This window comes from Impatiens glandulifera, chromosome 5 (assembly GCF_907164915.1).
Source record: "Impatiens glandulifera chromosome 5, dImpGla2.1, whole genome shotgun sequence".
Classification (NCBI taxonomy): Eukaryota; Viridiplantae; Streptophyta; class Magnoliopsida; order Ericales; family Balsaminaceae; genus Impatiens; species Impatiens glandulifera.
In genome coordinates this window covers 27,353,962-27,426,050 of record NC_061866.1, presented here as the reverse complement: position 1 = coordinate 27,426,050, position 72,089 = coordinate 27,353,962, and the positions used below count along the sequence as shown (strand labels likewise).

Genomic DNA, 72,089 nt, shown 5'->3' with positions numbered 1-72,089 from the left:
TTGTAGTAGAGCCCGAATCTTGATCTGCCATATTATCTTCTCCTCTAGAATGACAATCCAAACGGTTGTTTTTGCTCCTGTTGACAACTTCAGCGACCCCCATAAGCCTTGTTGTTTCAGTGAAGCCCGCATCTTCATCTGTCACATTATCTTCCCCTCTAGATTGACAATCTCAATGATTGTTCTGCTCCTGTTGACAACTTCAGCGACCCCCATAAGCCTTGTTGTTTCATTGGAGCCCGCATCTTCATCTTTTAGAATCACACCTGAACCCTTGTAAACATGTAAGGCTCCACTTTCACCTTTGAAACTAAACCCCTTCTTATCCAAAAGACTTAAAGATATCAGATTCTTCGTCATGTGTGGAACATGTCTAACTTCGTTCAGTGTACGGAATTTTCCATCATGAGTCCTAATATTGATTGAGCTCATCCCAACCACCTTGCAGGTAGAGCTATTGGCCATAGAAATATTTCCACCATCTACCTGCTCATAGGTTGAAAACCATTCCCTCCTAGGACAAATATGGTAAGATGCTCCAGAATTCAGAACCCACACATCAGTGTAATGTGTGTGGCCATCAGCAACTAAGGCAATATCCTCTTCGGAGTTTGTACCATCTTCAGTAACTGCAACAGTACATGGTGCCTTCTCATGTTGACTTTGTCTCTTCTTTGGACATTCATTCTTCCAATGTCCCTTTTCCTTACAGTAATTGCACACATCTGTTGGTTTCGAACCCCTACTGACTGGTTTCTTGGGGAACTTCTTTTTCCCCGATTTACCATATCTATGATGGTTGTTTGCAACTAGCCCAACAGTCTGACTATCCGAAATAGTGCCACTGCAGTTATATCGCAATTCTCTACTATGAAGGTTAGATCTAACTTCTTCTAGAGTCAATGAATCTTTACCACTAATGAAAGACTCCCTAAAGTTTTTATATGATATTGGTAAAGAAACTAAGTTTTCATATGATATTGGTAAAGAAACTAATAGAATCAAGGCAGCATCCTTATCATCTATCTTAATATCAATATTACGCAGATCTAATAATATTGCATTTAATTGATCTAGATGGTCTCTAAGAGGTGTACCTTCCTGCATACGCAGACTGAACAGACGTTGCTTCAAAAGCAACTTGTTGGTTAATCTCTTCTTCATGTATAAAGTCTCCAGCTTAGACCACAAACCAGCAGCGGTTTCCTCCTCAGCCACCTCAGTAATGCTATCGTCTACTAGAGCCAAGAGCAATGTTGAGTGTGCCTTTTCTTCCAAAGACTCCATATCAGCAGGTGGTGGGACAGGTGCAGGCTTCATCAAGGGAGCCCATAGGCCGTGTTGTTTCAACAATGCCCGGACCTTGATCTTCCACAGACTGAAACTATTCCTCCCAGTAAACTTGTCGGCTTTCAAAGTTTTACATCCAACCATTGTTCTTGCCTGAGCAGATCTGAACAACCCTGCTCTGATACCAGTTTGTTGTAACGGGACGCGATAGATGACGTAAGCAATAAAGAACGACACAGATTTTAACGTGGTTCACCAAGATAAAACTTGGCTACGTCCACCAGAAAGAGAGAATATTATTAGGAGATCATAACAAAGATTACAACCGAATAAACTAGGTTATGATACGAGTTTATATAACACTCGGTTCCCCGAAACCCTAACAGTTACAGAACTAGGACTGGAAACAATGCTCTCAAGGCAAAGACTTAGACTTTCTGAAGTGCCCGACTGCACCTTTAAATAGTCTTCAACTAAGTCAACACAATATTTTGGCAAATAATTTCCAAAATATTATCACAATACTTTCCTAGTTATATTACCATAATAAAATATCATATTTCCTTTTGTGTTAATCTTATTTCCTTAAATCAAGATTACACACCAAAAAGATATACGTTCCTTTTGTTCAATATTCTCTTTCCTTGCATCATCAATTCAAGACATCTCAACACCTATTATCCTTACATGTGGTCCATCCATTCAACCTAAGCCCTCGTTCAAATTTGAAATCGCTCTTCTCGCAAATCATAATTTTGTATAAAAAGTGGTGGTCCAATAATTCTATAGCCGAGAGTAGACAATCTTTTATCTTTTTTCACAAACTCAAAAATCTCAAAATATTTATAAGAGAATGGAGGAAAATCATCTTTAGTTCCCTCCGTTCATAAAATTCCCAATGTTTGTCATGAAATTGATAGTTTCGACACGATGGAGAAAGAACATACTCTCACAGACATTTAGGTTTCCAATAGATTCACACTCATGGAGTGACTTGATTTTCTTTACAAATGAGAGGAGGATAACGCTAGACAAAGATCATGATGGTTATGGCTTAAGGAGGGATTCAAATATCCATTTTTTTCATAACATTGATAATTCTCGTATAAAATACAACTAGAGCTTTATTCTTAAGGTTAAAGGGGTTGAGACTTCTAAGTCGTAAAACATTATAGACTCCATTTCTTTTTCTACGAAGATTTCCTTATTAAACGGGCTAACGAGAGACATAGTCTTAGGGTATTGTGTTTCAATAGATTTATAATGATCAAAGGGCTTACATTGAGTGGGATTTCACGACCGATGAGATTTAAGAAACCATTTTTGTATGCGATGGGAACAAAACCCCTAAAACCGATGGTTACACTCATGCATTCATTAGAGAATTTTGGGATATCATTAAATATGACTATTTAAGATTGTTCAAGCATTTTCACAAGAAAACCTCATTTGAAAAAAGTTTAAACTCTAGTTTCATTGTCCTTATTATGAAGATTCATGGAGCGGAAGAGCTCAAACACTTCAGACATATTAGCCTTGTTTATAGTTTCTACAAAATTCTAGCTAAAACTATTATGCAAGGTAGACAAATCTCTGATGCATCACTCATCGCCAACGATTGCATTGACTCTATCATTAGAAAAAAGGGGTTACTTTACAAATTAGACATCAAGAAAACTTTTGATCATGTCAACTGAGACTTCCTTTTTTTTATTCTTTAAAGATAGGTTTTAGGGAAAAGTGGATCAAGACTTGCATCTATGAACATAGGTGATCTATTATTATTAACGGTGAAGTTTGTGAGTTTTTCAAGAGCTCGAGAGGTCTTAGACAAGGGATCCTCTTTCTCCCATTTTGTTTACGATCTCCATGTAAAGATTATCTAAATTTTCGAGAGGGCATCCACCACAAGGCTTTTTATAGGGACAAATTTAGAAACATTGAGATGGGCTAATTTCATTACTCATATTTTTTTTTTCAGATGACACACTTTATCTTGTAGAGCCGACTTCCTTTAACCTCCATTTTCTTTAGAAGATCCTCATCATCTTTAAGGCGTGTTTGGGGCTCAAAATTAATAGTGACAAGTCATTACTTTTTTTCATTGATGATATCCTAAACACACATGCATTTCCATTAATTGAGATTCAAAAATGGTCATTTTCTTTCTAAGTACTTGGGTTTCCCCTTTGAGCCAAGACTAGATATAAGGACATCTTGAACCCTATTATTGAGAAAATAGAGGCTAGATTGTCTTTTTGAAAGAAAAAAATTTATCTCTAAGGGCGGTAGACTTGTTCTCGTGAAGAACTTTATTGTCACAATTTCCATTTTCACTGTATTCATTTTCCTTATCCTAGTCTTTATGGCTAACAAAAATGAATTCATCATGAGAAACTTTTTATTGGGATAGCACTAACTCTTCAAGGGTCACCCATCTAGTCATGTAGGACATTACAAAACTTAGCATCTTTAAACGTGATCTTAGAATCAAATACATATCTTTTAATACTTCTCTCATATGCACATGGTGATGGATGCTTAAAAATGAGAATGACAATCTTTGTTGTTAGTGACAAGTATAGACTTTGTGATAATGAATGGATGCCTCTTTCAGAGAGATCTCACAAAAGTAGTAACCTCTAAGAGTACTGTTCAAATCATGAACAAGGAACCGGACCGGATAAACAAAAGAACCGGCTAAGAAAACTAGTCAGTCAAGCTACTAAACCGATCAAGAGTATTCGGAACGTGACCGCACAAAGAAAGGATCGGCCAAAACTTAAAAACCGGAATCATCAAACAGCCGATCATCCACAAGGCAGAGTAATAACCGGAAGAAGTCCGGTTACATCACCCATACCGGAAGCAATCAGGCTAAGTCAAGTGGCCGACCAGTACAAGAAGATAATTCGGGCATCTATTGAGAATGATACCAAAGGAACAGACTGAACACTTCCATATCCATACAAGTCTGAGGAAAGACTTTAGGCTGCAGAAGACAGTCCTGCCGGATCTTTCCACTTCGGGATAAGACAGAAAGGAGATCTTCCAAGTACAGACAACTGTCCAATAGACAGTGCCTACATCAAGTAAAAGACAAACCCGGCAGGTTTGCCTTACACACCGGAAGAACAGACTGCCAAGTCTGAGGTTGACCATCAGGTCTGAGGAAACGACCGCAGGTCTGAATCTCTGAAACACTGAATCACTGCACCTATGCTCAGCCAATCAGATTCAAGGCAGTGAAATATGACCGTTGGTATATTTCACCTATAAAAGGGGCAGTTGAAGAAGAGTAAATGCGGGACATACAGTGTGATACAGTGGTACAAGTGAGAAACTTTAAGAGCATTTACTCTACGAGTGATAAGACTGTGTTGTTCTAAGAAAGCCTAAGTGTTAAGAGTTAAAGTGTGTTTTTACAATTTCGGTGCAAATTGTAAGAAGTGTTATCGAGCAGGAAATAAGTCTCGATCGGATTGTAATTGTATTCCTTAGTGAATATCCTTCTCGCGGTTTCGAGAGGAAGGGGTGACGTAGGAGCTTTGTCTCCGAACATCCATAAAATGCTATAACCGACCTAATCCTATCCAAGCCGAATTTCCAGATTACCGAAGCCGACCCATCAAACTTCAAACCTCTATTATACAATACCGATTCTGCCTATCATACAAGCGTGCTGCTTCAACCTGAAAAGAAAACCTCTTCCGCGCTTGAACCTAGTTCAAGGGTTTGTGACAGGTTGTGTAGTATTGAAACCCCGGTGTTAATCTCTAACCGGATTAACCACCACCCTTCGAGTGAGAACCGCTAACCGGTCCAACCCCCGGTCCTCTAGCGGCGACCTAGATCCTAACAAGTACATTATAAGGACGTGGAAGACCATTTACTATCTACTCTCCTTACTCTCCTTAACATTATAAGGGCTCCTGCACCTGCACCGATACCGGCTCCTGCACCTGCACCAATCAGAACCGCCGAACAGTTCACCGAGGATGCCATGGCAATGCTTGCACAGAAGTTTGGGAGGTTTATGAAAAGAAGCCAACCGACGAACAACTACTATGGTGACAAATCTAATGTAAGATATTATAACTGTAACTGTTTGGGACATTTTAAGTGGGAATGCAGGAAACCGAGGAGAGATACCCAGAAACCAGATTACCAAAATAACCGGAACAACTATCAGCAAATCGGTGAAGGAAGTGAGGTACCGAAAGCACTGATAGCCGACGATGGAGGAAGTCTATGGGCTCACAGTGATAGTGATGATGAACTCACATGCCTCATGGCAAATGAAGAACAGGATCTAAAGAAACGGCTAGGAAACTCTAAATGGTTCTTGGATAGCGGCTGCTCCAGGCACATGACCGGAAACAGCAATTTGCTAACCGATATCAGATCAGTAACCGGTGCTCTAATCACCTTCGGTGACAACTCAAAAGGTAAAACCGTGGGCAAGGGTAAGATTGTTCATGGTAACCTAACTATTGATAATGTACTTCTAGTTGAAAACCTGCGTTTTAACCTACTTAGCATTAGTCAGATGTGTGATGCTGGATACACGGTAGAATTTCTTAAACATGCATGTTTAGTTAAGAACTCTCAAGGTATTGTACTGCTAACCGGAAATAGGATAGGTAACATTTATAAGGTAGACTGGAAAACTATAGTAGAATATCCTATATTCATGATAGCTAAGACCGACCAAACCTGGTTGTGGCATAAGAGACTAAACCATCTAAACATGAAAACCTTAAACTACATTCGTGGTAAAAAGCTAGTTGAAGGCATTCCTGATATAGTATTTAATCAAGATAAGGTTTGCTCAGCATGTCAAATGGGTAAGCAAACTAGGTCAACCTTTAAGAGTAAAGGAAACATTCAATCTAGCCGATGCTTAGATCTTCTTCACATGGATTTGTTTGGACCGATTCAGGTCATTAGCCTAGGAGGTATGCTTTACACCATGGTAGTTATTGATGATTATTCTAGATTTACATGGGTAATATTTTTACCATCTAAACGTGAAACCGTATCACACCTGATTACACTTCTTAAGCGCCTACAAAATGAAAAATCAACTCGCATTAATAGCATTCGAAGTGATCGAGGTACCGAATTTACCAATAGTACATTAACCGCATATCTTGATGAATCCGGCATTAGACACGAGTTGTCTAGTGCTAGGACTCCTCAACAAAATGGCCTGGCCGAGAGAAGAAACCGGACTCTCAAGGAAGCCGCACGGTCAATGATAGCCGACTCCGGCATTGCTCGGAAATTTTGGGCTGAGGCTATTAACACTGCATGCTATACACAAAACCGGTCTTTGATAAACAAATTTCACAACAAAACACCATATGAGGTTTATTTTAACAGAGTTCCTAAACTTAAGTACCTCAGGATTTTCGGTTGTAAGTGTTATATACATATAAATGGGAAAAACCAACTCACTGTTTTTGATGCAAAAACTGATACAGGGATCATGCTAGGATATTCAGCAGTAAGTAAAGCATATAGAGTATACAATAATAGAACTGCAACCATGGAGGAAACAATTCACGTTGTTTTCGATGAATCGGTTGAAAGTAATACTGCTTCATGCTTTGATCTACACAACAGATTGGAAAATAACAACATTCACTCTGATAGTGAAGATGAGACTCTAGTCTTCAGGCGGTTTGTCCATGACCAAATGGGTAACATTGAAACCCAGCCGGATCAAGCTGTTCCACAATAGGAAGCTGACACTTCGGTCCAATCCGAGGAAGTCGGTCGGTCTGACAAACTTGTTCAGCCTACCGACATGTCTAGCCTTGATCAAATAAACGGTAATTTGGTAGACATCCCTGAACTGAATCTCAGAAGAAATAGTAAACATCCTCTTGAGCAAATTATAGGTGACCCTTCAAAACCTGTTCGAACTAGGAGTCAACTTCTGGAAGGATACTTTAATTCCGCTTTCATATCCCAGATTGAGCCGAAAAGAATAGATGAAGCATTGTCAGATCCGGATTGGATCTTGGGAATGCAAGAAGAGCTAAACCAGTTCGAGAGTAGTAAAGTCTGGTACCTAGTTCCAAGACCGAAGGATCAATCGGTCATAGGAACAAGATGGGTATTTAGAAACAAACTCAATGAGGACGGTTTGGTCACGAGGAACAAAGCCAGATTAGTGGCACAAGGCTACAAACAGGAAGAAGGCATCGACTTTGAAGAGTCATTTGCCCCTGTAGCTAGGATTGAAGCTATTAGAATCTTTCTAGCCTTTGCTGCTTTCAAAAACTTTAAGGTCTTTCAAATGGATGTTAAAAGTGCATTCTTGAACGGTGACTTACGTGAAGAAGTGTATGTTGAACAACCACCCGGTTTCAAAAATGCTGCATTTCCAAACCATGTATACCGGCTAAATAAAGCTTTATACGGTCTAAAGCAAGCACCTAGAGCCTGGTATGATACACTAACCGCATTTCTATTACAACATGATTTCACCATCGGTTCGGTGGATAAAACATAGTTCAAGTTTGAAAAGAAGGAACATATCCTACTTGTTCAAATCTATGTAGATGATATCATTTTTGGCTCAACCGATCCTAAACTATGTGATAAGTTTTCAAAAATGATGACTGACAAGTTTGAAATGAGTATGATGGGAGAATTAAGTTTCTTCCTAGGTCTTCAGGTTAAACAACTCAAGGAAGGAACCTTCATAAGCCAACCTAAGTATACCAAGGAACTTCTAAAGAAGTTCGGGATGGACACTTGCTCCTCGGCGGCTACTCCAATGAGTTCATCAATTAAATTGGACAGGGATGATGAGGGCCAATCGGTAGACCAGATTGCATACCGGGGCATGATCGGCTCTCTACTATACCTGACAGCGAGTAGACCGGACATCCTGTTTGCAGTTGGTGTATGTGGGAGATTCCAAGCAAATCCAAAACAATCTCACTACACAGCCGCAAAGAGGATACTGAAGTATCTAAAGGGCACACCTGATGTCGGCCTATGGTACCCAAAGGACTCGTCCTTTAATCTAACGAGTTACTCAGACGCAGATTATGCAGGATGTAAGATTGACAGAAAAAGCACCAGCGGAACATGTCAGTTCCTAGGTGACCGGCTTGTTTCATGGCATAGCAAGAAGCAGACATCGGTGGCCACATCAACCGCGGAGGCTGAATACTTGGCGGCCGGAAGTTGCTGCTCTCAACTCCTCTGGATCCAACAACAGCTGAGGGACTTCGGCGTCATAGCCGAAGAGTCCCCGATCTTCTGTGACAACACGAGTGCCATAGCAATAACCTACAACCCGGTTCTCCACTCCAGAACCAAGCATATCGACATAAGGCATCACTTCATCCGGGAACATGTCACGCTGAAGCATATCCGGCTGAAATACGTATCGACCGATCAACAAGTAGCCGATATCTTCACAAAGCCTCTACAGGAAGCTAAGTTTTCTCAATTCAGACTTACTCTCGGTTTAACCGATATTAGTCAGATCCTTCCTAAGGATGCTTAAAGGGAAACCGGTTCGGATAGATAAAACCGATAGTTCCTCCTAAACTGTTGGACTTCAAATTTTCAAGATACCTATGGAAGAACCGCCTAGTTCATCAGATAGAGTAAACTGACCGGCTACTTGGTGCATGCACCAAATAACCGCATCGGGATGAACAACTGATGACTGACCGGTTTGGAAGCAGGTCATCCTAGATTATTTGAATTCCAAACAGAAGTGGAATAATTATCAGTGTTTAGAGATATCTGTTCTGAAACATTGCCCTTTCAAAGTAAAATGGTCGCACCTAAAAAGACGTGAAGATCTGTTGATATCTTTCACAGTCCAGGCCTATGACCAACAACATATACTGCAATAATACCTATTTCCTGCAATAATCTTTATCCTGAAGTTAATAGATATCATCTCATTTAATACCTGGATAATAGGATAATCCCTAAACTAGTATTTAAGTGAAGTAAACATTCATCACAACACTCACAAGACAAAAGAACATCCTCTCACTAAGGCAAAAATGTCTCAGTTTCCCAACATCCTTCAGGTTGATTTTCAATCCTGCTCAAACACAGATCAATATGAGATATATAAGATGATAAAATATCTGGAGGAAACCGGCCTTCAGTGTTTCCTAGACGACAAACACACCATCTATCCGGAATCCGTTTTGGAATTCTTCTACCACGCAAGGGTGTTTAGAGGCACCCCCCACTTTGAAACCCACATTCAATCCAAAGTGGGAGGTATTGTTTTTTGATTTCACCGAACGGGACTTTGCGCGGTGTCTTAGCCTGCCAAGGCACGGGATAACGGATCTAGACATTCCGGCAGATGTAAAGGCCGAGGTCTCCGTCGCCTTTGCCCGGTCTGACGAACCGGTTGAGGATCACGGAGCAAAATCACGTCTGAGAGCTGAATATCAGCTTCTCAACGATGTGATCGGTAAGAGCATCTTTGGAAGGGATGTCACAAATACCTACAGTACCTCGAACTTCAACATGATGGCGGCTATAATCACCGGCACACCGGTAAACTGGTCCAGGGTGCTTTTTGACATCCTTATCTGGATGGTCGGCATCCGATCAGTCGGTTTCATCCCCCAACTAAGTTGTCTCCTTGTGGAGCTTGGAGTCCCAACCTGTCCCGGAGAAGGTTTGAACCAAGCCCAGGTGCTGACTAAAGAAGTAACCGACCCATTTTATAGGCGGTTCGAGAGAGCTTGGAGGAGAAGAAACCGCCACAACGGTGACGTCAACTCCTATGCACCCTGAGTCACTCCTTCCTGCACCCGGTCGTTTTGCTTCATGCACCGGGTGTATCTTTATCCAACTCATGTTTGATCGTTTCGGCTTCATCTATGTCCCCTTCGGCCTCACCTATGTCCCCTTCGGCTTCATTTATGTTCCTTTTCATTTCATGTTTCCTTCATTGTTATTCATGCCATTTCGGCACTGTTCCATGCTATTTTCGGTTTCAATTAATCAATCTCGGTTATAATTAAATGCATTTACTGAAAAATGAATCCCTAATTAATGAGATAACCCCCAACCACCTGAACATTTAATATCCAACTGACCTGGTTACTTCCCAACTAACACCTACCTCAGGCTTCGCAATCTGCCGCTTCCCCATGCACCTTGGAAACGTAAAGATTCTTTTGCTTAATAAAACAAAACTGACAATCAATGTTAAGTTTTCCCTCCAAAACCGATCCTATATAAGGAGCCATCTTCTAATCAATTTACCACATCCGAAAGCACAAAAACACTTCTGATATTCTTTGAATTCCATCTTTCTCAATACCGAAATCATGCCGAGCCGAACTTTGGGAAATTTCTTAAGCATTGACTTCAACTCTTGCATGGGAGAGAGGGACGGAAATCCTGAACAGGAACTCATGTTTCACTCTCTCACTAAGACCAGTCTTCAACCTTTTCTTGAAGAGGCCGGTCCAATTCTCCTAGAGGACGTCAAGGCCTTCTTTCGAAGCGCCTGCATTAGGGGAAAGTATATCGTCTCTACCGTCAGAGACCACACATTCTGGATCGATGAAGCTGAATTTGCTTCACTATTCGACCTACCCACTGAAGGATTCTCTGACTTTCCGACCATAGAGGACCTAGCGGGATTTGAACTCGCCCAATACCTATCGGCCACCCCTTCTCCGGTGGAACACTATGGGCCAAAAACCCAGCTTGCTAGTCACGGTCAACTACTTCTCGAAATCGTGACCCGGTCGATCCTATGTCAATCGCCGAATCAACGGTATTCTAGAAATACCTACAACATTATGACCCACATCCTTTGCGAATCGGCCATCAACTGGTCAACGGTCATATTCGAAAACCTCAAGAATATGGTGCTGACCAAGAGAGGTCTCGGTTATGCACCGCATATCAGCAAGCTGATTCTTGGGTACCGGCCAAAGTTCGGACCGGGCACACCGGCCTCTTCCTCAAACATCCTCGACAAGGATTCGGCAATAGACCGAATTTCTAGAATGTCCTTTCCATAGGCTGTACTTTCCATTATTTATGTATGCCTATCTCAATACCGAATTTTCTGTCGGTTTTCTTTCTGCAATATTTCTTGAATTCAATCTCATTTCAGTTTAAATGACCGTGTCTTCTTAATTCTTTGAACATTTATCTAAGTAACCGGTTAACATCTTCAAACTATAACCGCGTTCTTATCCGGTCACATAAAATTGTTTAAAATAAATTGTAAACACTCTGATCACTCAAAATAACCGGTTAGACTTAGAAACGGCACCATCAATCGGTTTCAAAAGGAAGAGTGCGTCATCAATGGCATAAGCAAAGGCTTTGAAGGGAAATTTCCCGCCCAAAACTGCCGCCCCCTTAGTTTACCGCCCATGGTTTGGCGCCCATTATCTCCCGCCCACGGTTTGTCGCTTCTTTCAATTTGGAGGGAAAATTCCCGCCCAATATTGATGGGACGGTTGGGCTTCCAAACCGCATCTATAAAAGGGACTTTCGGTCATTTTATTTCATTCTCACGCGAATCTGCTTTCTCTCTCTAAGTTATCTAACTCTCTGAAGCGGTTATCTCTCAAACTCTCTCAAACTCTAAGATGGGGCGTGATTCGGCTTTGTTTAGACACCTATCTCAGGTGGATTTCGAGGAAATCCGGCTGAAAGGTACGTCCGAGGCAAAGGAGGTTATTGACCGGGTAATCAAAACCGGTCTGGAATATTTCCTTGGCGGTCCTCATGTGCTCTACAAAGATGCGGTCGAGGAATTCTTCAACACCGCAACCATCTCCAACGACAAAATCACCGCAACTGTATGCGGTTCTGAAATAGAGCTCACCGAGGCATCGGTGGCAGAGAGCTTGCGCCTTCCAACAACCGGCCAGGATGCAACGGCAGACATAGAGCACAAAACCTTTGAGGCGGCTTGCCAGATTCTATCGGCAACTAAAGAGCCGATCAAAGTATCCAGCAGCAAATCAATGTTGAAGCCGGAGTATATCCCAATCTGTGACATCTTCGCAAGGGCAATTCTGGCGAGGGGAGGAAACTACAGCAACCTAATAAAGGATAAAATCAGGATGCTGATCGGCCTGATAGAGGGAAGAAAGGTCAACTGGGCAAAGGCGGTGTTCAACCTCTTGATGGATATGGTGAAACCGGATTCAAACCGGTCGTGGGGATACGTCGTTCCTCTCGGTAAGATCTTCCTTCACCACAATCTCGACATCGGTCCCGGCGTTGTTGTCGCAGATCGATGCCTCATCAGATCGAAGCAATTCCTAGAAAGGAAGCAGCCGGCCCCCGGTTCCACAGGTGGCCGAAAGAAGAAAGCCGACAAGAAAGCGGCCCCAGCCAAAGCAAAGGCTGAAAGCAAAGGAAAGGAGAAAGTAACCTCCTCGGAACCGCCGCAGCAAACGGAAGATGAGGAGTGGGCTTCCCACTCTGAGAGAACCGATCCAGAGAAGACCGAGGACGAAAGATCGGTCAATGAGGACGCGCATTCGGCCCAGAGCCCCGATAATACCGGCCTTAACGCCAATCCTGAGACCACCGAGGGTGGTGAGGAGGTTGGTGAAGAAGGTGACAAAGAAGCCGATGATGAAGGCGGCAACAATGATGATGAGGCCGAAGAAGCAGAGGCCGATAGGGTAACCCGAAAACTCCTTCAAGGCGCCAAAAGGCGAGCCGAGTCGGTTGAAGAGCTATACCTGGAGTGGCACGAGCACCGGTTTGGTACACCGTATAGAGAAATCCTACCAGGCCACACAGACGTGGAATGCATCCACAGACTAGAGGAAGTGGAGGACTTGATGATGAATCTCACAAACTCCAACACAATTCAAGAGGTACAACACCGAACCTGCCTCTTGATACCGAAGGTCCAACTACGGAAGCTAACCGCACGCATCCGGAAAATTACGGAGGAGTTCAAAGCGGTGGGACCGGAAGACACTTTAACACCGCGAGTGTTAGAAAGGCTTGAAAAAGCCAAAGGGGACCACATTCAAGAAATCGACCGGCTGGAAGTAATTTGCAGCCAAAGAAAAGTACCGGTCTATACTGCTCCCCAGATCGAAAGGATTCCGGATAACTGTCCAACACCTCCAAGGGAGAATGCGGCATCGGAAGAATCCGATGAAAGAGCGGATCCTAAGCTCACCGGGCAATCCCCTCCTTCACAACCGGAAGTCTCCGCATCAGACTTCACAAAAGAATGGGTTGAGGACCGTCTTCAAAAGCTTGAAGCCTCCACAGCGGAACGGATTGATAGCCGCATTCAAGAGTTCGAAGACTCCGCGGTTCAGCCGTTCAAAGATAGATCCCAAAGAATATTGGGTTCGGCCCTCAAGTTCGCCGACGCCACAAGGAATCTTCTGGAAAGAAATCAGGAACGGTTCTCAAAAATCGGTGAAGATCTGCAGGAAGAGGCGGCTCAGCGCAGTAAATATGTTCAGTGAACCGCAATTCTGGAGGATTTGACCTCCGATTTAAAGAAAGACTTCGACCGGCTTGAAAGAGAGACCGATCAACGGTTGACAACGATGGGTGATGACCTGGTCGGCACAACACTCGGACGAGTCTCCGAACTCGAGAAGAAAAATGAGGGTCTCAAGGCCGAACTAAAGGCACTCTCCGAACAAGTTGCCGAACTGCTGAGAGTTAAGGTGAACGCGGATGCCGCGGCTGAAGAGGCCGATGCCCAAGCGGCTAAGAAGGTCCAGGATGCGCTGGACGCCGAAGCAAGTAAAGAGAAGGAAGCACCGCGATCTTCTCAACTCACCGAAGAAGAAAAGGAGGCCGAGCGACTTCGAAATGTAGAGGCTAAGTTCCCAGGAATTACAAAGAAAGCAACCGCTCAAGCTGCGAAGGATGATGAGCGGTTGGAAAGGGAAGCACGGAGGCTGGAAGGCTACGCAGCCGAAAACAAGAAGAAAAAGGCGGCCGTCTCCGCTTCAGCACCGAAAAAGCGAAAGAGGGAAGCCCCTAAGAAAGTTCAAATAGCCGACCTGCTCAAAGAGGTCACTGAAATGGTCATCACAAGTACATCGCAGCAGACTGATCAAGTCGAAGAAGAAGTTGAAGAACAACTGCAGTCCCGGTCTACAAGACGACGACCCTCTGAACCGACCAGTCGACCGCAACCGGAGAAGAAAAAGTGGATCATATATGACTTCTCGGACTCGGAATAGGGACTATCTTTCCTTTATTTTGCCTTAGTGTTTCCTTTTTATACATTTTGTCTCTTTCGATTATCTATTATATATATAAAGCTATTTTTGAAATCGGCCATCTTTTGCATCTCTACTTTGTTTTGATAATTTTAAATAAAATAATCAAAAAGGGAGAAATTGATAAGATAAAAGATAAAGACTCTTCCAAAAATTTTCTCAAAATTTTTCGAAAACTCTCCTAAGTCAGTTTCAAAATCCGGACAAACAAAACAACCGGCCTACGGTTGCAAACTTACATGATTTTGATAATTTTAAATAAAATAATCAAAAAGGGAGAAATTGTTAGATAAAATCAGACCGGTTCAAATAAACCTAACTTAAATAAACTTTCCATGCAGGAACAAGGAACCGGACCGGATAAACAAAAGAACCGGCTAAGAAAACTAGTCGGTCAAGCTACTAAACCGATCAAGAGTATTCGGAACGTGACCGCACAAAGAAAGGATCGGCCAAAGCTTAAAAACCGGAATCATCAAACAGCCGATCATCCACAAGGCAGAGGAATAACCGGAAGAAGTCCGGTTACATCACCCATACCGGAAGCAATCAGGCTAAGTCAAGTGGCCGACCAGTACAAGAAGATAATTCAGGCATCTATTGAGAATGATACCAAAGGAACAGACTGAACACTTCCATATCCATACAAGTCTGAGGAAAGACTGTAGGCTGCAGAAGACAGTCCTGCCGGATCTTTCCACTTCGGGATAAGACAGAAAGGAGATCTTCCAAGTACAGACAACTGTCCAACAGACAGTGCCTACATCAAGTAAAAGACAAACCCGGTAGGTTTTCCTTACACACCGGAAGAACAGACTGCCAAGTTTGAGGTTGACCATCAGGACTGAGGAAACGACCGTAGGTCTGAATCTCTGAAACACTGAATCACTGCACCTATGCTCAGCCAATCAGATTCAAGGCAGTGAAATATGACCGTTGGTATATTTCACCTATAAAAGGGGCAGTTGAAGAAGAGTAAATGCGGGACATACAGTGTGATACAGTGGGACAAGTGAGAAACTTTAAGAGCATTTACTCTACGAGTGATAAGACTGTGTTGTTCTAAGAAAGCCTAAGTGTTAAGAGTTAAAGTGTGTTTTTACAATTTCGGTGCAAATTGTAAGAAGTGTTATCGAGCAGGAAATAAGTCTCGATCGGATTGTAATTGTATTCCTTAGTGAATATCCTTCTCGCGGTTTCGAGAGGAAGGGGTGACGTAGGAGCTTTGTCTCCGAACATCCATAAAATCTGTCTTGTTATTAACTGTCTACAGGTTTCATTATCTAACCGATCCGTACTGCTATAACCGACCTAATCCTATCCAAGCCGAATTTCCAGATTACCAAAGCCGACCCATCAAACTTCAAACCTCTATTATACAATACCGATTCTGTCTATCATACAAGCGTGCCGCTTCAACCTGAAAGGCAAACCTCTTCCGCGCTTGAACCTAGTTCAAGGGTTTGTGACAGGTTGTGTAGTATTGAAACCCCGGTGTTAATCTCTAACCGGATTAACCACCACCCTTCGAGTGAGAACCGCTAACCGGTCCAACCCCCGGTCCTCCAGCGGCGACCTAGATCCTAACAAGTACATTATAAGGACGTGGAAGACCATTTACTATCTACTCTCCTTATCAGTGGGCAACGAAAAAAAATTATTTTTGAAACGACATGTGGCATCTTAGAGGGAAACTGATTGATTCTTTTGGGACTTATACAAGATCTCTAATAAAAAAAGTTAGAGCGGTTGACTGCTATAAACTTAATTATGAACTCACTAAATGAAGAATCACATCACATTGGTATCTTTTGCTCGTTGAAGAGGACATACTAGTCAGCTTAGTGAAGACCCTTATGCAAGTTACAATTCAACCGGAGTCTAACGATAATTTTATTTTCATTGGCTCCCCGAATTTTAAGACTAGTGTCATCTACCATGCAAACATCCAAGGGGCGTTAACTTGATTCCCTTGAAAGGATGTGTGGAAAGTCAAAATCTCTTCTAAGATTTTTTTTTTGTGGAAAGCATCCACGGGGAAGTTTTAACTACTATCAAACTTAAAAGGAAGGGGATGCATTTAGCCATTATGTGTTGTCTCTATAAGAAAAAAAGGAAATTTTTTATCACATTCTTCTTCATTCTAACTTTGATATAGACATGTGACCTTTCTACATAACATTCTCAACTAGCATTGGGACATGTTGTTTACCGTCGCTGACTTTTGGGAAAAAATAAAAAAAGGTGGGGAGCAAGAAAGCAAGCAAACAAACAGAGACATATACAGAGACGATTGGAAGTATATACTTCTCATCATGTGGCGGACAATTTGAAAAGAAATGAATAAAAGAACATTTCAAGAGAATGTTTTAGAGTTAGAAAATCAAAGGTTTTATATTTCATGGGTTTGTTTCTAATCAAAAAAGGAGATTTTATATGGGTTGAAAATTGATTGATCTTATTAACATTTATCCTTCTTTTTCTTCTTTTGTTTATCCTAAACTAATTCCTCTCTAACATATCAACAGTCAGTTAAAAATCTATATATATAATGATGATTAATTTTTAAAGTATTTGGATTGTCGGGTCGAGAGTTGTGGTTAATTTGAATATATATGTGAGAATAAATGGATATTTGGGTCGGATTGTTGGTTGACCTGCCCATAAACATAAAACGGTTAAAAATAAAATTAAAAATACTATATGTATGTTTCGAACTTGCATCCTAACAAAAACAAGTACAACATTTTAACGAACTAGGCTAATAACACTTTATATTTTAAATTCAACACCAAATTAGAAGTATGCGGTACATTTTAACAATATAAGTTCAACTTTTTAACTAATTAATCTATATATATATATATAATTATGCTTAATTTTTAAAGTATCCGGATTGTCGGGTCGAGAGTTGTGGTTAATTTGGATATATATTTGTGAGAGTAAATGGATACTTGTGTCGGATTGTGGGTTAATCAGCCCATAAACTTAAAACGGTTAAAAATAAAATTAAAAATGTTATATGTATGTTTCGAATTTGCAACATAACAAAATAAGTATAACCTTTTAACCAACTAAACTAATAACACTTTATTTTAAATTTAACACCAAATTAGATGAACGTAGGATATTTTAACAATATAAGTTCAAATTTTTAACTAACTAATATATATATATATATATATATATATATATAATGATGCTTAATTTTTAAAGTATCCGGATTGTCGGGTCGAGAGTTGTGGTTAATTTGGATATATATGTGAGAGTAATGGATACTTTGGTCGGATTGTGGGTTGACCCGACCATAAACTTAAAACAATTAAAAATAATATATGTATGTTTCGAACTTGCAACCTAACAAAACAATTTAACGAAGTATGATTGGATGTGGTTTGCTGAGGGATAATTGGCTAGTATCAATTGAAAATGGTAAAAAAAAAAATATGAATCAAATATTTGATTGACCAAAATGTGAGGTCACGATGTTAAATATTAAAAAATCTGAATCAAATATTTGGTTAACTAAAGTAAAATTGTAAAGTCACGAGATTAGAGGTTAGTTGATTTTTTTAATATTTTTATTTTTTCAAATAAGTAATATTAGACCTAGTAAATAATTTATATAATTATTCAAAATCTAACTTATAATATATATATATACACAAAATTATAAAATTATTTCAACAATCATAAATGGTATAGCAGGTTAAAGTGTTAACATTTTATACTAAAGAACAATGTTCAAAACTTTCTAAAATAAGTAATTATTATATGTGAGGGCGCGAATGTTGGTAGATGAAGTGGAAGCAAGAATGTTGGCTTGAGTAACGCAAATATTGGTGAGAAAATTTAAAGGTTCGTCCATGGAGGGAATGTCGGCTTAAGTAACACAAACCTCTGTGATAAAACCTAAAGGTTTATGCCTAAAGGTGTAATCGAATGTTTAAGAATACACCCTCGAATTTGGTTATTAAATAATCAAAATCATTATAGATATAAAATATAGAAAAACTTAAATGAATTGGTTAGATGATTTTTTTAATATTCTTATTTTTTCAAATAATCAGTAATATTAGACCCAATAAAATTTATATTTGATTGGTAGTTTGATCCAAAATTCATTGTTTGAATATTTGTTTTATCGAAATTATTTTTATTTTCACCTACTGAATGTTTTCAATTTATATGATTTTGGTAGGTTTAAAAGAATAACAAAATAATTTTAAATAAAACGAGTGAATAAAAGTAAGTTTTGTCATATTTTTTAATATTTATAAAAAAAATATTGAATTAAATTATAAAGTCACATTTTTAACGTGATTTGTTTTCTTGAATTTTTATATCATTATTCGTGTAAATGCGATATAAATTATTTGAACTCGGTTTTATTGGTTTATTTTTGGACAAATTATATAGTTGTTGATTTTTTTAAATTGTTGATAAAATTTCTGAGTAAATTTAACTTTTATTTATTTATAAGGAAAATAAAAAAGGATTGAGAGCACGACTTTGGGGAAGCAGTTCGTGTCACTTTCGCTGTTATACGAGAATAATTTCGCTGTTATACAAAAGAGACCTCGTTGTTATGCAAAATGGACAAGATCTCTTTTATATAAAAGCGAGGTCACTTCGTTCACTTTCGTACGAGCTCCGAAAGTATTCTTTATCATTTCTCTCAGATCAGATCTTCTGCTACCGAATGGGGTGTTCCTCTGTTGCGGACCAATCAAAACTCAGCATTATTATTATATTAATAAATTAAAACTGGGTTGAAAGGAAGAAAGAGAACCCGGAACCCGTATTTTATTCCGGGTTCAGCAGAAATAGAAATGAGTGAAGCTTCCTTCGCTTCACTCTGTTTTACATGACCATTGAAGAGACAGTCTACACTGTTTTACATAAAGTTGTCCATGTAAAACTAATTGATATATATTCACTGTTGAGTGAAGCGAACTTCAATTGACTCTAATTTATAAATTATGTTTATAAATTTATTTATGATGTATTTAAATGATTAAATAATAATTTATATAATTTTATTTCTGATATATATAAAATAATAATTATGAATTAATATAATTTTATTTAAAGATTAATTTAAAATAATAATCATAAATTATGTGATTTAAGATATTTAAATTAATTTTTATGAATGATTATAATTATATGTTATAAATTCAAATGAATTTGTACAAATTATTTTATAATGTATATATTTATATATTTAATATGCACAAATTTCTTTATAATGTATTGAAATATATTTTGACAAATTATTTAAAAATTTATATAATTATATAATTATATATTAAATATATACATATAAAAATATATTTTTAATTATTTTTGAAAGATATTTAAATTATTTTTTAAATATATTTAAATAAATTTGTAAAACGAAAATATTTAATTTTTTTTGTAATATATTTGAATAAATTAAAATATTATAAAATTTATTTTTAAGATATTTAAAAAATATATTTAAATTATTTTATATTATATAATTATATATTAAATATATATAAATGTTCATGTAAAACCACTAACATATTTATGTAAAAACATTTATACGTTCATGTAAAAGCATTTATGCCTTCATGTAAATTTGCAAAAGAATAAAAAAAAAACAAGCGTTATCAGGTGAAGCAAACTTCACCTGGTAGCGCTTGTTTTTATTTTTTTTAAATACCTAGTGAAGTTTACTTCACTTCTATCGGTGCAGTAAATATTGAGTGAAGTAATCTTCACCTGGTAGTGCTTGTTTCACTCATTTGAGCGCTGTAAATACCCAGGTGAAGCTATCTTTACCTGGTAGCGCTTGTTTTTTTTATTATTTTGCAGACTTACATGAAGGCATAAATGCTTTTACATGAACATATAAATGTTTTTACATAAATGTGTTAATGGTTTTACATGAACATTTATATATATTTAATATATAATTATATAAAATAATTTAAATAATTTTTTTTAAATATCTTATAAATAAATTTAAAAATATTTTGTTTTAAAAATTTATTTAAATATATTAAAAAAAATATTGAACATATTGTTATATATATATATTTAATATATAATCATATAAAATAATTAAAATAAATTAATTTAAATATCTTACAAATGTAAATATCAAGTGAAGTTTGCTTCACTTCTATCAGCGCTGTAAATATTGAGTGAAGCAAGCTTCACCTGGTACTGATTGTTTCACTCATTTGAGCGCTGAGGTGAAGTTAGCTTCACTTGGTAGCGCTTGTTTTTTTATTTTTTTTTAGACTTACATGAAGACATAAATGCTTTTACATTAACGTATAAATGTTTTTACATAAATGTGTTAGTGGTTTTACATGAACATTTACATATATTTAATATATAATTATATAAAATATAAAATAATTTAAATATTTTTTTAAAAATATCTTACAAATAAATTTTAAAATATTTTTTTTACAAATTTATTTAAATATATTACAAAAAAACTTTGAACATGTTATATATATATATATATATATATATATATATATATATATATATATATATTTAATATATAATCATATAAAATAATTAAAATAATTCATTTTAATATCTTACAAATTTAATATCAAGTGAAGTTTGCTTCACTTCTATCCGCGTTGTAAATATTGAGTGAAGCAATCTTCACATGGTAGTGCTTGTTTCACTCATTTGAGAGTTGTAAATCCCCAGGTGAAGCAAACTTCACCTGGTAGTGCTTATTTTTTTTTATTCTTTTGCAGACTTACATGAAGGCATAAATGCTTTTACATGAACATATAAATGTTTTTACATAAATGTGTTAATGATTTTACATGAACATTTATATATATTTAATATATAATTATATAAGATAATTTAAATAATTTTTTTTAAATATCTTAAAAATAAATTTAAAAATATTTTGTTTTAAAATTTTATTTAAATATATTAAAATATTTAAAATATTTTGTTTTAAAAATTTTATAAATTTTAAAATATTTAAAATAATTTGTTTTAAAAATTTTATAAATTTTAAAATATTTTTTTTACAATAATGTATTTTTTTAAATGTTCAATATTTTTTTTAATATATTTAAATAAATTTTTAAAACAAAATATTTTTAAATTTATTTTTAAGATATTTAAAAAAAATTATTTAAATTATTTTATATAATTATATATTAAATATATATAAATGTTCATGTAAAACCATTAACACATTTATGTAAAAACATTTATATGTTCATGTAAAAGCATTTATGCATTCATGTAAGTCTGCAAAATAAAATAAAAAACAAGCGCTACCAGGTGAAGCTAGCTTCACCTGGGTATTTACAGCGCTCAAATGAGTGAAACAAGCACTACCAGGTGAAGATTGCTTCACTCAATATTTACAGCACTGATAGAAGTGAAGTAAACTTCACTAGGTATTTAAAAAAATAAAAACAAGCCTTACCTGGTGAAGCTAGCTTCTCCCTTGTTTTTTTTCATTCTTTTGCAAATTTACATGAAGGCATAAATGCTTTTACATGAACGTATAAATGTTTTTACATAAATATGTTAGTGGTTTTACATGAACATTTATATATATTTAATATATAATTATATACAATATAAAATAATTTAAATATATTTTTTAAATATCTTAAAAATAAATTTTATAATATTTTAATTTATTCAAATATATTACAAAAAAAAATAAATATTTTTGTTTTACAAATTTATTTAAATATATTTACAAAATAATTTAAATAATTTTAAAAATAATTGAAAATATGTTTTTATATGTATATATTTAATATATAATTATATAATTATATAAATTTTTAAATAATTTGTCAAAATATATGTCAATACATTATAAAGAAATTTGTGCATATTAAATATATAAATATATACATTATAAAATAATTTGTACAAATTCATTTGAATTTATAACATATAATTATAATTTTTCATAAAAATTAATTTAAATATCTTAAATCACATAATTTATGATTATTATTTTAAATTGATCTTTAAATAAAATTATATTAATTCATAATTATTATTTTATATATATCAGAAATAAAATTATATGAATTATTATTTAATCATTTAAATACATCATAAATAAATTTATAAACATAATTTATAAATCAGAGTCAATTAAAGTTTGCTTCACTCAACAGTGAATATATATCAATTAGTTTTACATGGACAACTTTATGTAAAACAGTGTAGACTGTCTCTTCAATGGTCATGTAAAACAGAGTGAAGTGAAGGAAGCTTCACTCATTTCTATTTCTGCTGAACCCGGAATAAAATACGGGTTCCGGGTTCTCTTTTTTTCTTTCAACCCAATTTTAATTTATTAATATAATAATAATGCTAAGTTTTGATTGGTCCGCAACAACAGGGGAACACCCCATTCGATAGTAGAAGATCTGATCTGCATTTCTCTGGGAAAACATGGTAATGGTAGGTTACATATGGAAGTAAAAACTGTTTCGGTTAATTTTCCAAGTAAAAGAGACACACAGTAATGAAAGAAACTACCGGAATCTTCTCACTTACAAAGTCTACTCAAGTAACCACCCATCACATTTCTTTCTCATCCATCTTCCTTCCTTTCCTTTCCGGTTGACAAAAATGGCCGGAGATTCATTCAAGGCCATCCCTATAACGATCATCTTCCTTCTTTTCTGTATATATTATGTTTCTATATCTCGCCTTGCCGATTCTCGACCTCTAGGTCTTGATTCCGCATCTCAAATTAATGAATCACACGTGTATATATGGCCACTTCCATCGGAAGTTCATTCCGCTAACGGAACTCTCACTGTGGATCCCGATCTTTCTCTATCTGTTACTGGAGACGGCGGTGGATCCACTATTGTACAGGAGGCGTTCCAGAGGTACAAATCGCTCATTTTTAAGCATAATTCTTGGTTTTCCAAGTTTCCGTTTAGTGGAAGGACATTGTACGATATCACCACGCTACGGATAATCGTCAATTCTGATGATGAGACGGTATTAGATTTTGTTGTTTCTATCAGGTAGTAGTAGCAGTAGTTTTAACACTGTTTATCGGGTAGTAAGTTGTTTTCTGGTGTAATTGACAGCTGCAACTAGGTGTGGACGAGAGCTATACTTTGTTGGTGGCAGAGAAAAACGATCACTCAATTATCGGTGAAGCCACAATTGAGGTATGCTGAAACTGAAAGTGCCAAAAAGGAAGGTTTCTTTCTGGACCACCATTTTGAGTTATGTATTGAAGTGCTATTCATTTTTATTCATATTAATACTTTTTCTGCATACTTTCATAATAAAATTGACTTGGTTATTCATTAAGTAGATATGAAAACGAACTATAGAATCTATTGCATTTTGTATTTGTTCTGGGTAACAAAGAAGGTTACAATAGAATATTTGTTAGCATCTGCAACATATACATTTATGATCAATTTTTTTGAGCAACATAATCACGTTCGCTATGTTGCAGGCTAATACTGTTTATGGTGCATTGCGAGGGCTGGAGGTATGTTCCATAGTTATTTGTGGTTATTGCTATTTATTGTTGGTCAATTTTGTTATAGATGTTCGTCCATCATTTATGAGCAAGCACCAATTCTCACTTTTGGTTCATGTGTTTGTTCATTTCCTTCCATATGTAGATGGTCTTTGTTTCTTATGACCCTCCTAATGCTCATATATACTATCATTTTATTGGAAGGCAAGACCAGTCGTGGATCCTGTTTTTCCAAGTTTTGGGTTATTTGTCCTAGTCTAGACTTAATTCTGATTTGCATTATCTGACTAGGGGAAGATTTCCACATAATGCGGGCAAGATAAACTAATATTAATGTAAATCAAGATGATTTATAAAAACAGTACTTCAATTTATGATTCAACCTAATCATATATGGTACCAACACATTCTATACTTGCAAACCTTAACAAGAACAAACCACTCAAGATGAGCATGTTTTATTTCAAGTATCACCAGACCTTTTCTTTTGATTTATTAATGTGAATTACAAATGGATGCCAAGGAATCATAAGAAACCCATGACAAAAAGATCACATGAAAGGAAAGTGTCACTGAATCTTATATCATTGATGGTCATGTTGCTCTTTCGTAAAGACATGTTTGCTACAATTGCATTATTTGAAAATATTTCTTTATTTTCAAGAAAGGTTCTTAAATAGCAATTACCAATACAATGATATAGGTTGGTATCTATAGTTTGCTGGATTAATGCAAAATTGGTCCAGGTGTCTTGTAAAAGTTTGTACCTAGAAAAAGAAATCTAACACCCACATGGAATTTTAAGCATCCATTTGATCAATTCTTTCTTTGATACGTTTTGCAGACATTCAGCCAGTTGTGTTCTTATGATTATGGAAGTAAGACTGTCATAGTGTATAAGGCTCCGTGGTATATAAGAGACAAACCCAGGTTTCCATATCGAGGACTTATGCTTGGTTAGCAAAAAATCTTGATTGGTTAAGATAAGTTATTTAATTTTTATTTGATCTTCGTATGGGTCACCAATTATTATTGTTGTATTATTTTGCAGATACATCAAGGCACTATTATCCTGTGGACACAATTAAGCAAATAATCCAATCTATGTCATATGCTAAGCTTGTAAGATATTGCTACAATCTATTCCCTATTGGCACTTAAAATTTTTCTACTACTTGTATGCTTATTGTCTATTTAATTGTCATTTAAAACACGAATGGACTATGATAACTGGAATTGCATTCAGTAGAATGTTTTCCACTGGCACATTGTAGACGAAGAGTCATTTCCACTAGAAGTACCTACATATCCAAATTTATGGAAAGGAGCCTATACAAAATGGGAACGTTACACCATTGAAGATGCTTATGAAATTGTCAAGTAAGATCTCTATATTTCCAATTCTTGTACACTTACAAGTTACATTATCTAGGCCAGGGATCATCATTTCACATATTACCTTTAGATCATTGAAAAGTCTTCTTTTTCATTTGAGATCTTTCTTTATTCAGTATCTGGCTTTCAGGGGTTGTTTGTGTAGTCAAATTCTTCTGTGTGGTCCACAATTTTTTTGTGGGCTGCTGGTTTGGGTTTGCCTGATAATGTCATAACAACTGATTCCAAGGAATCAATTGCTACATCATCACAATCCAAACAAAAGTTTAAATCTATTTTATTATCTTTCCTTATTAGTTAGTTTTTCAGTTAATCTCCTATTAGTTAACTTTTCAGTTAAGAGGTTCACTAGTCTTATAAATACATAAACGATTGTAACATCAATTATTCAATAAAATATATCAAGAACTCAATTAAATAGTTCTTATTTATCTTTACACAATCAATTCTAAAATCTAACTGGGCCTTTGCTGATATCCTTCTTGCTCAGTCCCACTTCTTTAAATTGAATGGAATTTAATTCATCTTACATGTTATCTATAAAAATTGAGGACACTTCATTTGATTTTATTCAAGTGTTCAAGACTTAGTGATATGTGTAACTTGAAGATATTTGGATAGGAAAAACTTTTATCCAGTACATTATATTAGGATTTTGATAATTCAGCTGACGAGTTGGTGCATTATTTGATGCTTCCATTGGTAGCTAGAAATGGTTAAGAATTTTTATTCTCAAGGAACTTCCATCTTGAAAGCTCCTGCTATGAATTTTATTAATGTTTACTTATTCATTCAGAAGGCCAACAGGTTTAGGAAGTTCTCATAGTTTATTTCTGGAACAATCTTTCATTTTTGTTTGCTTTTACAAATTAATTTAGTTCTATATTTCAATGAATGGGACCTGGGACTGATACTTATATTGTGTCTTCACATTTAAAAAGAAACTTGTTTATTGCTTAAAATCACCAAAGTCATTCACCTAAAGTTGATTGAAGAACTCAAATAATGCTAAACACATTTAGCAAAAAAAATGCTTGAGCATTAAAGTGTGGTTTTGCACTAATGAGGTAGTGGATGTTTGTCATTTAAAACATTCAATAGCTACCATTAGAAGCTCCCTTTTTTAAAAGGCCTTATAATGTGGAACAACATTGTTATATTGACTTAGGTGACTAAAGTTTTATCAAACTTGCACTACAGTAAAACTTACATGTTTTGGCTTGTTAAAAATTATTTCGTAAGTATGCTGTTATGATTCCAAATCATAAATGAGAGAATTGAGATAAGAACTAGAGAGAATTGGGAATGAGAGGGTGACTAACTAACAAATCACTTTCATTTCATTCATAAAACTATACAAATATCTCCTCAAATATTTATACACAACATTAATCAGGAATACCGATTGTATTCCCAACTAACTTGAGTACTCTATTTATATCCTAACTAATAGTTCGGTGACTACTTTGTATATTCTATATTCAAGAACATTTCCCCTCTACTAAACCTAACCCTAGGAGGCTAAGACATGTCACATATGCTTGCAAATATTCTCTTAGATATCTTTAATACTGAAAATATGCGAAAGTGTAAAGTTTACATGAGTAGTATTTCACTTATTTGGGAGTATCTTTGCCTATGCTTTGTATTTTGAAGGCACTTAATCTGACCATGTTCCTCGTTTCTTCTTTTCCATGTCCCGATGCAAATGTGAAGTTATGCCAAAATGAGAGGTAATTGTTTTCTTTCTTCGATGCGTTATTTCTCAGATACAATGTTTTGTTGTGTGTTGATATCAACCTTGGGCGTGTGATTATCTTTATTAACCTCTTTTAGGCTAGTCATCATAATTAAGTTAGTTTTCTCTTAACATCCAACTGTCACTCATTTTTTCTCTGCGCATTAGCAAAGCAAGCAATGCCACTTTGTATGGGAGCAGCGGTATTCTGTTTCCATTTTAATTGACTGGTGTAAACTTATCTAAGATGATTGGTCTTTTCTTCATAATTTTCTACTATGTTTCCTTTTCTGACTAGTGCAAGTGGCTTATGGCAGGTATTAATGTTCTGGCAGAGATTGATGTACCTGGTCATGCTGAATCATGGTAAATACATATTACTGAAACCTCTTTGGTCTCTTTGTGACAACTCTATTAATACAAACTTTTACATTTCAAACAAAAGGTAATTAACTTCCCTCAACAATAGTAGTTATAATTACACACAAACATAACTTTTCCTACTAATACTAAACTTATCTCATGAACAAGATCAATAAAGGCTCTACTGTATATTAACAATATTGCCGTGTTCTCTTATATATATATATATATATATATATATATATATTACCCTGCACTATAATCCCCAACAGAAGATGATATTAAGAAGCTTGATTCGGTATATGAATGTTGAAAACTGAAAATTGAGAACTATAGTGCTGAGACATTGATGGTAGTTTACTTGATGAAGTCTATTTAATTTGTTTATTAGATGCCCATGCAACTTCTGTTCAGTTCTTTGTCTATTCCTGCAGGGGTATTGGTTATCCTGATCTTTGGCCCTCCCCATCCTGCAGAGAACCTCTGGATGTTTCAAAAAATTATACTTTCGATTTGATCTCTGGCATTTTGGCAGGTCAATCTCCTTTTATCACATAAGTTTCACTACTCATCAACATTTCCCTTCTTTATACAAATGTTTGTTGACTTTCTAAGTTGTTTTTTTACAACACAAAAATAAAAATAAACGCCCACCGTGGGGCTCGAACCCACGACCACAAGGTTATACTTTCGATTTGATCTCTGGCATTTTGGCAGGTCAATCTCCTTTTATCACATAAGTTTCACTACTCATCAACATTTCCCTTCTTTATACAAATGTTTGTTGACTTTCTAAGTTGTTTTTTTACAACACAAAAATAAAAATAAACGCCCACCGTGGGGCTCGAACCCACGACCACAAGGTTAAGAGCCTTGCGCTCTACCAACTGAGCTAGACGGGCGTTTGAAATAAATATTGCCAAGGCTTATTGACTATCTAAGTTATTATAACAAAAAGCCTTTTTTTATGTCTGCAAGAAGTAACCCACTTTAATTCTATCAACTAATATAAGAAGTATGTATCCTGCTCCAAATTGTATAGATAGATCTTCAGCTTGATTCTCAACAATTGTGTTCTGTGTTGGGTACTTGTTGGACTGTCTGAATGCCTAAGCTTCCACTATTTATATATTTTGTGATGTCCTATCTATAGCCTCCAAATAATTTAATATGATAAGTTGTCTGGTACAAGATAATCTAACAACAATAATTTAGTCCTACTATGATCAATTTCAGTGAACTTTTATTATTGAGATCACTAAGAAAAAATATGTGTTTGTAAAGGTGTATAGTAGAATTGTGTTTCTCCATCTCTCTGACTCTTACTTAATTCCACCATCTTGCAGACCTGAGGAAAATATTCCCATTCGAGCTTTTCCACTTAGGAGGTGATGAGGTCAATACAGGTTGGTGGTGTGAAGTAGTTTCCTTCTTAGGGTGCAAACATATTTTCCTGCCCAAAACATAGTGAGAAAAAGTGTACACTTCTTTTCTATTGTTTTCAGTAATTTACTGATCTTTCTTTTTTTCAAGAAAAATAATTTACTAATGCCAAACTTGAAAGGTTACAAAAATGTGGTAGGATATTTTTCTTGGGGTTCACATCTCAATATTTCTTACATCTTATTGTTTGCTGGACATTTTCATGATTTGTTTACTCACAAAATGTAACATCCTGATCGCCAAATCATGTTGACCTCCGGTATGGAGAATATGAAGGTGCGGAATTTCTATTTATGTGCCATTTAAAAACTCTGAGAGGAGATTTATTTTAATGTGTTGCTAATTGAAGTTAAAAATTAAAGTGAAAGGCACAACTCTTCATTTGAACTTTTTAACATTTGAATTTTCTCTTCAGAAAGGGAGATGTTAGTCTATTTGGAAAGTGGTATTTTTTTCATAAACTCTTGCTCAATCACGCTTCCATTGAAAAATCACCTAAGTTTAATTGAAAGTGATTTTTTTTTTTTTTCATTTGGTATAAGAATGTATTCTTTGAATCATGACATCCAATTTTTTGGATCATGATCCATATCATATTATTTTCTAAATCATTGTGATCTGATTCATTTGGTATAAGATTATTTTATGGATCATGATCTTGATTATTTTCTAGATCATTGTGCTTTTTAACAATGTAGATTTTTACGCATCATAAAATGTGATAACAAATATGTGATCCTTTTTATGCTTAAATGGTGCTATCTTGCAGATTGTTGGAACTCTACTCCACATATAAAACAATGGTACCAGTCCTACCTGTTACTTCTTTATTTCCCTAGATGTATTTTGTTAGCTAAACATCACAAATGTAGTTCAAGATATGGCCAAAACTCCATGCATGCTTAAGCTCTAAACAGTTTCAAATGTTTATGACTGAGAAATCTTGGATCGGTAACTGGCCATTGTTCCCTTTCGTGAATTGTATTCCAGATATTTTGTATACTTTCTAACTCGAGGCCCAACATTAATAGGATATGATTTCATAAAATTCCACCCCTTGAAAAAAAATCACTAACAACTAGCTTTAACACATTGATGTTAAATAACTCTTGCCTTTTTGTTCGGACTCTCTATCTATTACATTATGAAGGATGAGTGTTCATGAAGATTGATGAGTTTTCACATAATCTTAGTTCATGCATATTGTTCTATTGACAGGCTAGAAGATCATAACATGACTTCCAAAGATGCGTATCAGTATTTTGTACTCAGAGCTCAAGAGATAGCAATATCACATAACTGGACCCCCATCAACTGGTATGTAATGCAAATAAAAGTGAACTTACATGATGTAGGTTCTATCAATCTTTCTGCGAATAATTTCCAGTACATAATAAAGAAAAAGATAAATGAGTATTTTTCCCCTTCAACTTTGTTTACATTTTGATTTTCTCTCTTGAACCCAATTTCTTTGGGTTTTCCCCTCCAACTTGCAAAAATTGTTGATATCCCTCATTGAATGCAAACACTTTGTGTTTTCCACCTTCAACTTGCAAAAAGGTTTGATTAATCCAGTTCATTTTTCTTTATACCAATTAGGCAATCTGAGTCTGAGTGGCAGTGTGTCAAGTGGTGGCAACATGAACGATTGTGTGACAAATTTTATTTTTTGTACAAATCCCTAACATTTTATCTCTTAGGCTGGAAAAGCAGGTTTCTCATTTGATTACCCTAATGGAAGACTATCACTCTATATAAACGTTATTACTACAAACTTTAACTTACAAAAAGAGAAGAATCGCATGCTATTTGCTAACACGGTTTCATTTTGGAATAAATCATGAAAACTTGAAATGGAAAATGTTTCTTATGCATCATGATAGTAAAATTTTGCTCTGGTTGATTGGCCACATTATTGAGATATCACATTTAATTTATATTGCATGAGAGACACGTTTATGGAGTTGCATGGACCTAATTGCTCTTTTCTGTAAACTGCAGGGAGGAGACCTTCAATGCATTTGCAACAAAACTGAACCCAAAAACAATTGTACATAACTGGTGAGTTTTCTTCTCTTTTTTTTTCTCAAAAATGGAACTTAATTTATAAAGAATTTCACAATAGCGTTGATACTATTGCAGGTTGGGCGGTGGTGTTTGTGCAAAGGCTGTTGCCAAAGGGTTCAGATGCATATTTAGCAATCAGGGATTTTGGTATCTTGACCATTTGGACGTTCAATGGGATGGTGTCTACAATGCCGAGCCCCTTGAAGGAATCGACGATCTTGCACAACAAAACCTTGTGATTGGTGGACAGGTTTGCATGTGGGGCGAGACAGCAGATTCCTCAAATGTTCAACAAACCATATGGCCTCGAGCAGCAGCAGCTGCAGGTATTCTAAATTATGAAGTTGTGATGTTCTAATCTAGTCACTGTCTCTTATTTTTCCTTATTTGTTTCATAAAGAAGTTGTGAGAGTAATTTAGTTTGTACTTGCAGAGCGCATGTGGAGTGGTAGAGAGGCAATTTCAACGAAAAACGTAAACTTAACAGCACTACCGAGGCTGCAATACTTTAGATGCCTTTTGACAAGACGCGGTGTTCAAGCAGCCCCGGTTAATAATTTCTATGCACGATCTCCTCCCACTGGTCCAGGGTCCTGTTACGATCAATAATGCCATTCATTTTATCCAAAAACAAAAAGTCGGTGATATTGATGGTCTTCTGGAGTGTTTGCTGTTTTAAAGATTTCAGATTGTGCACTAAAAGAAACAGAAGTATCTCTTGTTGTATTATTGTTACATTATTATTATGTCAGTGAAATTGAAACTTGCACATTTGGATTCAGTACAGGATATTTAATAATACTATGATTGAAATTGAAGTTTTTCATGAAGGAATGACAGGTTGATTGTTCATTCAAATTAATCCGGATTTTACAATTAATTTAACCTCCAAAGAAATAGCAGTCTTTCTTATTGTGAGTTTGGAACCTTCTTCTCCTCATTAGATGGCTTCTTTTCATCTCAATACAGTTTCTTTCTTAGTCATTTGGTCAATATACCTCTTTTTACTCCAAATAAATTTTCTTATTTTGACCTAAATATTTGAAGGCTTACCAATTTGAGCATTATTTTTATTTCATTTTTTTAAAAACAAATATAATAATGGAATTTAGTTGAAAAAACAGATTAGTAATGTATTTATGGCATAAAATTAAAATGACATAATCTAGGTACAAAGCTTGTCTAGATATCTCATCCCCTCCTCTAGTTTAATAGCAAAAAGAGATTGATATCTAAAGTCATGAGTTTGAACCCGTCAACCCCTCATGAGTTTTGATAGCAAAAAGAGACAACCCCTCATGAGTTTGATAGCAAAAAGAGATTGATATCTGAAGTCATGAGTTTGAACCCGTCAAGCAATATGTCTAGTTAAATTGGTTGAACAGGACTATATGCTTTAACCCGTTGGGATTAGTTTTGAACTCTAAAAGAGAAATAGAACCCACCGTTAAAAAAAGAAAAAAAAAATGTTGTGTAACTTTTTTAAATTAACTCACAATAAAAATACAACGTTAATAAAGATTTTTTCCTTCTATTGCAATAAATAAAAGAAAACAATATTTATATAGATTAAAAAACTCAAATGAGGTGTAAATAAAAAATTACAATAATAAAACAATTTTTTTGTCTTCAATTGCAATAAATAAATTAAAAACAGTTCAAATGTAGACAAAATAACTCAAATTAGGTGGAAATCAATCAAACCCAACAAAATTACAATATTTTGCTTTCTATTGCAATAAATAAATGGAAACAAAAAACATTCTTCAAATGCAAAATAAATTTTGTTCAAAGATATAAAAATGGATCATCTCATTTAGAAGTCTTCTATTTTATAAGGAAACTTAGATCATCTCTTCTAATCATCTAAGGATATAGATGAAATAAGCACTTCTAATCGCCAAGAGAATTCCTCTGAAACATGAACCACTCTTCTCGTTTTCTCAACATAAGAATCCAAACAATGAGCTTGTTCATCTATAACCTCACTCGAGCTTGAATCCTCAGCCAATTTCACCGCAGCCATTTGAGCAACTTGAAAATTCTCCCCAGATCGTTGCAGTTTCTTTGCTGTAGCCTCTTCACCAACCATTAGCAGTGAAATCAGTAGAGATTTCAGTTCACTCTTTGAACCACTCGTCAAAGACATTCCTTTCAAATGGTCCACTAAAGCAATCTCCTCACCCGGGCTAATAATAACATTCAATAATCAATTCATGGAAAAATATATATATCATCACTACCCATAATTTGAAAAAAAAAAATATGAGCTTGAAACCTCACCTGCCAGCACGGATTTTACCCTTGTTCCGTTGGCGTCTTGCATCTCTTGCCCTGCTCGATGCACTTGATGAGATGATGGAAGCAGCTGATCCCTTTCTTGTCCTTCCATAATAAGAAATAGGCAATTGTGGTTTTAGCAATTAATAACAAAAACTTCAAACCACATTTTTTAAAAATTTTGATAGATGTTCAGAATTTGCATAAAAGGGGCTCGTAATGATTCCACAACTTGACACGAGTTCGTTTTGCTTACTCTATTTCTAAAAATTGCTCAAATTACTTTCTTGTTAAGTTCTTAAATCATCTCTACGCAATTTTTGCATATCCTTAATCTCAATCTTGACTAAAATAATATTTTTATTTAACAAAAAATGAGGATGAAGTAATTTGAGAAATGAGACCGTCGCTAGTTGAGGGAAACCAAATATTGCTGTTGGTTCAAGTTCAATCAGCAAAGTGAGCTTCTAATTCCTTTAAATTATAGGCTTGTTTGATTTGAGTTATTTCCAAATAACCCACTATCCAAACAGCAATTTACTTATCAAACAAACTATTCAAATCATCAACTAAAATTTCAATATTTTCAAAAAAATATATACACTGCATAAAACAAGGTTATTTGAAAATAACCACTTGGTTATTTAAATAACCCGAGATCTAACAAGGCCATAGTGGATAATATTAGCAAGGAGCACGAGAGCATGTAATCAAAGAAAACCATAAGCAGAAGATATTATAAACATATAGATCAAAAGCAAATATTGTAAAGATGCTTACCCTGTGGTGTAAGCACTCATTCCACTGAAATTACTGCTAGCTTGAGAAGAAACATCGTCATCAACTTCAGTCATTGTATCCTCTAATCGAAGTTTCGCCTCAAGTAATATCCTTCTCTGTCTGATAGCCAAATACCGCGTCAAATATTTCCCTACTTTCTCCAACCCTTCTTCATATTCCCCAATCAACAAGTTAGCACATTCAATAGCACCATTCTTCACTTCCGAGACCAAATCATCTCTCTTGTACATAAACGCAATCCTCAGAGCCTCTTCCCAATCTCTAGCCGTAATTAACAAGCCGACTCCATTAACAACATCACCACAATACTCTATCGCTAATTTCGCAGCTTCCCTAGGTTTTCCCATTGCATTGAGTTCTTCACAAATCTCAGTAGCCAACTGCAACACTTCCTCTTTCCCAAGGTTAGTCAAGCCAGCAACAGTCAGAACCCCACTCCAATTACCGCAAGCACGATAAGCCTTCAAAGCCTTTTCCAAATTAGTACAACACAAATAAGTCGTGGCAGCTACATCGAAATGTTTTATATCGTTCAGATGATCTCCCCAGGCCTCGAGAACTTGCTTCCTCTTGGCAGGATCGTTATTAATCAGTTGAAGTCCAAGTGGGAAAAGTTGGGGATTTTTTTTCATGAGGTCCATGGAATCAGCAAAATATGGATCTCCCGCTGTTATAATGTGCTTGAGTGCACTTTTGTATCGTTGCAGTTTCAGGTCAATACTGTATCGCATTAACTGGGATGGCTTTTGTTCTAATTCTTGAAGAAACGGAAGAAATTCCTTTGGGTCTCGTTGGGAGTTTATAGCAACAATGGCGGCAAGGTTTAAGTCGTAGAGACCTAGAGCAGCTTCATAAACGGGCTCTGCTTCAGATAGCCATAAGAGATGCTTTAAAGCTTCCTCAGCAGAAGGAGAAGTGTTTCTCTTGGGATAATTTGAATCTGATAGCTCTAGCTCTCGAATAACTTTTATTCTTTTGAGTGCTTCTTCTAGAGCTGGAGGATTGGATCGAGCTAGAGTTGTTAATATGCAAAGTTCCCTTGCTGGACTTTCCTCTATATGGTCCTCTAGGGCATTCCTTATTGCTAGAAGGACAGAGTTTAATTTGCTGTCGGAATCATAACCCTTATCTAGATTCTGTCCTGGAAGGGAGAGATAGATTTTGTAGAGGGTTTCCATGACGTTTTCGTTTTTCATCGCACAAACGAATTCAGTTACGTGACTGAGATTCTTTACCTGTCTGACAAATTCCGATGCTATTTTAGAAAAGGCTTGCCAACCAGAATGATCAACAATCACGTTGAAATCTATTCTATGCCGTCTCACCATGTGGAATGCATCACTGAAACGGTTCTGCTCAAGTGCGTTGATGATAGAGTTAAGGACCAGTTTCCTTGGAAATATGCATTCGAGGTTTCCCCTAACGGTTTGTAGTATGACAGCAGCTTCATCACCATGAATAACGCCGATTATTCTAGCTCCTCTTTCCCATATATTCCCATACTTTCTATTTTCTTCTTCATTTCTTCTCTTGAATACAGGCATGAAATTCTCATACTTATTAACCTCCAAGTCTCCATTTAACAAGTCACCAATATCGACAATGAAGAGCAAATCTTGTTTAGTTGCAAGCACTATGTGTGTAATTACTTGGTCTGCAAGACACGAATAAAACGCAAAACTGCTACAGTTGTTGCATAATACCCTCCCATTAACATGCAGTCTATAACTCTCATCAAGGCCGAAAAGCAAATAATTTGATGCCACATTGTCTCCAACAGAAACTACATTCATCAAAGGACAAGATGTCGGAAATCCCTTGTCATCATCCCTTTGAAAGCATGGAACAAGCCCTAGCTTTGACGTGTAGTTGAAAACCTTTCCTCCGTCAAATTGAACATATGCCGAATATTTTTTTGTTAAATTCGGAACGATTCCAATTACTACCTCTTCAAGGAATGTATTACTTGAATTTTTCAAATGCCAACCTGATGACGTCACTAAATCTGGGATGTGATTCTCAGAGCATACAATTTCAATTTCCTGCAGGTAATAGCCAGGACGACCACTGTGCTTAGACCCATAATGAGCAACACCAAGAAGAACATGTGAATCCAACCATTGAATATGGCGTAGTGATCCAACCTCTGTATCGGAATAGCAAGAATCAATTATGAATTCTTTTCCCTCAAATTCTTCCCAAGTATCAACACTGGGGAGTTCAACAATTGACAAACTTCCATCAGATAAGGATGCAGCCAAATGATTCTTAGAACCCTTGCAAGTAAATGCTATATCACTAATGGGACTGGGAAATCTCAACTTAAACAAGTACATAGGAGGTGGGATTAGAGATAAAGATAGAGGGGTCAAGAACATATTGTAGCCATCAATAACTAACGCTGTCGAATTCTCCATGACAGCAGTAACCCAGCTGAATTTGCAAACTGTGATCTGTCCTCCTGCTGTCCAACAAATCAACTGCATTGGATTGGTAGGATCCCACATGACTCTTATACTATCTTCCTTGGAATATCTAATTTCCTTTTTCAAGTACCAATGGTTGTTACTGAAGAACCAGATTTTGATGAGATCGTATTGTTTGCATCTGACAATAGCTGCAAGAAGATCTGAATTGCTGTTCCACTTCATCATATTCACCACAGCATTTGATTCCTCATTAATACTAAACGAACTTCTTTCCAGACCGTTTCTTTCAAAGAAAACTACAGATGGACAGTTGTTCTCATGTTGTTTATCGTAAACGGATGCTATTTTAGCTCCACTAGGCATCCATTCTAGAACTGCCCCCATGAAGCCCTTTGATTCTGAAACAGAATGCAGTGCTCCTGAATCTCGTTCCCATACTTTGATTTTCTTGTGTAGAGAAGATGATTCTTGAGCTGTGCTTAAAGTAGCAAAATACTTCCCATCACCTCTCCAAGAAAGGGGATTCTCAGTCGAACTGTTAGGAATCATGGCTTGTTCACCTGAAATGAAAGGTTCCATTACAAGTAAAACAACAGAAGACACAGAAAAACAACAATAAAAATGACAAGGTGATTGATGAAAATATGTGAGTATGAATTATGATAACCAAAACTACAGTGATCTCGTCACTTGAAGAAGCAATCCATAGTTTCAAGAAACAGCGTTGGGGCTGAAGTCACAGTAAAGGAAATATAGATTTAAAATAACTGGCAAATATCAGTATTGTCAAGAATCTAGTTCATCATGAAGAAAACATATACATTGAGATTGATACACTTCATATTTGAGAAAGTTAAAGTGGAGTTGTGGAACTTACCCATATCCCTTCACAATAACAAACTGTATACATTCTTACAAAGGCTCACACAAAAACCACTTTGACGACTTATGTAACAAGTTAGGGATGTTCAATTAGAACAACCCAACTTGAGGGAAAATATAAAATCAGTAATTTAGATGTAGGGATAGTAGTCAATTCTTAAATTAGAAAGTCTATGGTACAAACCACTAAGGCAGTTGTGTCCTCGATGTTATTCAACATTATCATTGCATACAAATAATTTTACAATTTCAATGATACTTTTATGACCCTGTTTAGCAAGCAAGCAGAAACCAATAACTTTCACATAAAAACCTTCATCACTTCATACTGCATCAACAATTCTTAAAGGGTATAAAAGAAAAAAAAATTCAAGAGCTATAAGAAAAGTTATGTACCTAAAAGAGGCTAGGTAAAAATATATACCGCATGAGGTACAACTGTATAGGAGAATTACTCTTGTACCTTCTACCACACACACGTTGAATATCACTATTCGAACAACCTTGTACCAATAGTATTTATTTAAGGAAAATAAGTATTAATTAATACAATTAGCGTAAAGATCGCATTAACTGTATGAATTACAACACCAAATATGAAATTATTAAAGCAGTAGAGCTACTAGGAGCCTAGGACTACCTCATTAAACAAAGAAAACTTAAATATGCCATCATGACAAAAAGTGAGCAGCTCATGACATGGCCCAAAACAAGGGATATTTTAGCATGTCAATCCAACTTGGCCAAACAATCATTCAATGCTCCACATCAAGGTTCTCGTATATATATTGAAATCAACTTCAAGTAGAATTCCCTTAGAATGGTCTTGTCTTCATAATCTCTATTGAAATTGGTCCCATCGGGCATTTTCTTATCACAATAGACATTACACTAAATTTTCATAGCTATCTCTTGTTTAGATTTCCCAATCTTTATTTATTTCTTGTAATCACTTCTTCAATCGTACATAGTCTTTTCCACTCTTCTTTAAGTGTCCTCATTGTTACCGTCATCGATAGATCCAAAAAGCGGAACAAAACTTCTCATGAGCTTGTACCAATAGTATTGTACTTATCTAATCCACCAAATGGGAGCTATTTACATATTATTTTGTGTGAAAAGCAGCAAAGACGGAAAGAAGGAAAAACAAACCAAAATGAAGTTCACAACACTGTTAAAATGAAGATAGAGAGCATGTATCACAAGGAAAATAGGCAAAGTAAAACAAAATAAACCAAGGGAGAAGAAGTCCTTACTTACGTCAATGTCTTCATGAAGTTCATCATTGGCCATCTCATATAACAAATCCCAATCATGAGTCATCATCAAAATCTGTCCATGACCAGTAATAACTGCTAGCATATCACCATCTGGACTAGGTGAGATACACCGAATACCTCCTTCCACTTTACCAACAACTTCTGTTGCACCATCTTCATTATTATATAATAAAAGAAGACCTTTAGAAGTTCCAAGGATCAATGCTTCTTTCTCCATGAGATAGTCCATCGAAGTAATGACATCGTCGGGTTCTATATCAATGGCCTCAATCACATGCAAAGAGGTGTTGTTTCTTCCTTCCTGGTTAATTCATCAATTTGAGTCAAAAGACAGGGAAAACAAGAATTGGATTTAGGATAACATGCTTAAGAGTCAAGGACTAGCCAACACATACTAGGGATATGAGTCTAAGATAACCAAACTCTTGTATGTATTGTAGCTTCTGTTGAATTATATGAATCTTCAAAGGGCCTAGCTGTCTAGATACATTCATTAATGAATGAAAAAACACATTGATGGATGGAAAACTAAAGAAATCCATTTGTGATGCTTATCTTAGCAGTCTCAAGATAATGGGACACTGTCAAAACCCATGACAAAATTTCTATCAATTTCAGATGTAGAACTAAGGTATCAGTTGGCTGACAATGTTTAGGTCCAAAGGAACATAAGGAGACGAGAGCGCAATTACATACATTCTTCTCCATAACCAATTTTAGCACCGTTATCGAATATGATTTAAGTACAAATTCAGATACTTGCAGACTTTCTAATAAATAATACATGTCCTAACCATTTCTAATATGAGGAAACAAAGTGAAGATAATAAAGCTTACTTGAGGAGATGAAAGCTGAGTTGAGTAAATAAAATTGGTCGATGAACAGAAGAAGAGGCGATTTCTATCGATATCCAATGCCGCAAAACGGATAACTTCGTCATTCGACTGTAACTCGAGATTGGAAGTGAACTCCCAGAAGAGCTTAAGATTTTTCATTTCAAATTATGATATCTATCGAAGCTAACCGTCAATTGATTTGTATGAGAGAGAAAGAAAGAGAGAGATGAAGGAGGAAGCTTGGGGGGTTTTAGGGTTTATGTTTCTCGGGTGGGAAGGAGGCCTAAAAAGCCTATTATACCCCTGCGTGTGTCACTGTAAACGAGATTCAAGTTCATTTTCTTAAAATGTATTTTTTTTATTTGTATTTTAAATTTTGTATTAATGTTTACGTAATATATTTTATTTAAATTTATATAAAGTATTGTTTTGAAAAATATATTTTTTTATTAAATTTTACAATACATTTTATTTTATTTTTATTTTATTTAATATTTATATAATATATTTATTTTAATATATAATATTTAAGTTAATTTATATTTTATTTTAATTATTTAAAATGAGAAAAATTGAATAATTTAGGAAATAGAATGAAAAGTGTGAAGTTTGGGAAAATTAATAAGAAAGATGGTTAGAACAATAATTAATTGAAATTAATTATTTTTAATAATGCATTCAATTTTCTTTAGATTTTATTAAATACTTAGTTTATAATATATTTATTTTTTCACTCATTTTTTAAACACTTTATTTATTTATTAATTTTAGGAAGCTTGTAAATTTGGTATTTTAAATCATTCTTTTTATTTAAGAAGTTAATGGACTAATTTTAATTATCATATGTATTTGTGTCATATTTTCTATTTATCTATTGAACTTTGTATTCTTCATATGATTAAGGAAGGATTCCTTAAAAATTATAAACAAATTTCATTGTTTCATAGAAAAAAATAACAAGGTAAAATCTAGGTTTAGATGGATGAAATTAGAATTGAAATTTACATTAAAATTTTAATTCTAATTATATATGAATTAAGTTCTTAAAAAATTATTGTCATAGTCCTTAAATTTATTTAGGAGATTGAATAGAGTTACAAAGTGTCAACTTAATATTTTATTTTATATTTTTTTTGTATGCCTATAGGACATTTTAAGTTACCCTAGTCAATACAAATTATTGTAATTTAATAATTATTTAAACATAACATTTCAAAACTCAATTTAATATTTTCTTAAAATGTAATTTTTTTAATAATATAATTCAATGTCTTCAAATAATTTGTTAATATATTTAAATTAAATAAATACTTTAAAATAAAATATTTGTAATATGTTATTTATAAAAAAAAATCAATACATTTATTTATATTAAGATTTTTTTAATAATTTTATATTTTTTAAAAATAAAGTCTCAGTTTTTATTATGTTCTTAATTATTATTTACTTATATTTTTTTATTACTATGGTATAGAGTGTCATTCTAATTCTTATTAATTATAAAAATATAATTTTTTTATTAAATATTAAAATTACATTATTATATATAATAAAATTTAAAAATTGACAAAATTTAAAAATCTTACCAACATTAATTAAAGTGTTCCACTATCTTACTACTCACATATTTTTTAAACTTATTGCTCCATATAAAATATTGAAAATTTAAAAAATAACATATTATTTTTTTTATTTAAATTTAAAATTAATTAATTATTTGAAGATAATAAATTATATTATTAAAAATTTATATCATAAAAAATATTAATTATTTTAATTGTTAAAATATTATATTTTAAATAATTATTAAATTTATAATAATACTGGGCAAGCTGATTAGTAAAAATTGAACTAGATATATTTATTTTATTAGGAAAGATTATATTTCTTTAAATTATTTCAATAAATTTATTATTGTTTTATGATCTACATTACTAGAAAATATTAATAAAAGTAAAATTGATAAAAGTTTTGATCTGACCCAACTTGCATAGTTTAGTAAATAAGTAGAAGAATATAACATTTTATAAAGTTATAAAGTTGAATAAAAATATTAAATTTATTATTAAAGTTGTAAAATACTATTAATATAATATTGACAACAAAAAAAATATCAAACTGGTTGAACATAGCAAAAATCTCAAACACATTAAAATTTCATTTAAATGTGAATATCATATTCACGATGTTATATATATATATTTTCTTATAACTCATTATTATCAATTCAAAGAGACTTTTATAGTCAAACAAATAAAACTAAATAAAAATAACTTATTAACCATCCTCTCTTTTCAATGTCACATTTCACCCACAATCCGCAGACCTAATTACTCATCCTTCTTCCAATCTTCACCCACAACAACCGTTCGAATCTTTGCCACATTTACAATCTTCATCGTAACCTTGCAATCTTCGTCCATCTTTGCAACTTTGCAATCTTCGCCACAATAGTTTCAGTTTTCACTGTGATTGTTTTAATCTTCACTGCGATCCTAATATGAACAAACATAAAAAAATATTAGTCTATTAAAATAAATAATTATGTTTGTAGTGTTCTAATTGATGTTTCTTATCTTCACCGCCACATATTATAAATATTTATTATCATTTTGTACATGGTTTTTTAACTCTGTAATGGGAAAGAGATTAAAAATAAATGTTTGGTATATGGTTTTAATTGATGAACATTAAAATGATTAGTAAAATGATTCCGGTATATATTCGGAATCATTCAATCCAATCCCCTCAATATTGAATGAAACTCATTCCATTCCTCTCTCTCCTCTATATTCTCTCTACTCTCCTTTTACTCCACATCCATTCTCTCCATTATTTTTTTTATTCATTTTATTTTCTTTTATGTCTTCTTTTCTCTTCTCATGTTAGACATGAACTTAATATATGTAATCATATTTATAAAAAAATAAATATAGTGTTGACTTCATATTTATTGGTTCTAATTGTTTTATTTAGCATGATATTATACTATTTTAGTGTGTTTCTCGTTTAATTAATTTTAGTAAAAAAATATATTAATATAAATTAAAATTTATAATATAGCTAATCAAATTACATCAACAATCATGATAATAATTAATAAAAATATAATAAAGAGAATAAAAAATTTAATATAAAACTTATTAATAATTTATTTTACTTTTGACTAATTATTTCTCCTTTTTTTATATATATTTATTTTTACATCTATATAATCTATATATTAGATTAATTAATTTATTTATATAATTTTTAATTGAGTAATAATAAGAAGAGAATAAACAAAATTAATAAATTTATAAGTATATTAACATCTATTGTTTATTTAGCATGATATTTTAATAACTATCAAAATTAATTTTATTCAAATAAACACGTTTTTTTAATTAAATTCAAATAAACACATTAAAATTTATAATATAAAAAAAAACAAATATCAATAATAATTAATATATATATATATAAAGAGAATAAAAAATTTATTAATATTTGTTTTTGGACTAATTATTTCTTCTTTTTCTTTTTTATTTATATATATATATATATATATATATATATATATATATATATTGAATTAATTAATTTATTTATATATTTTTTAAATGAGTAATAATAGGAAAAGAATAAAAAAATTAATAAAGTTTATAACTATATTAAATTAAAGAGAATATATAATTAAATATAAAACTTATTAATGTTTTTATTTTGATTAATTATTTATCTTTTATTTATTTATTTATATATATATATATATATATTGAATTAATTAATTTATTTATATGTTTTTTAAATGAGTAATAATAAGAAAAGAATAAACAAAATTAATAAAAATTATAAATATATTAAATTATAAATATATAAAAATTTAATATAAAATTTAATAATTACTACAAATAATATTATCATCCTCCACCCAACTAAACACTATCAATGGTAATAATAATTATAACATGTTTTAATCAAACACTATACTTCTATCAATCATATTTATTCTCATTTCACACATCTATTCATTCCATTCCTATTCCGATTTGTAAAAATTAATTATCTTTAGTTGCTAAAAAATAATAGTTGTTAAGATTTGAATATTGATTATCCTTTAGTTGATTTGAGCTCATGGAAAGTTGATTCGTTAAAAATTGAATATGAATTTGAAAGAAGACACTCATGATTAAAAAAATTGCTGCATCAATATGTTCATTTTGTTACTGAATCAAACAGAGATTTTTGATTCATTATATATATATATATACCTAAATAAGAGGCATAACAATTTTATGGTGAATATGCATCATAATACTACATATAAATGAATAATGTAGGAACCATATATTTATCTTTCAAAACTTAAAAAATAACTCGAGCATATTACTCTAGAATACAAATTCATAGTAATAACTAATAACATAAAAACAATCACTTGAAGTAATACAAAATTAACTGATATAGTAAAATTTCAGTGCAATGTTTACAAAAATTTTCTAACACATATGTTTACAAAATAACATAACATAACACAAAAAACGTATCACCAAAATAAATACATCCACCCTAATTTTAGGGTAATTTGTTCCCCTAAAAAATAAATTATTTGTTCTCTAACTCTATCTCGAAGTTGAGTGTTTGAAATTGCAAGTAGACCTCTCCTCATTAGATCCACATTAGACCCGAAGGCCTAATATTCAATGATGTGCCATAGTGATATATATAATATATTATAAAAACATGATATATAAACAAATAATACTTATAATATTTTGAAGTAGAATATAATTCGTCTTGAGGATTTGTTTTGAAAGATTGATTTTGCGAGAATTTCCTTAAGAAGATTGACTTTGCGAGGATTGTCCTTGGGATGATTAATCCGCGCAAGGATTTTAATTTAATGCAAATCTTTCATCGATCCTAACTGTTAGATAAATTCAGACCGGTTCAAATAAACCTAACTTAAACAAACTTCCCATGCAGGAACAAGGAACCGGACCGGATGAACAAGAGAACTGACTGAAGAAACCTAACCGGTCAAGCTACCAAACCGATCAAGGGTATTCGGAACGTGACCGCACAAAGGAAGGATCGGCCAAAGCTCAAAACCGGAACCATCAAACAGCCGATCATCCACAAGACAAGAATAACCGGAAGAAGTCCGGTTACATCACTACCAAAACACATTCGGCCAAGTCAAATGACCGACCAGTGCAAGAAGACATTTTGGGTATCTGTTGAGAATGATACCAAAGGAACAGACTGAATACTTCCATATCCATGCAAGTCTGAGGAAAGACTGTAGGCTGCAGAAAAGAGTACTACCGGATCCTTCTACTTCGGGATAAGCCAGAAAGGAAATCTTCAAAGTACAAACAACTGTCCAAACAGACAGTGCCTATATCAAGTAAAAGACAAACTCGGCAGGTTTGTCCTACACACCGAATGAACAGACCGCCAGGTCTGAGACATAATGCCAGGCCTGAGCTTGACCATCAGGTCTGAGGAAACGACCGCAGGTCTGAACCTCTAAGACACTAAATCACTGCACCGCTGATCAGCCAATCAGATTCAAGGTAGTGAAATATGACCGTTGGCATATTTCACCTATAAAAGGAGGCAGTTGCAGAAGAGAAAACGCGGGACATACATTGAGATAACGAGAGCTAAGAGCATTTACTACAAGTGATAACAGTGTGCTATTCTAGAAAGCCTAAGTGTTGAAAGTTAAAGTGTGTTCTACAATTTCGGTGTAAATTGTAAGAGTGTTATCGAGCAGAAAATAAGTCTCGATCGGCTTGTACTTGTATTCCTTAGTGAATATCCTTCTCGCGGTTTCGAGAGGAAGGGGTGACGTAGGAGTTTTATCTCCGAACATCCATAAATTCTTTTGTGTTATTTACTTTCTGTTGGCTTCATTATATAACCGACTAACTTAACCATACCGCTCCAAACCGACTTTATACTAGCCATACCGAATATCCAGATTACCGAAACCGACCCACCATCTCCAAATCTTCATCATCCGAAACCGACCGTGCCTATCATACAAGCGTACCGCTTCAACCTGAAAGCAAACCTCTTCCGCGCTTGAACCTAGTTCAAGGGTTTGTGACAGGTTGTGTAGTATTGAAACCCCGGTGTCAATCTCTAACCGGATTAACCACCACCCTACGAGTGAGAACCGCTAACCGGTCCAACCCCCGGTCCACCAGCGGCGACCTAGATCCTAACAATTGGTATCAGAGCAGTTAGTTTCAATACTCAAGCAAACATGTATCAGGATAGGCCTCCAATGCTAGAAGGTGATGACTTTGCCAACTGGAAGGCACGCATGCACCTGCACCTAGTCACCTTGGATGATGAAATGGAATCCATTCTGACCGAAGGACCGATATTCATTGATAAAGATAGAAAAGAATGGACGGCTGAAGATAGGAGAAGGAACAATCTGGACAACCATGCAAGAAACCGGATCTCCAACAGCGTAGACAAAAACACATATTGCAAGATCAGAGATTGCAAAACCGCGAAGGAGACATGGAACACGGTCATCCAGATCTTTGAAGGAAATGAAAGAACAAGGGAGAACAAAATAATGATGGCCACACAGAAGTTTGAAAGCATCAAAATGAAACCAGGAGAAACTATGAAGGAATACAGTGACCGGTTCACTGGTGTGTTAGATGAACTAGCAACTCTGGGCAAGAAGTATGAGAGCAAAGAGGTAGTTATGAAAGCTTTGAGATCTCTTCCAAGTGCCTGGGATATAAAGACAATGGTAATGACGGAATCAAAGAGCATACGTAAGATGAAACTATACGACGTATTCGAAGATCTAAAGGCATACGAATTCGAAATGAGATCCAGAACTGAAGAGGAAGTTTCGGCCTCAACATCAACCAGAGCACTAATCACATCTACAGAACCGGCTGCACCTGCTCCTACCCCTGCACCGATACTGGTTCCTGCACCCGCACCGATTAGAACCGCCGAACAGTTCACTGAGGATGCCATGGCAATGCTTGCACAGAAGTTTGGGAGGTTCATGAAAAGGAGCCAACCGACAAACAACTACTATGGTGACAAATCCAATATAAGATGCTATAACTGTAACTGTTTGGGACACTTTAAGTGGGAGTGCAGGAAACCAAGAAGAGACACCCAGAAACCGGAATATCAAAATGACAGAAACAATTACCAACAAGCCGGTGAAGGAAGTGAGGTACCGAAAGCACTGATAGCCGACGATGGAGGAAGTCTATGGGCTCGCAGTGACAGTGACGATGAACTCACGTGCCTCATGGCAAATGAGGAACAGGTATTTGACTCTCCCTGTGAGGAATTTACTAAAGATGAGTTATACAATGCATTGAATGACATGGTAGAAGAATATAAGAACCTACTAACCATGCTACCCAAGCATCTCAACATTAGAACCGATCCCATAATACCTATTCCAAAAGAACCAGAGGTACCCATCATAACCGAACCGGAGGTCATACAATCTGATGATACCCATACTATGGAAACCGAGTTAGATCTTAAGACCGAACAACCTAGTGAACCGACTAGAGAACTAACTGAGGAAGAGAATGCCCGATTTCAATATACGATGGCCGCATATAAGAGATCTAGCGATATAGTAAAGAATATGAATAAACACTATAGGCATCCTCGTTGTAAGCGTGGTCTTGGATACACAGGGAATAGCTCTAAAGACCGAAAACCCATAGAGAAAGCAAGGCCTACAAAAGGAAACCTCCCCTTTATAAAATTTCTTAAGAGCACCTGTACAGCTGAAGAAGAGGAAACCGCATATTATAGGGAAGAGAAGCTAAAATACGATTATGTTGGCCCAACCGATTCATGGCTTGACCTTGAGAAAAGAAAAGCAGAAATCCTCAAATATAAGAAAGATTTCCCTGAACCGCGTAGGTCAAACTATAGATCACCGAATCAAAGACCATCACCATTTAGGACATTTGAAGGAAAACCGAAATACACCAGACCAAGTGTAAAAAGGACAGTTAAAACCCTAGCAAAGAAGAACGTCCGGTTCATTAAAGTTTGGGTACCTAAGGGACTAACCGCATGTGGACCCAAGTAAATGTGGGTACCAAACAGTTGTAAATATGTACATTTTGCAGGATCCAAAGAAACGGCTAGGAAACTCCGAATAGTTCTTGGACAGCGGTTGCTCCAGGCACATGACCGGAAATAGCAATTTGCTAATCGACATCAGATCAGTAACCGGTGCTCTAATTACCTTCGGTGACAACTCAAAAGGTAAAACTGTGGGCAAGGGTAAGATTGTCCATGGTAACCTAACTATTGATAATGTACTTCTAGTTGAAAACCTACGCTTTAATCTACTCAGTATTAGTCAGATGTGTGATGCCGGATACACGGTAGAATTCCTTAAACATGCATGCTTAGTTAAGGACTCTCAAGGTATTGTACTACTAACCGGAAATAGGATAGGCAACATCTATAAGGTAGACTGGAAAACAAGAATAGAATATCCTATATGCATGATAGCTAAGACTGATCAAACCTGGCTATGGCACAAGAGACTAAACCATCTAAACATGAAAACCTTAAACTACATTCGTGGTAAAAAGCTAGTTGAAGGTATTCCTGATATAGTATTTAACCAGGATAAGGTCTGTTCAGCATGCCAAATGGGTAAACAAACTAGGTCATCTTTTAAGAGTAATGGAAATATTCAGTCTAGCCGATGCCTAGATCTTCTTCACATGGATTTATTTGGACCGATTCAGGTCATTAGCCTAGGAGGTATGCTTTACACCATGGTAGTTATTGATGATTATTCCAGATATACATGGGTAATATTTCTACCATCTAAACGTGAAACTGTATCAAACCTGATCACACTTCTTAAGCGGTTGCAAAATGAAAAATCAACTCGTATCAATAGCATTCGAAGTGATCGAGGTACCGAATTTACTAATAGTACATTAACTGCATATCTTGATGAATCCGACATTAGACACGAGTTGTCTAGTGCTAGGACTCCTCAACAAAATGGCCTGGCCGAGAGAAGAAACCGGACTCTCAAGGAAGCCGCACGGTCCATGATAGCCAACTCCGGCATTGCTCAGAAATTTTGGGCTGAGGCTATCAACACTGCATGCCATACACAAAACCGGTCTTTGATAAACAGATTTCACAACAAAACACCATATGAGGTTTATTTTAACAGAGTTCCTAAACTCAAGTACCTCAGGGTTTTCGGTTGTAAATGTTATATTCATATAAATGGTAAAACCCAACTCACCGCTTTTGATGCAAAGACCGATACCGGTATTATGCTAGGATACTCATCAGTAAGTAAAGCATATAGAGTATATAATAATAGAACTGCAACCATGGAGGAAACAATTCACGTTGTTTTCGATGAATCGGTTGAAAGCAATACTGCCTCATGCTTTGATCTACACAACAGACTGGAAAATAACGCTATTCATCCTGATAGTGAAGATGAGACTCCGGTCTTCAGGCGGTTTGTCCATGACCAAATGGGTATCATTGATACCCAGCCGGATCAAGCTGTTCCACAACAGGAAGCTGACACTTCGGTCCAATCCGAGGGAGTTGGTCGGTCTGACAATCTCGTTCAGCCTACCGACATGTCTAGCCTTGGTCAAGTTACCGGTAATTTGGTAGACATCCCTGAACTGAATCTCAGAAGAAATAGTAAACATCCTCTTGAGCAAATTATAGGTGACCCTTCAGAACCTGTTCGAACTAGGAGTCAACTTCTGGAAGGATATTTTAACTCAGCTTTCATATCCCAGATTGAACCGAAAAGGATAGATGAAGCATTGTCAGATCCAGATTGGATCTTGGGAATGCAAGAAGAGCTAAACCAGTTCGAGAGTAGTAAAGTCTGGTACTTAGTTCCCAGACCGAAAGATCAATCGGTCATAGGAACAAGATGGGTATTCAGAAACAAACTCAATGAGGACGGTTTGGTCACGAGGAACAAAGCCAGATTAGTGGCTCAAGGTTACAAACAGGAAGAAGGCATTGATTTTGAAGAGTCATTTGCTCCTGTAGCCAGAATTGAAGCCATTAGGATTTTTCTTGCATTTGCTGCTTTCAAAAACTTCAAGGTGTTTCAAATGGATGTTAAGAGTGCATTTCTGAACGGTGACCTACGTGAAGAAGTGTACGTTGAACAGCCACCCGGTTTTAAAAATGCTGCATTTCCAAACCATGTATACCGGCTGAACAAAGCTTTATACGGTCTAAAGCAAGCACCTAGAGCCTGGTATGATACACTAACCGCATTTCTATTAGAGCATGACTTCACCATCGGTTCGGTAGATAAGACATTGTTCAAATTTGAAAAGAAGGAACATATCCTACTTGTTCAAATCTATGTAGATGATATCATCTTTGGCTCAACCGATCCTAAATTATGTGATAAGTTTTCAAAAATGATGACTGATAAGTTTGAAATGAGTATGATGGGAGAATTAAGTTTCTTCCTAGGCCTTCAGGTTAAACAACTCAAGGAAGGAACATTCATCAGTCAACCTAAATATACCAAGGAGCTGCTAAAGAAATTCGGTATGGACACCTGCTCCTCGGCGGCCACTCCAATGAGCTCATCCATTAAACTGGACAGAGATGATGAAGGCCAATCGGTAGACCAGATTGCATACCGGGGCATGATCGGTTCCCTATTATACCTGACAGCAAGTAGACCGGACATCCTGTTTGCAGTTGGTGTGTGTGGAAGATTCCAAGCAAATCCAAAGCAATCCCATTACACAGCCGCAAAGAGAATACTAAAGTATCTAAAGGGCACACCTGATGTCGGTCTGTGGTACCCAAAGGACTCATCTTTTAATCTAACAAGCTACTCAGACGCAGATTATGCAGGGTGCAAGATCGACAGGAAAAGCACCAGTGGAACATGTCAGTTCCTAGGTGACCGACTGGTGTCATGGCACAGCAAGAAACAGACATCGGTGGCTACATCCACTGCAGAGGCTGAATACCTGGCGGCCGGAAGTTGCTGTTCTCAACTCCTCTGGATCCAACAGTAGCTGAAGGACTTCGGTATCATAGCCGAAGAGTCTCCGATTTTCTGTGACAACACGAGTGCCATAGCGATCACCTACAATCCGGTTCTCCACTCTAGAACCAAGCACATCGACATAAGGCATCATTTCATCCGAGAGCATGTCACGCTGAAGCATATCCGGCTGGAATACGTATCGACCGATCAATAAGTAGCCGATATCTTCACGAAGCCGCTGCAGGAAGCTAAGTTCTCTCAATTCAGGCTTACTCTCGGCTTAACCGACATTAGCCAAATCCTTCCAAAGGATGCTTAAAGGGAAACCGGTTCAAGCAGACAAACCGGTAACTCTTCCTAAGCTGTCGAACTTCGAATCTTCGGGGTGTATGTGGAAGAACCGCACAGTCTATCAGATGGAGTAAACCGACCGGCTACTTGGTGCATGCACCAAATAACCGCATCGGGGTGAACAACTGATACCTGACCGGTTCGGAAGCAGGTTACCCTAGATTATTTGAATTTCAAACAGAAGAGGAATAGTTATCAGAGGTTAAGGATATCTGCTCTGCATCATTACCCTTTCAAAGTAACATGGTCGCGCCTAAAAAGACGTAAAGATCTTTTGATATCTTTCACGGTTCAGGCCTATGACCGACACCTAGACTGCAAACTTGCCTATTTCATGCAAAATCTTTTATCCTGCAATTAATACATGTCATCCCATTCAATGCCTGGACAATAGGATAGCCCCTAAACTAGTATTTAAGTGAAGCAAACGCTCACCTCAACACTCACAAGTCACAAGAACATTCTCTCACTAAGGCAACCTAACCATGTCTCAATTCCCAAACATCCTCCAAGTCGATTTTGAATCCTGTTCTGGTACCGAACACTATGAGGTGTATCGGATGATCAAGAAACTGGAAGATACTAGCCTACAGTATTTTCTGGATGACAAGCAAACTATCTACCCTGAATCCGTCTTGGAATTTTACTATAATGCCAGGGTATTCCGGGGCACACCCCACTTTGATACCCACATCCAATCAAAGGTTGGGGGTATAATCTTCGACTTCACCGAGCAGGACTTCGCTCGGTGCTTCGGTCTGCCCAAGCAAGGGATCACAGACCTCAATCCTCCGGCCGATATTAAGGCAGAGGTCTCCCTCTCCCTTGCCCGGTCGGATGAGCCTGTTGATGATCATGGCTCTAAGTCTCTCTTGAGGGCTGAGTATCAGCTTCTCAACGATGTAATAGGAAGGGGCATCTTTGGAAGAGATGTCACCAACACCTATTGCGCGGCGAATTTCAACATGATGGCGGCCATCATCACCAGCACACCGGTCAACTGGTCCCGGGTGCTATTCGACACTCTCATCTGGATGGTCAACATCCGGTCGGTCGGTCTTATTCCACAAATAAGCACCCTTCTGGTGGAACTTGGTGTTCCAACCTGTCCTGGCGAGGGTTTGAACCAGGCCCAGGTATTAACCAGAGAGACGTTCGATTCATTCTATGATCGGTTTGAGAGAGAATGGAGGAGGAGGAACTTCAACCTCCCTCAAGAATTCAATCCCCGCGCCCGTTAAGTGACTCCTTCCTGCATCCGGTCGTTTTACAGCATGTACCGGATGTATCCTTAACCAACTCAAGTTTGATCATATCGGCTTCATCCATGTCAATTTCGGTTTTATTTGTTTTCTTCATCGCTCATGTATGCCATTTTCGGCATTGTCTCTACCATTTTCGGTTTCTATCTATTTAATATCGGTTATGTGTTAAATGCATTTAATGAGATAAACCCAATTAATGAGATAACTCCCAACCACCCGTACATTTAATATCCAACCGAACCGGTTACTTCCCAACTAACATTTACCTAGGGCCCTGCAATTTGCCACTTCCCCATGCAACTTGAAAAGGTAAAGATTCCTTTCCTTAATAAAACAAAACTGACCATCAATGCTTAGATTTTCCCTCCAAAACCGATCCTATATAAGGAGCCTTCCTCTCCTCATTTTATCACATCCGAAAGTACAAAAATCACTTCTCTTCTTCTTGAATCCCGTTTCTCTCTCTATACCGAAACCATGCCGAGCAGAACTCTGGGAAACTTCCTATGCATTGATTTCGAATCTTGCACGGACATAAGGGATTGCACTACTAAGCAGAGAATCATGTATGACTCTCTCGCTGAAACCGGTCTTCAACCGTTTCTTGAAGAGGCCGGTCCAATCCTTCTAGATGATGTCAAGGCCTTCTTTCGAAGCGCCTGCATCAGAGGAAAATACATCGTCTCGACTGTCAGAGACCACACATTCTGGATCGACGAGGATGAATTTTCCTCACTATTCGGTCTACCCGCTGAAGGTTTCTCTGACTTCCCGGCTATTCAGGACCTTGCGGGATTTGAAACCGCGCTCTACTTGTCGGCCACCCCTCTTCCGGTGGAACAGTTTGGGCCAAAAACCCAACTTGCTAGTCACGGTCAGCTATTGCTCGAAATCGTGACCAGGTCAATTCTGTGTCAATCACCCAATCAACGGTATTCCAGGAATACCTACAATATCATGGCCAACATTCTTCACAAATCGGCCATCAACTGGTCATCGGTCATTTGGGAAAACTTAAAGAATATGGTGCTGACCAAGAAGGGTCTCGGGTATGCACCGCATATCAGCAAGCTGATTCTTAAGTATCGACCAGAGTTCGGACCGGGCACACCGGCTTCCTCTTCAAACATCCTCAACAGTGGTTCGGCAAGAGAACGACTCTGGAGAATGTCTGTTGAATAGGCTATATTTTTCATTGCTTCTGTATGCCTATTCCTGTACCGAATCTTATAATCGGTTTTATTCATCTGATATTTCTTGAATTCCATTATCATTTCAGTTTAAATGACCGTGTCTTCTTAAATTCTTTGAACACTTATCTAAGTAACCGGTCCACATTTTCAACCTATAACCGCGTACTTATCCGGTCTTATAAAACTGTTAACACTCTGATCGATCAAAATGTCTGGTTAGACTTCGAAACCGCTCAATCATTCGGCTTCAAGGAACATAATACGTCATCCATGACATAGGCAAAGGGTTTTGGAGGGAAATCTCCCGCTCAAACTTGCCGCCCACCTTTTCTTGTTTACCGCCCACAGTTTGGCGACTTTTCACTTTGGAGGGAAAATTCCCGCCCATTAATGATGGGACGGTTGGGCTTCCAAACCGCGTCTATAAAAGGGACCATCGGTCATTCTCTTTCATTCTCACGCGAATTCACTTTCTCTCTCTAAGTTTTCTAAACTCTTTGAAGCGGTTTTCTCTCATTCTCAAACTCTTTTAACATGGGTCGTGAGTCGGCATTGTTCAAACTCTATTCTCAAGTGGATTTCGAGGAAATCCGGCTGAATGGGACGACCGAGGCGAAAGCAGTCATTGACCGGCTGATTAAAACCGGTCTGGGATATTTCCTAGGCGGTCCTCACGTAATTTATAAAGATGCGGTCGAAGAATTCTTCAGCACCGCAACCATCTCCTACGACAGGATCATCGCGACGGTTTGCGGTTCCCAAATCGAGATCACCGAAGCATTGGTGGCCGAGAGCTTGCATCTCCCAACAACCGGCCAGGATGCAACGGCAGAAATAGACCATGACACCTTTGAGGCGGCTTGCCACATTTTATCGGCAACCACTGAGCCAATCACAACATCCGGGAGTAAACAAACGCTGAGGCCGGAGTATATCCCGGCATGTGACATTTTCGCTAGGGCGATACTAGCGAGGGGAGGAAACTTCAGCAACCTTACCAAAGACAAAATCAAGATGTTGATCGGTCTGATGGAAGGAAAAGAGGTCAACTGGGCAAGATCAGTGTTCGGCAACCTCATGGACATGGTGAAACCGGATTCAACCCGGTCGTGGGGATACGCCGTGCCCCTCGGTAAGATTTTCCTCCACTTGAATATCAACGTCGGTCCCGGTGTTGCGGTAGCAAAACGTTGCCTCATTAGATCGAGGCAATTCCTTAAAAGAACGCAGCCGGCCTCCAGTTCCACAGGTGGCCGAAAGAAGAAAGCCGCAAAGAAAGATGCCCCGGCAAAAGCAAAGACCGGAGGAAAAGGGAAAGAAAAGATAACCTTCGTAGACCCACCACAACAGACAGAAGAAGAGGAATGGGCCTCTGAGCAAACCGACACGGAAAAGACCGATGATAGAACAGTCGATGACGACGATCAGTCGGCTCGAAGTCCAAACGATGCCGAACCATACACCAATCCTGAGGCCACCGAGGGTGAAGACGGGGCTGATAAAGTAGCCAATGATGAAGGCTACAACACGGAGAGGGAGGAGGCCGACGAAGCAGAGGCCGATAAATTAGCCCAGAAAATCTTTCAGGGCATTGACAAACGAGACGAGGACGTTATAAACCTATATTTGGAATGGCATGAGCACCGGTTCAGTACAAAATATAAAGAAATCCTACCGAAATTCACGCAAAAGGAATGCATCGACAGATTGGAGGAAGTAGAGGACCTGATGTTGCGCCTCACAAAATCCAACACAATTCAGGAGGTACAATGCCGAACCAGTCTCCTGATACCGAGTAGCCAACTTCGGAAATTAAGAAAGCGCATCCGGAAAATTAAGGAAGAGTACAACGAGGGGGGATCGGTGGACACCGTAGCGCCGCGGGTGTTAACAAAGCTTGCAAAAGGCAAAATGGAAATACTTCAAGAAATAGAGCGGCTGGAAGCGATATGCAGCCAAAAGCAGGTACCGGTCTACACTCCTCCAGTAATCGACAAGTTTCCGGTTAACTGTCCAACACCTCCAAGGGATGATGAGGCACCGATATTGGAGGATGATGAGATACCGATCTTGGAAAATGCGGTAACAATCTTGGAGGATGCGGCAACATTAGATCTTCCAATTGAGAATGCTGCACCGATAGATTCCAGTGAGAGAGCCGATCCAGATCCCACCGAGCAACCACCTCCACCACCACCGGAAATCACCGTCTCAGACCCTCCTAAAGAATGGGCTGCTAAAGAATGGGTTGAAGACCGACTTCAGAAGCTTGAAATGTCAATATCAGAGCGGATCGATGACCGCATACAAGAACACAACGTATCCGAACTTCAACCTTTCAAGGACAAATACAACGGAATAGTTGATTCGGCCGTGAAGTTTACCGACGTGACAAGGCTGCTTCTGGAAAAACATCAAGGACAACTTTCAGAACTCGGCATCGGTCTGTGGGAAGAAGCAGGTGAGCGCGAGAAATGTGTTCAGCGAACCGCAGCTCTGGAGGAAGTGACCTCAAATTTCAAGAAAGACCTCGAACGAGTCGACACGACAATTAACCGGGTCTCAGAACTCGAAAAGTCAAACGAGAATCTCGTGGCCGAAGTAAAGACACTTACCGAACAGATGGCCGAAATTCTAAAGGCTAAGGAGAACGCGGACGCCGCGGCTATAGAGGCTGATGCTCAAGTTGCTAAAAGGGTCCAGGATGCGCTGGACGCCGAAGCTAGCAAAGATAAAGAGGGGCCGCGATCGTCTCAGCTGACCGAAGCGGAATTGGAAGCCGCACGAATTCAAAGAGGAGAGGCCCTGTTCCCAGGGTTTGCTGATAAAGTGGCCAACCGAGCTGCGGAGGATGCCGCACGGTTGGAAAGGGAAGCACGGAGGCTGGAAGCCTATGCAAAGGATAACGAGAAGAAGAAAAAGGCGGCCGCCTCCGCTTCAGCACTGAAAAAGAGACGGAGGGAGGCTCCTAAGAAAGTTTAGATAGCCGAGATGTTCAATGAAATCTCTGAACCGGTCACTACGGGTACTTCGCAGCAAGCCGACCTAGTCGAGGACGAAGTCGAGGAACAACTGCGGTCCCGGTCTAAAAGGCAACGATCCTCCCAACAGACCGGGCAACAGCAACCGAAGAAAAAGAAGAGTGCCTATGACTTCACAGATTCTGAATAGGGACTATCCTTCCTTTTCTTATTGGTCTTAGTATTTCTATATGTTTTGTCTTTTCCGGTCATCTATAAATATATATAAAGTTATTTTTGAATCCGGCCTTATTTTGCATTTCTACTTAGTTTTGATAATTTTAAATAAAATAATCAAAAAGGGAGAAATTGTTAGATAAAAGATAAAGACTCTTCCAAAACTCCTCTCTCAAAATTTTTCGAAAATTCTCTAAGTCTTTTTCAAAAATCGGCCAAACAAAACAACCGGCCTACGGTTGCAAACTTACATGATTTTGATAATTTTAAATAAAATAATCAAAAAGGGAGAAATTGTTAGATAAATTCAGTCCGGTTCAAATAAACCTAACTTAAACAAACTTCCCATGCAGGAACAAGGAACCGGACCGGAAGAACAAGAGAACTGACTGAAGAAACCTAACCGGTCAAGCTACCAAACCGATCAAGGGTATTCGGAACGTGACCGCACAAAGGAAGGATCGGCCAAAGCTCAAAACCGGAACCATCAAACAGCCGATCATCCACAAGACAAGAATAATCGGAAGAAGTCCGGTTACATCACTACCAAAACACATTCGGCCAAGTCAAATGACCGACCAGTGCAAGAAGACATTTTGGGTATCTGTTGAGAATGATACCAAAGGAACAGACTGAATACTTCCATATCCATGCAAGTCTGAGGAAAGACTGTAGGCTGCAGAAAACAGTACTACCGGATCCTTCTACTTCGGGATAAGCCAGAAAGGAAATCTTCAAAGTACAGACAACTGTCCAAACAGACAGTGCCTATATCAAGTAAAAGACAAACTCGGCAGGTTTGTCCTACACACCGAATGAACAGACCGCCAGGTCTGAGACATAATGCCAGGCCTGAGCTTGACCATCAGGTCTGAGGAAACGACCGCAGGTCTGAACCTCTGAGACACTGAATCACTGCACCGCTGATCAGCCAATCAGATTCAAGGCAGTGAAATATGACCGTTGGCATATTTCACCTATAAAAAGAGGCAGTTGCAGAAGAGAAAACGCGGGACATACATTGAGATAACGAGAGCTAAGAGCATTTACTACAAGTGATAACAGTGTGCTATTCTAGAAAGCCTAAGTGTTGAAAGTTAAAGTGTGTTCTACAATTTCGGTGTAAATTGTAAGAGTGTTATCGAGCAGAAAATAAGTCTCGATCGGCTTGTACTTGTATTCCTTAGTGAATATCCTTCTCGCGGTTTCGAGAGGAAGGGGTGACGTAGGAGTTTTATCTCCGAACATCCATAAATTCTTTTGTGTTATTTACTTTCTGTTGGCTTCATTATATAACCGACTAACTTAACCATACCGCTCCAAACCGACTTTATACTAGCCATACCGAATATCCAGATTACCGAAACCGACCCACCATCTCCAAATCTTCATCATCCGAAACCGACCGTGCCTATCATACAAGCGTACCGCTTCAACCTGAAAGCAAACCTCTTCCGCGTTTGAACCTAGTTCAAGGGTTTGTGACAGGTTGTGTAGTATTGAAACCCGGTGTCAATCTCTAACCGGATTAACCACCACCCTACGAGTGAGAACCGCTAACCGGTCCAACCCCCGGTCCACCAGCGGCGACCTAGATCCTAACACTAACCTTTCATTATATATTCTGTTATGCTAATTATGGATTGAGGAAACATATGTGTTGTACAACCAGCAGACCATGGGGAAGAAAAGATAGTTAATCCGCCTCCTATTTTTTGCCACATTAAAGGAGGAGATGCAACTAAGAAAGACGAAACAAGTAAGAACATGATCCACCACCTATATATTCTTACGGGGTTATTCAATTTATTTATCTTCATTTCTCTCAACTTTTGCTCGTAGGTCACATAGAGCCAATACATGTCCTTCTTCAAAGTAATTATTTATCATATAGATCAATGACATCTCATCTCATAAAACAGAAAGCTCTCAAAATAAAATTGAAAATCATGCTAAAAATCCTTTGTGTACTCTATATGTTCTAAATATCTAAACATGTTATCAATAGTTTTTTTTATGCTCAACTACAAGCATTAGTTAGAACACTAAACATAGTTCTTTATTATAAATAGACTAGAATTTCTTCACGTTTGTCCATATTAGGATCACAGATTGTAACTACCGCGACAAAGATTGAAACGGTCGGGTGAAGATTGGAACTTTTGCATTACAAATGTCGGGGGTCGTGGATGAAGATTGAAAGAAGAGATGAATAGTTAAATGTTCGACTGTGAGTGAAATTAGAAAAAAAAGAGAATTAGTTAAAAATATATATATAATAATACTTAGAGTAATGATAGGGAGAACGTCGTTAGGCAGTGACTTTCCAGCGACTCCCCACCTCGAAGCCACGTGGAAAAAATAAGTCAAGGTGAAAAAAAAATTATCATGTAAAAGGTTAGAGAGAGAAATTCATGTTCAGGACAGAATGTTCCCGAACATGGCCATGTTCGGGACAGAATATTCCCGAACATGGCCATGTTCGGGACATAACTTTCTTTCCCTATTTTTTACATTTACAACTCTCTATAACTTTTTACATTGATATTTTTTTTCAACTTATTTTTTCAAAGTGGTGCCAGGTAAGATTCGCTGCCCCTAGTATCACTCTCCATGTCATTATTCTAATACTCAATATAACTTTTTGGAGCTGGTATGTACGCACCCTCCATAGTGACCGGGTATTAGATAAACCAAAAAATGTATATTCGCATATCTTCAGTCTTCATTTCTATCCCATTATAAAATTAAAAATTTGATTAGTTTCTTTCTCTTCATTATCGTATCTCAATCATAGGGTTTGATTAGCTATTCAGCGTGAGTTTAATTAGCTTTTCACCAGAAGATTGACGACAGAGAGGAAAGTAACAAGCAATTTTGGGTCATATTTGGATCTATCAAAGAAGAATGTGATGGAATTAGACGTATTGTTGATCTTGATCTTCATTAACATTCGTCATTATAGTGTAGAGTAGATTTGTGGGAAGCCAAAGAGGTTTGAGGTAAGAGTTTTGGTCTTGATCTTAAAACTCAATTTCAATCTCACTATAAAATTGAATTTTTATTAGTTTCTTTCTCTCAGTTACCGTCTCTTTTCAATCTTTTTAGATGTAGGTGTTGAGTTATTTGTTTGGGCTCCCAACTATGTAATAAAAGCTCAACCTGTTTAAGAAGCCCAGAAGTTTAGAAGTCTAGAAGCCTAAAAACTTTATTTGTAACTAGGTATTCTAAACTATATTTGTTGATAGGTACGTGAGATTATTCGTACACAATCCCGTTAAAACCCTAATTGTAGTTAAGTCTCCAAAACCCTATCTGTTGATAGGTGCGATATATCGTTTTTATACGATTATACTAAAAACCTTAATTATAGTTATGTATCTAAACACTTATGTTGATAGGTACGTGAGATGGTTTGTAAACAATTTCATTAAAAACCTAGTTGTTATTAGGTATCAAAACCCTATTTGTAAATAGGTCGAAACATCATTTGTATATGATTCTATTAGAAACCATATCTATTGATAGGTGCGAGAAATCATTCGTACACGATTCCGTCTGTAAACCATATTTGTCAATAGGTCAAAACATTACTTGTATATGATTCCGTTAGAAGTCATATCTATTGATAGATGTGAGAAATTGTTCGTACACGATTCTGTTTGTAAACCCTATCTGTTGATAGGACAAGACACCATTTGTATATGATTATGTTAGAAACCCTATCTATTGATAGGTGTGAGAAATCATTTGTATATGATTTTGTCATAAGCCTTGTTTGTTAACAAGCAGAGAGATCATTTGTAAGATGATCCATTAATAATCTTGCCAATTGACAAGGATCTGAGATCATGAGCACATGATCCAGCAAAACCCTATTTGTTAGATCCTATCGGTTGATAGGTGCGTTAATCGTTCGTACATGATTTTGCCAGTGAATCCTATTTTCAATAGGTCGAGACGATGTTTATACACAACTCCGTGACTAAACCATATCTGTTAATAGGTGCGTTAATCGTTCGTACATGATTCTATTAGTAAAACCTATTTTTCAATAGGTCGAGACATCATTTATATATGATTCGTCTAAAACCCTATCGCTCGATAGGTATTTCCTCTCTCAACATCAATGCAATAAAAACAACACTATCAAACCAAACTCTATCTTTCAATATATCATTCAAGTCTTGTCTGTAGACAAGCCGAGACATCATTTGTACATGATTCAACTGTCGCAAAACCTATCGCTTGAACAGGTATTCCAAACTTTGTCATCCAAACAGGTAATCCAAGCCTTATCACTCACATAGGTACTCAAGCAAACCCTATCTCTTGATAGGTCTCCATTCAAAACCCTATTTTTCAATAGGTACATCTCCCAAATCACAAAAGCATTGAGCCTAGTTTGTCAAACAAGAACAACAATCATTCATACATGATCCTAATCAAACTCTATCCCTCGATAGGTCCTCAAACAAAATCTTATCACTCGATAGGTAACCAAACCTCATCTCTTGGTCGCATACTCAAGAAAATCTTATCTCTTTATAGGTACTCAGACAAAAACCCTATCGTCCAAATAGGTATTCCAAACCCTATCAATCAATAGGTATTCAAGCCTTGTTTGTTGATAAGCACATCGATTATTTGTACATAATCCTGTTCAAATCCTATCTTCTGATAGGTAATCTCACAATGTCATGTTCGAAATCTTATATTCTGATAAGTACTCTAATGAAGTCATGTTCTCTGATACACTCCTGTTCTGATCCCGTTCTTTGATAAATGTTCTATTCCCAAATTCACAAACGTCACAAAAGCTTATTTATTGATAGCATCACGATCATTTATATATTATCGTTCTCAACCTCACTTATGTGTGATTTTCACATAAAGTTTGTTAACTTCCATGATAAACATTGACGATACCATGATCATATATACATGATCACATGATAACAAAACCTATAGGAAAGTTTGTTGACTTCCTCGCCAAAACTTATCTATTGATGAGTCTCATGTTTATGATCACCTTAGGAGGTTACTTGTTAGTGACCCACGTGAAACGTTACTAAACTTTCATGTTCCCAGCATATCTCATGACATTAATTCCTAGCCATTTATACATGACCAAAACATGAATAATTTGATGATATTCATGATAAACATGAATTGATGATTCAATACCTATGATTACCTTTAACCCATAGATTTTACAGATACTTTGTCGAGTTCTGTAAAACAGGATTTTCAAGAATCATCCTTGTTAGGATAAACACCAAGGAAAGGATTTCCTAAAGCAACGCTTGGAAGGACCTCGACGAAGGTTATGTATAAGCATCAACATGTCACTCAAACCGCGACATGCTATAGGTTCCATCTTTTCTAGCTTCCTCATTATAAATTGTACTAGATAACCTAGTGTTAGATGTCATACTCGAATCAACATTTTCAAAACTAGTTTGTTATATTCAAACTCGATTCGGGAGGGGCACTATATAAGCACTAAAAATCTACACTTTAATTTATAATATTAAAATAATTATTTTGATTTATTTTTAAATAAATAAAATTAAATTAATTAACCCAATGACTAAAAATCAATTAAAACAATTGATTAAACTAATTATTGTGATAATTAAAACCAAATTAATTAAGGAAAATTGTCAAAATAATAAAAATAAAATTATTTAGGATAAAAGTTGTACTCATTTATCTAAAAAATAATGGACAAAAATAAATAATTTAGAATGAATTGTTGTATCCATTTCATTTAAAATATTTATTTATTTAAGCCCAAATATATAAAAAAAAAATTGGTAAAATATTTGTCATATTTATTTTAATATTTTGTGTATTTAAAAAGATCAAAATTAAAGTCAAAACGGTAAAAGAAAAATCAATTCAAATAAACCCTTAGCCAGGACCATCGGAGGAGCGATGGATTTTCATCCAGTGCCTAGGAAGAATCTTACGCGCACCTAGGCCACAACGGAACAACTAATTCCCCATTATCCAAGACACTAACGGAAAGTCCAGACGCAATGGCGCATGTACGGAACGCCAACAGAACGCTCTAATGCGCTTAAAACGACGTCGTTTTGAGTACCACCTTCTTCTTCATCGCGGTGTCATCAGGATAAGGATGAGGAACCGTAGATGATCTTATCTTTTTGGAACTTCCTCCACTGTCAACCATTCCGACTCATTTAAAGCCCAGAATGATCACCAATGGTGATCATTTCTATCAAAATAAGGATGAATCATCCATATTCCAACGACTTCAACTAAGAACAAGCAACACTCATTAATGTCTTTTGGCCAATTCAGGCCACTTGAAGTCCTCAACCGACTTATGAATGCTATAAATAGATTCCCTAAGTAATTCTAAAGTCAGAGAATCCAATATCCCCTCTCAAAACATGATTTTACATAAATCCGCCATTGAAGCTCAAAGCTTTTGGATTTTTTGAAAATTCGTTTAAGACCTTAAAGCGTGGATCTGTGCATCTAGAAAGCTTCTCTAAGGATTAAGGAGTGTTCTCCAATCCTTGATAAGGTTCCAATCACCCTCTAATTTATATTTATAGTTTGAATTTGAATTTTTTATATTTCAAATTGCATAAGCTTGTATGCTTGCTGTTTATGGTATTTTATGGATGGAAACCGATTCTATGATCATTTAGAGACTATATGGATAATATAGAACTGATCAATTGATCTAAATAACAAAAACCCAAATTTGAAAATTTTCAAAAAAAATGGTTTTCTGTTCTTGGGTTAATCATGTTGAATCACAACCTAGAAACTTCCCAACATGATTATAATGATTTTGGAAAACTATTTAGATCATGTTTGATCCATCTCAATCATGTTTGATCAAAATCAAAATTTTCAAAATAAATTGAAAATTTTGAGTTCTTGAATTGGTCAAAACGAATAGTTAGTGTTCTTATTTTGGGACCAATCAAGTATATGTTGTATAAAGAAGCTATTTGATAGTTCCTTACACTTCAAAACAACTTTAAAATAAAAAACTCAATTTTTGATCACCAACTATTTTGAACAAATTGATCATCATATAGGTCGATTTTGAACATGTTCTATGAGCTTTGTGAAGCTACCCAAGCTCTTAGATTAAAGAATCAAAGCTAAAAAATGAATTCAAAAACCGGAACTTTGATGTTCTTGAGGACCGAGGCTTGTTAACCTAGGATAGAGAGGACCGACTGAGAATCCTCGGTCCAGACCGAAACCTATGACCGAGAAAATCGACCTAGGACCAAGAGGTCCGACCGAGGTTCTTAAGTTAGGACCAAGAGGTCCGATCAATGTTCTTAAGTTAGGACTGAGAAATCCCACGAGGATTTTCACCTATAACCGAGAGGTCCGACTTTGGGAGAAAGACTCCCTAACCCTAGGACCGAGAGCTCTCGCACCCAATACCAAGGGACTTAGCCTGAAGCTAGCCTAAGATAGAGAGGTTTATACACCTCGACCAAGAAACTTAGCCTTAGGCTAACCTAGGACCGATATAATTTACACCTAGACCAGTAAGATTAGCCAAGGATCGTGAGTCCTTAGCACCTTAACCGAGGGACTTTGGTCTTTAGACCGAAGATCCCGAACCTCGACCCGGACCGAGGGTCTTTTGACCTTGACCGACATAAATAAGCCCCAAGCTTAGGACTCCGGCCCAAAGGCTTGTTTGGTTCCACTTTTCAAAATCTAAAATTATTTTTATAATTTTGGGACTCTAAATCATTTTCTAAAAATTCCGAAAAATTAGAAAATACATTTTAAAATATTTTTGGTATATTTCCACAAAATATTTCAACAAAGGCTTGTTTAGTGTTTATTTAAAAACCCTAATGCCTTTAAAAGTAGCTGATATTCTTCAAGTGTTTCTGATAGAAAATAATTGTTATAACTTATGAAAAGTTTAATGAATAGATAAAACTAAGTTCAAATATATATGTTAAACCGCTAAGTTATATCAAGTATATTAATTGGTTTAAATATAACAAGAAGCAGTTGTAGTGTAGTGGTTAACACTTCTGCCTGTTACACAGGTGACCAGGGATCAAATCCCACTTGCTGCAAATAATATTTAAAGTTTTGCTATTTCAGGGAAATTGAGCAAAATCCATTCGGTTGGAAATATATATACCGGTTGTTTGACTTCGGTTTGAAGTAAAAGCAACCGGTTCGGCCAAGAAGTTCAGTCAAACCGGTTGGTCAACTAGAGCTCAGTTAGGAGATCGGTCAAACCGGCTCGGTCAACCGGTTCGTCCAAGAAGTTCAGTCAAACCGGTTGGTCAACTAGAGCTCAGTTAGGAGATCGGTCAAACCGGCTCGGTCAACCGGTTCGTCCAAGAAGTTCAGTCAACCGGTTGGTCAACTGGAGCTCAATTAGGAGATCGGTCAAACAGGCATTTAATGAAAGAAGGCTCCGGTCAACCGACACTTAATACAGCCGCTCCAGTCATAAATACTCCGGTTGATTAAATGCAGCCGCTCCAGTCATAAATACTCCGGTTGATTAAATGCAGCCGCTCCGGTCATTAATTGCCCTCAGCTCCGGCTAATACATACTCTCAGGTTTGAGATGAAATCCTTGTGCAGAAATCCGGAACGGATTCAAAAGATATGAATATCTTGAAGACGTGTTAAGACAAACAAAATATTCCTTATTCCTTGGGAATATGTAAGAGAAGAAATCAGGCATGGGGCAAGATAATTATTACAATATTCCTTGGGAATATGTAAGAGCTGCCATGTGTCCAAAATGCAAACCGACTAAGTGCATGTCTGCCATGTGTCCAAAATGCAAACCGGTCATGTCATCCTACACTCAGAGCTGCCTGCATGACTGCAAGTGTTGAGGAAAGTGAAGCGTGCAAGCAACCTCTCTGCACCGGCGTGATAAGGATGAACCAATCCAGAGGAGAGAGAAGAAAAGTGACCGTTGCCTCTTCTCAGCTATAAAAGGAAGACAAAACGTCTTCATTCAATGCGAAGTTACGAATACAATTGTGAAGTTACAGATTACGAAAAAGCATTAAGTTAGAGAGATAAACTCTTATATTCCAAAACCGGTGTGTCTAAAACCGGAAGCTCTCTGTGTGTGTTTGTGCCGAATTGTTGTATTACATCAAAGAGTGAGTTTGGTGTAACCGGCGAGTAGCGAAGTTGGGCTCGACCGGAGGTATTGTTAACTATAAAAGTTAGTGGAGATCCTTCTCATAATCTGAGAAGAAGGGGTGACGTAGGAGAGTTTGCTCCGAACATCCATAAAATCCTTGTCTCGTGTTCTTTCGTTGCTTTCATTACTTATTTACTTAAACCTAACCTCAAACCAATCGTACCTCTAAAACCGGTCACTCATATCCATAAAACCGACTCCTTCCAAAACATCATCTAAAGTCGCATACGTTGCTTCAACCTGAAACAGACATTTCCGCCCTTGAACCCGGTTCAAGAGTCTGTGACAGTTTGTGCAGTGCTGAGAACGGTTTTAGTCTCTAACCGGACTATCACCAAAGAGTTGTGTGTGTTGTAAGCGGCCACCCTTCTTGAAACCGGAAACACCCCGGTCCTCCAAGGGTGTCCCCGATCCTAACAGTTTCCACTCAAGTTATCATCTACAATAGGTACCAGCATTTTAAATATTGTTGTTTCAATATTTTAAATAATGCTAATACCTAGAAGAATGACTAGGACCGGGAGAATAATTAGTTAAAACTCAAATGTTATACAACCGATTTTCAAAAGCCAACTTTACAAGTAGAGATCTTTTTTAAAACGAGTACGGAGGATGAAGCACGAAAGCCCTTTCATAAGTATCACCAAACTACGAACTAAAAGAGAATTTTAGTCAATACGTTTGTATACGTATGCCAACTTTTATTGATTTTTGAAAATTAAGTGGCAACTCTGTTTCAAAATAAATAATCTTTTAAATTAATTATATTTAATTAATTTAAACTAAAGGATTTTCTAAAAATAAAACTATGATTTGATTTCCATAAATCCCCGAATTATTTAAAATTGTACTCCAGAAATTAATTATTTTAATTAATTTCAAAAAATGGTCAGGAATTAATTAATCTTTTAAATAATGTTTTATTTTAAAAGAAAATTCCTGACACGCAAACTGAAGTTGAACTTCTCGAACCTCGAGTTTTTACCGGGACCCACACGAAGGGGGATTTTCTGGGGTTATAGACACATCCATCCAACTTTATAAATAAAATTGATATTCTTCACTTAAATAACCTAACTCAACTTCATCGATAGTTTAATTCCCAAATACTTGCAACAACTAGTTGTAATTTATGTGCGTCTTTCATGTAGTATTGTCCAATTAAAAATGAACCAATTTGTTTAAGACAATTAGACATTTTATACCTTCTATATCCAAATGTTAGCTTGAATCATAAGAATTTGTTCTAATTTAAAGAGCTTGAACTTATCTTTTTGTAATAATGATAGAAGGAATTATGCTTTAATGCATATATTTCAAATAGTTATAACATCCGAATTTCATAAATGCTTTGGTAAAATAATTTATTTACATATTAATATTTTTTCGATTATTTTGTTCGATTATGTACCACGACAAAATTTGCAGACAACATGTAAACAAACTTTACATACATTTCTCCTAGAAGAAAAAAAACAAGTCACCCCAATACTTGGAAAAATAATTTGGTACAAAAGAGAAGAATTAAAAAGAGATAAGATCTCAACAAAACCAAATAAGTTTTCATCCATGCATTTTAAAAACTAACATGCATTGAGCACATAATAAAAAATCTATAACATAAATAAGGAATCATTGTTATTTTTTCAACGAATAAGATTGTGCCACGTCATTCCCTCTCAAATTTGATCTCCCAATCATTTCTCTTTTATTTATTTCAATATTATATATATAATTTGTGTATTCTAAACGCATTGCATCCTTGTATCTATATTGTATTCGATACGATACTCGTATCCGTATTGCAATTAAGAATCTCATCATCCCGTTCGATTCCAAAAAGGCAAGTTTTTCACGAAAGGGAAAGTAAGGTAATTTATTATTATGCCAATTCATGTTGTCCAAAATTTTTTGATTTTACATCGAGTGTTACAATCACAAGAACTCCATACTAGTAGAAAAAAGAGTATTAGTAAGGGCGAAAGCCGTCACTAAAAGTCCTTAAAATTGTTAATGATGACATTCTGTAATGGCATTCATAGTCGTTACCATTCGTTACAGAAAAGAGCATTACTAATACTCTTCTAGTATTAGTAAGGGCATTCGAAAACCATTATTGGTACTCTTCTAACATCATTAAGGGCTTTAACAAAGGTAAAACCGTTACTGATAAAATATTATTAGTAACGATTTTGTTTAGATTAATATCGTTACTGATATTTTAATAGTAACGGTTTTCTTTAGATTAATATCGTTACTAAAAAAACATAATCATTTTTTTTGTTTTTTTATATTTCATATTTGTATCTATATAAACAATAATAATTATCCATTTTACAAAACCATTAATATACCAAAAACCACAATCATCAATCTAAAAACCACAATCATCAATCCACAATTCATCAATCCACATAACAAAACCACTATCATCAATCCACAATTCATCAAAATAACAAAAACCACAATTTGAGATATGAAACAAACCAGCTGGAATAAGGCAGTTAACTTCTTCTTTTCTTCCTTCACATGTAAAGACCTTCTGGAACTCCTTATTTCTTCTTGAACATAACCTTCTTATGCTTCTTGAAATCTGCAAGTGTGACCTGCCAAAATTTGTTACATATTATGCAAATATCAATTTTCTATATAAACCCGATAGCATTTCACCAGTTGTAAACAAGCGATTCAACGATTCAAATGGAACTAGTTTACCTTCATTCGACGTTCCTTTAAAGCAAGCAAACTAGATTCATTGCATATTGATACCTATGTCTTCGTATAGTTATGGATGCGTAATCGGGAGTTCAACTACTTCCTTAATTTCTTGTATTTGTGGATCTAACCCACATATATCTGCATAACTTTCTAAAGGAGCCTTCTCAATTTTCATTACAGACACCATTGGATCAACATCATCTTGTAGAATGCCAACAACAGTAGAAATTTGGAAATCACATAATAAATGTTACAATGATTATTGAGTGATACCCTAATGGTTTTCCTTTACATCCCAAATTCTGGATGTAAAGTTTTCTACGAATATAATCATCCAAAACTTGGAGACATCAACACAGATGGGAATAATTTCTCTCGTGTTAGAACATAGTACACTTAACATACAATTATTCAATGACTATGAACCTCAAAGCATACTAGTTTGTCTGTAAAGATTTCGGCATGGCTGAATATTGCAATTTCATACTGTCAATTATAGTAAGAAAGCAATTGCATATAATGAAATTGTGTTTACATCTTGATTCATCTTCTTCTACAATGTTTGTTCAATTTAATCTCATATCCTCAATACATTCAGTTGCCATAGTTGATCTAATATCCAACTGATGAATCATTTAAAGAATCAAGCAATGATATGCTAGATATAGAAAAAAAACTTTCAAATACAAATTAAGATAATTTCCAGCAATCACCACAAATAATTGAATAAAATACCTTATTATGCATCAGAGTTGAATAGCCAGGCTCGAGCTGATCTTTATCAACAAACGACATAATGTCAACGTGGATAGCTTAACGATTCAACCGTACTTGTTTGGATAGGGCTACAATCGTTGTTCATATTTTTAGCGTTTGCAATTAAATCAAATGAAGAAGGAAAGTTAGTTTTGACTTTAACACCTCTAAATTTTCTAGCGGCGATATCATAAGTTGTAGCCGCTTCTTCCGCCATATCAAAAGTACCTAACCAAACTCGACTCTTCTTACTTAGATCTCTAATCTCCGTCGCATATCTACCCCAAGGTCTCTTCCTCACACCTTTGTAACGAATCTCCTTCGCTACCGTTGAATCTCCGGTGTCGGCGCCGACAACTTTCTGTTTCGGTGCCATTATAACCGAAGTTTGTTTCTCTTTTGGATGACAGAAGAGAGAGAGTTTGTTGGTAAATTGGTTGAGCAAAATAGAGGTCTATATAGATATGCTTCGAGAGATCCAACACTCATCGGGGTTCCTCGGAGATTGTCAACCTTCGATCGATCCTCTTCTGTCTTCTCCTTGAAGGTAATCCTTGATCCGATTAAGCCTTAACAACTTCAATTTGCACAATTTGCACTTCGTAAGTGGTGTAACCATCGAAAGACGAGAGGCTGCATCATGACCTTTCTGCTTACGTTTCTTACGACCGACTTAACTCACTATCAGTAACAGTTTCATCAATAACCGTTATTGATATGTCTTTAATTAAATTTTAAACTGAAGTCTTATCAGTAACAGTTTTATCAATAACCGTTAGTAATATCCTTGCAAAGATGAAACGACAGACACATATCAATAATAGTTTTGGGAATAACAGTTACCAATACTCTATTAGTAACGATTTCCCTTCAAAACCGTTACTGATATGCCTTTAATTAAATTTAAACTGAAGCCTTATCAGTAATAGTTTCATCAATAACCGTTATTGATACCCTTACTTCGAAAAACAGATTAAAAACGACTAGTTTCAGTAACGGTGTTTCCTTATACCCGTGATTGATAATTTTTATTAGTAACGAGTTAATATAACCATTACTAATAACTTAATAACAGTAACGGTTTAATTAAACCGTTACTAATAAAATTATTAGTAAGGGTGTTATAGTGCCGTTACAAAGTTTCGTTTACCGAAGGCTACTTTTCTACTAGTGATATAAAATGAACAACTCATGGATTGAATAACAAAGATATGAAATGATGTATGCCCTTTCAAATATATGTTCATAATTACTTTCCAACTATATATTTACTGTGTAAAATCATATATTTGTTGAGTGTATCTATTAGTGTGATGTTTATTTTCTAATTATTAATACAATACTATATAAAAATTAAAATGTAATTCAACAATCATGAGCTATCTGATTATTATGGTTTTCACATCCTAAAGTTAAGTTAAGTCTATGGTTTGAATCTCGACCGATAACCTTATATGTTTGGGGAAGAAAACATAATTGGGAAGAATGTTAATTTTATTTATAGAGTTGGAGTGCGTTTAAATTTGTTTAATTGTAAAATTCTATTAATATATACAAACTTGTCAAAAAGCGTCAAAATTATTTAACATAACGGATGCCTGAAATGTCGTTAAGTTTTTATCCATGTGTCATATCCACGTATTTATTTTATATGTTGATAGGATCGGCTTTATCGATAGAGACGGGGGTCTGGCTATTGATGAAGGCTTATGAAAAACGGTTTGAAAGAAATCATGTTAGGGATTTAATTCGCTTTCTATTCTACGCAAACTCTTGTAAACACTTGAAACAGAATCAAGACGGAATTGTTTACTTGGGTTTGAAGCTCAAGATGAAAAATGAAAAGATGACAAAAATGAAAGAACACAGTAGTTTGTTTATGGATGTTCGAAGAAGCTCTCCTACGTCACCCCTTCTTCAAACCACCGAAAGGTTTCACTATAATATGATTCGAATCAAAATATAATTTGCACACACTTAGCTCACTATTGAACAGAACACACTCTGTTCAATTTACAAGATGAAGAATATCACTCAACTAAAGGTGTTTTTTATTCTAGCTATCTCTTGATTCACACACAGTATAATTAGGAAAGTTGCTTCACAGTATGAATATTCAAAGGCTTAATTTCTCTCTCTATAATTCAGCAAACAAGATGATAGAGAAATTGTAGAATTGCAGAGCTTGTTTGTTCTGTGAGTCTGATTGTCCGTTGTCCTTGAGATTTGATAAATACAGGGCAAAGACTAACGGTCGAATTTTTTAGAATGATACGTGGCACTCTTCCATTGAAAAACCTCCATTGTACACAACAGGTTCTGAGCACAAGGATCGTGGTCGTACAACAACTGGTAGTGCGCCGAATATTCCATCAGGGATGTACCTGCAAAACATGTAATGTGAGGGAAATTCTCTTACGTGGCATTCATTGGTTGGTTGCATATAGCTATCGTATTAATCTTCACTAAAAAGTGGAGCAGGAGTAGGGTACATCTATAGCACGTGGGTAGGCGGGTGCTAGCTTCAAGCATACTGCTTAAGCTGAGCATTAGACGTATTTCCATTAGACGCCCTCGTCTAATGAAATCAAACATCCCCGTCTAAGAGCAGAATCCATTAGACCGCCTGGTCTAATGGGATTAGACTTACGTCTAATTACAATCACTTCAGACTTATCTGAAGGAGTTAGACTACAGGTCTAACTTTCACTAATTAGACTTCACGTCTAATTATTCACTAACCATTAGACTGCACGTCTAACTCCACTGAGTTAGACTGCTCGTCTAATTCCGGTTCTACTTC

General features: G+C 36.2%; 3 protein-coding genes and 1 non-coding gene across 5 annotated transcripts; 1 reads left to right on the top strand and 3 right to left on the bottom strand.

The window, feature by feature from the left end:
- The first annotated feature begins 23,117 nt into the window (after nucleotides 1-23,117).
- On the top strand, nucleotides 23,118-31,833 carry LOC124937762 (beta-hexosaminidase 1). Its single transcript, XM_047478082.1, has 15 exons — nucleotides 23,118-23,549; nucleotides 23,642-23,725; nucleotides 24,022-24,057; nucleotides 24,893-25,004; nucleotides 25,100-25,170; nucleotides 25,298-25,428; nucleotides 27,160-27,176; nucleotides 27,499-27,547; nucleotides 27,979-28,079; nucleotides 28,891-28,950; nucleotides 29,757-29,790; nucleotides 30,206-30,304; nucleotides 30,989-31,048; nucleotides 31,130-31,380; nucleotides 31,488-31,833. The coding sequence occupies exons 1-15, from the start codon at nucleotides 23,169-23,171 to the stop codon at nucleotides 31,661-31,663; spliced, it is 1,662 nt and encodes a 553-aa protein (XP_047334038.1). The 5' UTR covers nucleotides 23,118-23,168; the 3' UTR covers nucleotides 31,664-31,833.
- On the bottom strand, nucleotides 28,374-28,446 carry TRNAK-CUU. The gene has a single exon. It is a non-coding gene; the product is annotated as a tRNA-Lys (tRNA).
- Nucleotides 31,834-32,681: 848 nt separating the features above from the next.
- Nucleotides 32,682-39,813, bottom strand: LOC124937505 (elongator complex protein 1). 2 transcript variants are annotated; one of them, XM_047477770.1, is made up of 5 exons: nucleotides 39,564-39,813; nucleotides 38,703-39,027; nucleotides 34,115-37,124; nucleotides 33,338-33,439; nucleotides 32,682-33,243 (listed from the first exon to the last, which is right to left on the bottom strand). In XM_047477770.1, the coding sequence occupies exons 1-5, from the start codon at nucleotides 39,720-39,722 to the stop codon at nucleotides 32,913-32,915; spliced, it is 3,927 nt and encodes a 1,308-aa protein (XP_047333726.1). In that variant the 5' UTR covers nucleotides 39,723-39,813; the 3' UTR covers nucleotides 32,682-32,912. The 2 variants fall into 2 exon arrangements, with proteins under 2 accessions (XP_047333726.1, XP_047333727.1); XM_047477771.1 differs by lacking the exon at nucleotides 39,564-39,813 and having other exon boundaries at nucleotides 38,707-38,843.
- Nucleotides 39,814-68,364: 28,551 nt separating this feature from the next.
- LOC124939162 (ethylene-responsive transcription factor 4-like) lies at nucleotides 68,365-69,662 on the bottom strand. The gene is made up of 4 exons (XM_047479668.1): nucleotides 69,452-69,662; nucleotides 68,628-68,731; nucleotides 68,528-68,542; nucleotides 68,365-68,418 (listed from the first exon to the last, which is right to left on the bottom strand). The coding sequence occupies exons 1-4, from the start codon at nucleotides 69,660-69,662 to the stop codon at nucleotides 68,365-68,367; spliced, it is 384 nt and encodes a 127-aa protein (XP_047335624.1).
- Between the last annotated feature and the right edge of the window lie 2,427 nt (nucleotides 69,663-72,089).

What these genes read in the sequence shown, in the direction of transcription:
- LOC124937762 (XM_047478082.1), top strand. Translation starts at nt 23,169, where the DNA reads ATGGCCGGAGATTCATTCAAGGCCATCCCTATAACGATCATCTTCCTT. An exon ending in TCAATTCTGATGATGAGACG is followed by an intron (nt 23,550 to 23,641) that starts GTATTAGATTTT and finishes TGTAATTGACAG; the next exon opens with CTGCAACTAGGTGTGGACGA. An exon ending in ACTCCACATATAAAACAATG is followed by an intron (nt 29,791 to 30,205) that starts GTACCAGTCCTA and finishes TTCTATTGACAG; the next exon opens with GCTAGAAGATCATAACATGA.
- LOC124939162 (XM_047479668.1), bottom strand. Translation starts at nt 69,662, where the DNA reads ATGGCACCGAAACAGAAAGTTGTCGGCGCCGACACCGGAGATTCAACG. An exon ending in CGCCGCTAGAAAATTTAGAG is followed by an intron (nt 68,732 to 69,451) that starts GTGTTAAAGTCA and finishes GCATTCTACAAG; the next exon opens with ATGATGTTGATCCAATGGTG.
- LOC124937505 (XM_047477770.1), bottom strand. Translation starts at nt 39,722, where the DNA reads ATGAAAAATCTTAAGCTCTTCTGGGAGTTCACTTCCAATCTCGAGTTA. An exon ending in ATGAGTGCTTACACCACAGG is followed by an intron (nt 33,440 to 34,114) that starts GTAAGCATCTTT and finishes TTATTATGGAAG; the next exon opens with GACAAGAAAGGGATCAGCTG. An exon ending in GGTAAAATCCGTGCTGGCAG is followed by an intron (nt 33,244 to 33,337) that starts GTGAGGTTTCAA and finishes TGTTATTATTAG; the next exon opens with CCCGGGTGAGGAGATTGCTT.